General features: G+C 37.7%; 6 protein-coding genes, 1 long non-coding RNA gene and 3 pseudogenes across 9 annotated transcripts in view; 3 read left to right on the top strand and 7 right to left on the bottom strand.

The window, feature by feature from the left end:
• Positions 1-472: 472 nt before the first annotated feature.
• LOC113668916 (DNA polymerase epsilon subunit 4) lies at positions 473-3,259 on the top strand. Its single transcript, XM_027184893.2, has 4 exons — positions 473-709; positions 1,272-1,356; positions 1,875-1,916; positions 2,403-3,259. The coding sequence occupies exons 1-4, from the start codon at positions 512-514 to the stop codon at positions 2,414-2,416; spliced, it is 339 nt and encodes a 112-aa protein (XP_027040694.2). The 5' UTR covers positions 473-511; the 3' UTR covers positions 2,417-3,259.
• Positions 3,260-3,966: 707 nt separating this feature from the next.
• LOC113668909 (glycine dehydrogenase (decarboxylating), mitochondrial) lies at positions 3,967-23,177 on the top strand. The gene is made up of 28 exons (XM_027184884.2): positions 3,967-4,629; positions 4,754-4,832; positions 7,101-7,236; positions 7,724-7,888; positions 8,853-8,930; positions 9,515-9,677; positions 10,243-10,354; positions 10,674-10,764; positions 10,947-11,043; positions 11,625-11,730; positions 11,883-11,938; positions 12,246-12,332; positions 12,895-12,975; positions 13,628-13,813; positions 13,947-13,988; positions 15,435-15,577; positions 16,115-16,190; positions 16,700-16,825; positions 17,353-17,432; positions 18,027-18,096; positions 18,530-18,642; positions 18,997-19,180; positions 19,383-19,458; positions 19,668-19,760; positions 20,160-20,267; positions 20,879-20,943; positions 21,131-21,211; positions 21,937-23,177. Exons 1-28 carry the CDS (start codon positions 4,375-4,377, stop codon positions 22,069-22,071), a joined length of 3,084 nt encoding a protein of 1,027 aa, XP_027040685.2. The 5' UTR covers positions 3,967-4,374; the 3' UTR covers positions 22,072-23,177.
• A 622-nt stretch (positions 23,178-23,799) lies between these two features.
• Positions 23,800-27,317, bottom strand: LOC113668910 (uncharacterized). The gene is made up of 3 exons (XM_089186518.1): positions 26,954-27,317; positions 25,356-25,847; positions 23,800-24,466 (listed from the first exon to the last, which is right to left on the bottom strand). The coding sequence occupies exons 1-3, from the start codon at positions 27,201-27,203 to the stop codon at positions 24,156-24,158; spliced, it is 1,053 nt and encodes a 350-aa protein (XP_089042644.1). The 5' UTR covers positions 27,204-27,317; the 3' UTR covers positions 23,800-24,155.
• A 619-nt stretch (positions 27,318-27,936) lies between these two features.
• On the bottom strand, positions 27,937-28,741 carry LOC149037871 (uncharacterized). Its single transcript, XR_016180840.1, has 2 exons — positions 28,571-28,741; positions 27,937-28,485 (listed from the first exon to the last, which is right to left on the bottom strand). It is a non-coding gene; the product is annotated as an uncharacterized LOC149037871 (long non-coding RNA).
• Positions 28,742-33,300: 4,559 nt separating this feature from the next.
• On the bottom strand, positions 33,301-39,351 carry LOC113668912 (uncharacterized). The gene is made up of 4 exons (XM_089186522.1): positions 38,666-39,351; positions 37,715-37,973; positions 35,009-35,494; positions 33,301-33,973 (listed from the first exon to the last, which is right to left on the bottom strand). Exons 2-4 carry the CDS (start codon positions 37,962-37,964, stop codon positions 33,663-33,665), a joined length of 1,047 nt encoding a protein of 348 aa, XP_089042648.1. The 5' UTR covers positions 37,965-37,973; positions 38,666-39,351; the 3' UTR covers positions 33,301-33,662.
• A 3,275-nt stretch (positions 39,352-42,626) lies between these two features.
• LOC149037872 (uncharacterized) lies at positions 42,627-49,073 on the bottom strand (annotated as a pseudogene). The gene is made up of 3 exons (XR_016180842.1): positions 48,753-49,073; positions 44,722-45,188; positions 42,627-44,428 (listed from the first exon to the last, which is right to left on the bottom strand). The product of XR_016180842.1 is annotated as an uncharacterized LOC149037872 (transcript).
• Positions 49,074-50,762: 1,689 nt separating this feature from the next.
• Positions 50,763-55,414, top strand: LOC149037873 (uncharacterized; annotated as a pseudogene). Its single transcript, XR_016180841.1, has 2 exons — positions 50,763-51,103; positions 51,338-55,414. The product of XR_016180841.1 is annotated as an uncharacterized LOC149037873 (transcript).
• Positions 55,415-57,442: 2,028 nt separating this feature from the next.
• Positions 57,443-62,167, bottom strand: LOC149037874 (uncharacterized; annotated as a pseudogene).
• LOC113668914 (uncharacterized) lies at positions 61,783-67,890 on the bottom strand. The gene is made up of 3 exons (XM_027184890.2): positions 67,561-67,890; positions 63,158-63,610; positions 61,783-62,839 (listed from the first exon to the last, which is right to left on the bottom strand). The coding sequence occupies exons 1-3, from the start codon at positions 67,808-67,810 to the stop codon at positions 62,523-62,525; spliced, it is 1,020 nt and encodes a 339-aa protein (XP_027040691.2). The 5' UTR covers positions 67,811-67,890; the 3' UTR covers positions 61,783-62,522.
• Positions 67,891-68,856: 966 nt separating this feature from the next.
• Positions 68,857-70,266, bottom strand: part of LOC113668913 (uncharacterized) — a 3,927-nt gene continuing 2,517 nt past the window's right edge. The window contains exon 3 of the mRNA XM_027184887.2: positions 68,857-69,512. Within this exon, the coding sequence (XP_027040688.2) occupies positions 69,202-69,512 (311 nt within the window). The 3' untranslated portion in view covers positions 68,857-69,201. The remainder of the gene's footprint in view (positions 69,513-70,266) is intronic.

Consider the following 70,266-nt stretch of genomic DNA (forward strand, 5'->3'; position numbering starts at 1 on the left):
AAGCCATTTACTACACTCGCGACACCGAAAAAAAAAGTATTATTGCAAAATGACACTACTTCAGAAAAATACTGGAACACTTCAACTGAAAGCCCTTCGGAGGTGGGACCACTGTGTGCAAGAGAATTACGTGTCACTTCCAAAACCCCTGATTGACTCCTTCCTTTAAAGTTTGACCCATAATCGTTACTCGATTGAAAAGACTGCACGGTACTATTGTAAGTTGAAAGACACGTGCTAGTTTAGTTCGAAACTGGAATGGTGGATAATTTTCCTATCACAACTGCACTCTGGTCAAACCCACGATTCTTAAACGGAGTTATACATTTCTGAAAGCAACGCACATTTTGAGCTGAAATTGTGAAATAAATTGAAACTTTGCGTAGCTGATCAACCGTGAACCTGATTGGTCCGCCCTTCGGCCCGCCTACGCAATGCCCTCCTACACGCCTCTTTTCAAGAGCGCGTAGACTGGAACCAACCTACTTTTCCCGCCAACTTCATATTCAAGATGGCGGAGACGGTAGAGTCTCTGACGGAAATTACCGAAGTTGGCTCGCAAGTTGAAGAAAATCCAGCGACCCAGGATGAAGATCAGCGTACGAGACTGACACAGTTTCCTCAAACTAGAATTCGCAATATGATGAAGATCGATCCAGACCTTCATTTGGCCAACAGAGAGTCAGTATTTCTTCTAACCAGAGCCGCCGTGAGTGTCTTTTTACACCACTTTTTTCAGTTTGCTCTAGTTTAAATCGGCAGAATGTCGAGTTTGTACGTGTGATATTCTGATTAACATTTAGTTTTCAGGGCTTTCGATCTCTTTCTAACACGTGGCTGTCGATAAATAGGGGAATTGCGCATACAGTGCGTGATGGCGATCTAACCGAGTGGAGTACATCGGTCTTTGGTAATGCAAGTGGTTAGCAAAATCGAATAGCGATGCTGGACTCCGAGTATGATTACAGAGAGAACTGGATGATATAAAGTCCTTTTATTTCTACTTGATCAACCCTTGCCATGTTGCACTACTTAGCCATAAAGGGGTGCACATGCATTGAGTTTCTATGAAAAAAAAAAAAAAAAAAAAAAAAAAAAAAAAATATATATATATATATATATATATATATATATATATATATATATATATATATATCTGTTATTGTTGTTTACAAGACTACTAATTTAATGTACAAACGGCAAAAATATTAACTAAGTGTTTCCTAGACGTTGTGATTTAAAACTTTTTTGACAATTCTTTAACGCTGTAGGAGCTGTTTGTTGATCATGTTGCCAAAGAAGCGTACAAAAGAACAATTATAAGCAAGAGAAAAACAATACAAAAAAAAGACCTTGGTAAGTAGTTGCAGTGTTCATGAGAGATGATGGAAATTTAACCCTTTATCTCGCAGAGGTGATTAACAAGTAACTAGTTGTTATGATTCAAATATGTTGTCCTGTGAACAGGTTGTGTGAAGAGACATGGTAATAGGCTTGTAGGTGTTATCTTGGCATAACACCAAATTCTCGTGTGCGATTTGTAAGGAAATGTATGGTAGTTGGTTGGGAGAATAACCCTTTGGATCTTGGTTGTTAAAGGGTTAATGTTGTAATAATATTGCGTGACACTGTCACGACCTTGTGGTCCGCTGACGACATCTGTTTTCTTATATTAAATATATCTTGTTGGTCCGACATCTTGGTTTTGTATGTGTTCTCCTCTACATTGCCCGTTCTGGCTTGTTACAAATATAAATAGCTATTTGTGAAATATTCAGGGTGCTGGTGGATAGGTTTTTATAGATTTTATAGAGCCTGGAAACACATATCAATTCCTCCAGTGCTTAGAGTATGTTTCTACATATCTTCCATAGCTGCTGTTGTTGATGAAAATGAAGAAATGGCATTTCTAGAGGGTAAGTAAACACCTGCCTTTTACTCTCTCTTCTATTTTTCCCATTTTACTCACTAGTAATCTTGAATATTTTTTCCTCTGCAGTGTTGTCCAAACAACTCATCTTGGAGTGTGTTTTCTAGATAAGCATAAATCTGAACTTTTTTCTCACAACTGTTATAAATTGTTCATGAGCACTTACGCAATATGACCTAATTTTTTTGAAAGTATTTTGACTATGTGGCATTCTAAATGTTTTTTATTTATTTTTTTATTTTCTTAAGGAACACAATTGACCAATTGACTGTACAGCAACTGCTAAAATGGACTATAATATCAGACAAACTAAATTGAATTAACACTAACAGCAGTAATATAGTTGTCTGAAGAAATTCCACTGCCAAAACTCTATATGCCTCCTTCCAAATTTCCATTAATGTCACAAAAACATATCTTGTCTCACTGTTCAAGCTACATTCAGTTTGGTTGTTTTTCTCGTCCTCTTTAGGTACCTTGGACTAATCTTTGTGACTCATCTTGCTAAGTGGCCATCACTGATCACTGATTATGAAGAAAGTAATTAAATTTTCAACATCCAAAACAGATGAATGATCATGCAGCAGTTTTTGTGATAGAATTGTCGACCAGAGAATGAAGAAATGAAGGGAGATGCATTACCCTCTCTAGTATGGCTCAGGGCTCTAAAAAGTATCTTAACCCTTCAACTCCCAAGATCTGATTGTTAATTCTCTCCTCTAGCTGCTACACATTTCCTTGTGAATTGGTTACAAGAATTTGGTGTTCAATCAAGATAATATCTTGTACCTGAGTAATCTCACTACCTGTTTGCTGGATAATGTATGGATACTGTTGGGAGAAGTTACATGTTAATCACTTCTGGGAGTTAAAGGGTTGAGATTATTGTCTTATGAATTTTAATCAAAGTTTATTCTTCATGAATAAACTTTGGTAACTTAGCTGCTGTGTGTTTGTGCTAACTGGCAATACTCTAGCAGGTAGAGTTTAGTCTAGTCTGGGACCTTTGGACAGTTGATTCCTCACATGAAACAGTCTTTATGAAGAGATTATGTTTCTTGTATAGTGACTTTTATAGTGCAACAGTTACACAAGATGCATAGTCTTTTGTAAAATTAGTAGAAGACCAGCAACTTTAAGTTCTGGTGACCCAATATGCACTTGTGAGAATTTGCTTTTCATTGATTAAATGCAATTGGTGCATACTTGGTAAGACTGCTTAGTAATCAGCTGCATCATAGCATCCTATCTACTGAGTTTTGTCATAAAATTTTGTAAATAATGTAATTTTAGTGTTTGTTATGGTACGAAATACATCAAAGAACTAAATTTTATGCTTTGATCCTATTTTTAAAAATTAATGTTAATAATGGATACTAGATTGCACCAAAAACATTTCTATTCTTGATTTGTCAAAACAGACCACATCCGAAAAAAACTTACTCCCCAAAAATAATTTTCAGTCAGTTTCTTTCATATGTTGATTAAAAAAATATCCTCTCAAAAGTTTTAATTATTTAAAAAGCCAAGCAAGATACCAAAACTTTTCTTACAAAACCTTACATTCCTCAGATAGAAAAAACTACGCCTCAAAAAACTATCCTCTTGATGCAAGTGAACAGCTGTCAGAAACACAAAAGCCCCAGACTGTAGAGCACCAATCAACATCAGTCTAAACTTGTCTGCATTGTATTGTAAGCAACGCAGAAGAGTTTGATTTCAAAAGGAACGTGCCGTTCATCTTGTCACAAGGATAAGATGAAGAAAGACTGAGTTGTAAGAAGGAATTAAGCCCAATAACTTTTTTCTTTTAATTTGTATAGTCAATATTTTTTTTGTGTAAATGCTTGCACTGCTGGTCAAGTCAACTGATTATTAAAACTCATTCGGCCAATTACGCTAATACTTTTCTTTCTTGCTGATCACGCGAGAGTGAACTAAATACATTTATTCCCCTCCGTCGCGTGAAATTGTCCATCCTAATCTAATCTTCTCAAAAGGGTGATTATTGTTGCGTAACTTATCCGTTTCCCTTCGAAGCTTTCTCGCGTGTTTCTGGTTCTCGATGGTACTCGCGCGCATATATAGAGGGAAACTTTCGATCAGGCGGCATCTACACCCTGCAGGGTGTAATTTCGAAATTTAAGATGGAGTCTTTGCCATGAACTTGGTGATCGGGCTAACTCTTTAGCACACGTGCTTTTGAAGGGCTCGTGTGTGTTATTTTCCGTCCTTTGTCTTGGTGCATGAGCCATGTCCATATTTGCAGAAATGCACTTTCCATATTTGTCGATGGCTCCCATAACGAGAATTCATGTCGTAAGAGGTTCAGTTGTGGTCAAGGACGGCCACAGTTGCATAAGCCTACTTAATGTATGTACATGTAACTAAACCGAGCGGGCTTTCAAAATAATTTTTAACTTTTCAAGACGCTACATTGAATCATGTACCGAACAGCTTTTCGCGCGGGAAAGCGTCTGTACTCGAGCGGTTTACGGAAGGCAACCGACAGTGATTTTCCTGCTAAGTCTACAGATAGGGCGATCAAAGCTTCGCTGATGCTGGTGCGATGTTCGTCAAGTTCAAGTCAGAAATTCAGTCTAAGTCAAATCGCTCCATCGTCAGATGCATTTTGTCGTCGACATATCGGACCTGATGCCGAGGAGGAAAAAGAGATGCTTCGAACACTCAACTTACAGGTAGATATACCACAAACGCAGTTTCGCGCCGGAGGCATTATTCTCTTTAGCGTGGAGCATATCTTCTTTGATAGTCATTACAATTACTAGGCTTAAATGTTAAACTCGTGAAAATATTTTTCAGCACATAGATGATCTGATCGACAAAACTTTGCCATCCACAATCAAGTATACCAGGACCCTTGAAATCGACGAAGCTCTAAGTAAGTCTTACGACCACATGCAGTGTTCATCGTGAAATATTACCATGTTGGTTTGCTTTTACGCTTAAATTATTAAAATCGTGAACTGTTTTTGTTAAGATTCCCTTACATTCTTATCTAAACTACAGCACTTCATATCTTCGCATAAAAGATATCTTAAGAACACTATTTTTAGTGCGATTGTTATGAAATATTCGGCGCGGTGCCCTTCCGGTTTGAAAGGAACTGAACTCAAATTTACGAAAAAGTAAAATTCCGGGCACGGTCGCGAAAATCTTGACTCTTGTTTTAATAAAACTACTAGATAAATCGACGAAGACGATCACTATGGTGTTATTTCCGCGAGCGACGTAGTCGACCCTTTCGTGCCAGATGTGATCAAATTAAAAATTTTAAATTTTGAATAAAATTAAGATTGTTTTGTTGGTTACGTCACGTCGATATCAAGAAATGCGACTTCTTTATGGTGCATTCTGTCTGTAGCTCAAAATTCTTTGACGCAGAAAGAAATGTTTTGCTGAAATGTTTTTGCCACCAACATGTTTTAGTTACATCTAAGCCCAACAAGTTCTCAAGGAACCGACTGATAGAAATTAATGATGCGTAGCGAAGGAACAAGTTAAGACCCGTGCTAAAAGGAGTTCACAGCCTTGAGGTCTGCGACATGCCATTAAGCAAATCTTTTGTTGAAAGCATCAAAATGAATTTGGAATGTCAAGTTTTCAATTCAACATGCAAGTTATGAATTGAGGCATAGGGAAACGTTTTATAATTTTTTTTTTTTGGTTATTATTTTTATTTTTTATTTATCTTTTATTTTCATACATTCATTTTCTTTTATTTCTTTCATTCACTCACGGTGTGAGTTATTCCCATCGTTGTAGTTAATGACATAAATGCAAATTTGTCGAGAGTCTCAAGTTTACAAGATTCTTTTGTGAAAAATGATAGATTAAGAATGAATTTACCAAGGGCTTGGGAGAGAACAAAGCAGTAAGTTTCCACTGTTACTTGGCATCTATTGTTCAGGGCAGTTCACAAGTGATTGTCAACAACACCCTCAATATGGACTTAATCTTGGAGCCATCTAAAGAGCCCTACCCTCCCCACCCTCCTTCCCTTTTTGTGGTCAAGGCTTTTGTAAACATCTCATGTAACACTTGAGGTATGTTTCTAATAAGCCCTAGTCTCAATCCTTCCCCATTTCAAATGAAACCAGTGGGAAAATAAATGTTGTAAAATGAATTCTATATGAGGGATTGTATCACAGTTTTGTTATCTAGTCTGGCTAACAGTGCAAAGAACACTTGAACTTGAAAACTTGTTTAAGTAACTATTTCAGATATAATAATTTTTTAATCAAATTAAGCAGAATATCAAAGGTAAAATTTATTTGAGCTGGGTGACTGTTGAGAAGAAAAATTAAGATTAGAATGAAACAGCCCTCAATTAGTCTTTAATTGGCCAGCTCTGATTATCCCTGTCTGTAAGCCGTGGAAAACAAAGAGCCCTCATGTACCTTGTAGTTAAAAAAGCCTTGAAAAGTTATTTAGTTTTTTCAAACTATTCACACTTTAACATCAGCATGCATTGTCCATATAGCTCTCTATACATTTCATAAGGTGCTGCTAAGGAGAATTTGTTTGATAATCAAGAGCTTTAGGGGCTGATCATTTACTTTATTCTTACTAGTGACCTTATTTTGTGATTCAGGAGAAATTAGGTCCTGGTCACTATTATAGCCAAACGGTTATTATTCGTCCTTTTCATGAATCAAACAGTGCAAAAGCGCCACTTATTGCAACAAACTTATTGCAGCTTAATTAATAATGGCAAAAGGGACTGGGTGGTGTTCAACTCAGTCTGTGATCATACAAGTGATTAACAAAATCAGAAAACTGCAAAACAAGATTCTAATTTGTTAATCCTGAGTACCATTACAGACAGAATTTGGACAACATGAAGTCTTGTGAATCAAAACTAAGACAATATTTGAGAAAGAAACTAGATATTCATTATATAAGTTTTCATTAAAAAAAAAAAAAAAAACAGTTAACTCAGTGAAATGCACATAACAGTAGGATACTTTTGTGACACTTACTGTCTGCTTACACAAGCATGATGTGTCAACTGTCCTATTATACTGTCCAATTACAAGCATGACATGCACACTGTTCTATTAGTGTTCAAATCAGGCTGGTGATAACAAATCACATTGACAAATTTTGTTAAAGTTTTGATTAAATCTGTTCTGGTATTGCTGTACAGGTGAACCTGATCTTTTGGAGAAGTTACGACAGGTGGCTAAGCACAATCAAATCTGGAGGTCATACATTGGAATGGGATATCACAACTGTCATGTACCTACCACAATCTTGAGAAATATTTTGGAAAATCCTGGCTGGTATGTTTTATCTTGGAATTCATTGAAATGTAGATAATTATTCTTGATGGCATCAAAGTATTATGCACAAGCGCAAGTTTCAATTAAATATGAACAGTGATCTTTCGTAGTTTTAGTTTTGCTTTACTTTGCCACAGTCTAGAAAACTTGTTTCTACATCTCAACCAATCAAATGCAAAGCTAATTAAAAAGCAATCCTTACTTCAACACAGGCTTGAACATTGGAAGGTTATATGCATAACAAAATACTACAATCAGCAATTAAAGTCCACTACCAAAAGTGATTTAAATTGTAAACCACTACACAAATTTTCATTAAAATCCATTAAGCAATCCATTAACACCAATAATCAGCATTTTTTCTTTTTGTATTTAAATGGGAATTTTTAGGGAGAATTGGAGAACTCCTGATTTTGTACAGGCAGCCCTTAAATTCCATGACTCAGGTTTTTTGAAGTCATTGTTTTGTAAATCTTGACCCCCGCAGGACCACACCCTATACCCCATACCAACCTGAACTGGCTCAAGGAAGACTGGAGTCCCTGTTAAACTTTCAAACAATGGTCAGTGACCTCACAGGGCTGGATATTGCTAATGCATCACTTTTGGACGAAGCAACAGCAGCTGCTGAGGCAATGGCATTGTGTTACAGGTAGAGCTATACTGGCTATTTTTTTTTTCCTCAATAATTATTGTTGTTAGACAAATTTTAATTTTGTTCTCATTCACATGTACTTGTGTAGTATTAGGAAGTTTGGGTCTTAAATTCATTAAACTAGTTAAATAATGAGTTAATTTAGTATTATCGACTGAGTTGATAACGTAAATTAGCCATCTTAAAGAGTTTTAAAGCTGAGGTTTTGAGCGTTAGCTCTTTGTAAGAGTAAATGAGGGAATTATGGCTTGTCTGTGTGTTTTTTAATTATGCAGAAAATGAAGGTGAATGATGATATGGGTTCAGGTCTTGACTTTGCTCTTTTTCAATACTTAAATTTTTAGGATGAAAAATCCAATTCTTGCAGACCTACATGTGTTCCTTTTCAGCAAAGTCAAAAATAACAATTTGCAAGGTTATCTTTCAACTTATCAGAACAAGTTCAAGCAACTATTATTTTTCTCAATCACTGAAGTTTAAAATTACACGACTTTTAATTTCACCCTTAGTTGCATGTACATGAATTTGTAGTTCTTGAGAAAATTGGGGTCCTACACTCATCACGCAAGGTTAACATAATGATGTGGGTACTGGCCTTAATTGGGAACTTTGCAGATACCATATTCTAGTGTAAAACCACCAACTTTTGCAGACTCAATTCAAACCTTGATTCTTAAGTTTTTCAAGAATGGAGGATTGATGATCAGGTGTTATGGACTTTTTCCTGTTATTGTACAGTTACTTGAGACAATTTCCTTTCTCTAAAAGACAATAATCTCATGCAATGGTAGAAGCAATACCCACCTTCATTGATGGGTTGCTATGGAAACTAAGACAATTTCTAGCCGTTTGCACCACTTGGTTCCCATGTAATCTCAATTAATATTGTACATATTATTTAATGAAAGCTAGTCTTTCTCATACTTAAATGTGAAAATCTGTTGTCTTTTGTGTGCTTTAGGCATACCAAGAAGCCTAAGTTTTTTGTGGATAAGAATTGTCATCCTCAAACCATTTCTGTTGTGCAGACAAGAGCAAGGTAAGTCCAAGTAATTTATTGATATATTTATTTATTTATTTATTAGCTATTGTAATATTTCTTTTAAATTTTGTTTATACATTACAAATTTAAAACTTCCTATTTAGGTTAGTTTGTTAGTTTTTGGTTAGTTTGACTGAAAAGTTTAACTGGCAGGTTTAAATGGCAACACAATGATGACCTAGCATTACAGATGGACCAAAGCTGACTAATCACAACTGACTCACCCCTTGTGAGTCCAATTGACAATAACATTATGCCTTAACTGTCCAATTAGTTCACATGAAACAAACTTAATACACTTGACTGAAAATAGCACTTCACCTGTCTCTGATGATGACTTCCTCCTAGGTTGTCGAAATGTTAATCACTACTACCAACAACAGTGCTTTTCAGGGCTTCTTTCACTTGAACAATCAGACTACAAGATCACATGTCAATTATTGATTGTCAGTGCAAATGCAAATCAACATCAACCATAAAAATTAAACAACATCCACTGAGTTCAAAACTTGTTGAACTGTAAACTTTATGACAATACTGGACACATTTTTGTGGAGTAACTTTTTCTTTACCCTCTATAGCACCCTAGGTCCTGATGGGGAAGGTTTACAAATAATCATTGGTGATAAAGAATCATTTGACTTTTCCAATAAGGATGTCAGTGGAGTGCTTTTTCAATATCCAGACACCAGTGGCAAAATTGATGATTTCTCTGAATTGGTGAAAAAAGCTCATGATGTTAAGGTGTGTCAAAAGTCATGTAGATTTCAAAAATGTGTTTAACTTGGGCCACAGGCCAGCCAGCCAGTGGGAGAGATGATTGATGACCTGTTGTTCAGAACCCTAGATTTAAAAAATCAGGTTCAAACCCTAACCATGATCATTGCTAGGATGTTGCTTGGTGAACAGATACCCATTTTACCTTCAACTGAAAACCCTACATTACACTTTTCTTCAACCATGAGCACCAACAATCTTTAACAGTTTGACCCTTACGAGTAACTAGCATGTAATTTCACCCCTCTGTATCACCCCTGAATCATTAATTATGGTCACAAGAATAAAGGAAATGAGTACCAACTAAAGAAGCTCTTGATTGTTGAACAAATTCTCCTTGTCAGCACCTTAAATAATTTTAAGAGAACTGCCGACTTGAGTGTACTAGACTAGCATTCCATCCAGGGATAGCAGCAAAAGCTCAAGTTGGTTTGTGCTACAGATACATGTCCTGCAGTAGTAAAATAAGCTATGATAGCTATGCATGTCAGTCTTGAATGCAGACTTCAACTTTAAAATTGAACCCTTTCAGGCATTAGCAGTGTGTGCTACAGATCTTCTTGCCCTTACAATACTGAGGCCTCCTGGGGAATTTGGTTGTGATATTGCCATAGGATCCGCACAGAGATTTGGTGTTCCCCTTGGTAAGTTAGTGATATCTTGTTATTAAAGCTGTAATTTTCTTTTACAAAGAATACATGATCATCATAATGACTATTTCATTGGTTTTTGTTTGTTTGTTTGTTTTTTCATTTTCAAGTTGTTTCCTTGCATGTTTATTTTGATTAATCTTTCTTTGGAGATAAAGTCACAGTAAACAAATGATTTAACAGTAATAACAAGAAAAGAAAAGAAATGTAACTCTTATTGCTTTAGGCTATTTTTCCTTCTAGTCCAACAGATCAACACACAAATGGCAGCCTTCTAAATTTAGACTTTTCTTTTTTAACTTTGTTTACTCAGGTTATGGAGGACCTCATGCAGGCTTCTTTGCTGTGCGCAACAAAGGAAACTTAAACAGAATGATGCCTGGAAGAGTGGTTGGTGTTACAAGGTAAAAAAATAATAATTTTGTCAAGGGTTCTTGCCCTTCATTTATCACAGACATAGTGCTTGATAGTACAGTGTTAGTAAATGACTTGAGATATAATTATATTGGATGACTTTGTGACTGATTGAATCAGCATTCATTGCGGTTGAAGCACAGATATCACATTCAGATTTTATGTTTTGCAGAGATTCCCAGGGGAAAACTTGTTATCGATTGGCACTTCAAACACGTGAACAACACATCAGAAGAGAGAAGGCCACCAGCAACATTTGCACAGCTCAGGTACAGTGGATTTGTACTAATAATTTACATTGCAGTACTCACTTTGTTGCATCAACTCATTCAAGTGTGAATGAGTGACAGTACTCTTAAATATCACTAATACATTAATTGGTATTAGACATTTATTCAAAAGTCCTGTCACAACCTGTCTCATGACCTGACTGTTTTCAAGGTTCTGAACAATTAATGAAACTATACTTGACATCCATAAAGAGAGAGCCTTTAAGTCCCACGTGACCAAGACAGAATTTCTCCTCACAATATCAATACAATATCAAGCAGATAAGTTATGAGAATAAGGAAAGATATCAACTAGGGGATTATAAGTTGATCCAATACCAAATTCTCCAAACTAACATTACTAGAACTGTATGGCAGACAGTTAGGAGAATTACTAATGAAATCTTGGGAGTTAAAGGGTTGAAAAAAAAGCATAATATATATTTATATATATTTTTAACCTTCATTTATTTTTATTTTTATGATCTTTCAAAAAAATGTTACCATTAAAAATGTCTGTAAAGAAGACTCATTTTTATTCCTGACAGTTATTTAAAAAAAAAAATATCCTTTCTTTGCAGGCCCTTCTTGCCAATATGTCAGCAATGTATGCAGTCTACCATGGGCCAAAGGGATTGAAAAACATCGCTCAACGTGTACATAATGCAACTCTCTTGTTAGCAGAAGGTACTGATTGCATTATTGTTATTAATTTTAAAGTTATACAGTCATGTAGTTTTTAGTTTTTGTTTTTTTTTTTTAATTGATAAAATTTACCTTTAATGAAATTTTCTCTCGCAATCAGTTTTAGTTGAGTATGTGTGATTCTGAAATTTCAGGGTTGAAACGTGCTGGACACCATGTAGAGAATGATCTATTCTTTGACACTTTAAAGGTAAGCCCTTAACCCTTTGACTCCAAGAAGTGATCAACATGAAACTTCTCCCCTTAATATCCTTACATCATCTAGCAAATAGGTACTGAGAATATTCAAACTTATCAGTTAGAAGCTGTTATCTTAATCTAACACCAATTTCTCATTACTAATTTACAAGGAAATGTGTAGCAGCTGGAGAGAAGAATTCACAATCAGATCTTGGGAGTTAAATGGTTAACCTTTGCTGCCTGGTAGCTTTTTGTCTTAGATTTTCTTACTTAGTTATAAAGTGAAATCATTTTGCTGTAACTATTTTTTTTGTTAGGTCACATCTGGTATTGGAGATGTTTCTGACATTATTGAGAGAGCTAACCAGCGGCAAATTAACCTGAGAATGTTTGATGATAAAACTGTAAGTAGCAAGGGTTTGGATCAAACTTCCTTTATGAAATATTGTAAAGCTGCAAACATGAAAGGGTGTTTATTGGAGGGTAGATAGCAAAATCATTATTATAGTTACACAAGAGTGCAGATGAAATTTTGAAATGCTCTTTGCAAGGTAATAGCTTTTTTTTTTTTTTTTTTTTTTTTTTTTTTTTTTTTTTTTTAACTCAGTAGCAGCTTGGGCCCTTAATTGCAGCACAATTAAACAGGATAAAATGTTTCCTTTGAATAGTACAATTGTACATGCATTCAAATGCACTTACAGCGAGGATTCCTTTGGTGGATAATAATTACAATTCTAATTAGTACATGAAGACAGGCACAAAGAAAACTACACCATTTTCACAAGAACATGACAATGTGCATGTACATTCTTGCTAAAACTTTATATAATTATTTAATTCGGTTCAAAGTAACTGTGAGCTGGTCTAACCATGCCACAACTGCTTTTTACATTGCTTCAATGTAATTCAAATTCTTTAGTGATGGAGTTCCTGCAAATCAACTGTAATCTTTTTTTCCTTTTTTAGGTTGGTGTATCATTGGATGAGACAATAAAAGAAAAGGATTTAGCTGATCTTTTGTGGGTGTTTGGTTGTGACAGTTCAGTTGTAAGTATCCTATATCTTTTCAAACTTCCTTTCTCACAGTACAGTTGTTATGGGAAGTCCGATGTGTTGTCGACAGCTCACAGATGGGCATGCAGAAATCTTATGTTACCAACTTAAGTATGATGCACTTGCTTAATAGGATGTTGAATTGCAGTTTGGCTGTTGGGTAAGACCAATGCCCAATGCTCCAAAGATCCTTTTTTCTCTTTTGGGGAGGGGGGGGGTAGGGTGGAGAATGGGTGGGGGGGTGAGAAGGGGAGTAAGAGAAGGTTTGGGTGTGTGTGACTAATTCCTCATTTTAGTCAGTTAAATGTAAGAAGTCTTCCTATCTTTGATAGACAATTCCTCTTCACAAGTTGGCAGCTCCTTTGAAAATACTTTAAATTAGTAATAAGGGCTTTTCCCTAAAAGAAAAATTATCCTCTACCTTTGCTATGGGCGTAAAGAAGTTATGAGTATAGTTCCACTACATGTACAATGCAATAATTAGTAATGATCTAAAATTACTGTGAGTTAGTAGTGAGAGGCAATGTATCCAGCAACTGAATAGTTTACATGTCTTAAATGTAAGCGACTTCTTGCTGCTGTGGCGTTAATCAACAAGAACATTTTTAAGCCTTTTTATAATACTTTGCTCTGTCTTTCTTTTCAGGAATCTCTGGCTGCCAACATGGATGAAGTTCCAGAAAGTAGCATTTTTTCCAGCACTTACAAAAGATTAAGTGACTATTTGACTCACCCTGTTTTCAACAGTTATTACTCTGAGACAAACATTGTCCGATACATGAAGCTTTTGGAAAACAAAGACATTTCCTTGTGCCATTCTATGATCCCTCTGGTATGTAGTGTGTGTTTATCTCAGTGTTTTTCATGAAGGTTTCTTTTTGTAACTGATTTTTGGAGTTTAAGTAAATCAGTTGTCAAAAGACTTCATTTGATTGTTTTTTTGTTTTTTTGTTTGTTCATTTTAGGGTTCTTGTACAATGAAGCTTAATTCTACAACTGAAATGATGGTATGTTTCTTTTTTACAAAACATATTGTTACGGGTATCCTTTGTTTTGGTGACAGTTGATGATGTGCATTGCATTTTTAAACTCACCCAACCCTTAAATTCTCGGAAGTTATTACCGATAACATGTAACTTCTCCCTATGTTATTCATACACTATCCAGCAAGCAGGCAATGAGAATACTCAAAATCATCAGGTAGAAGTTGATATCTTGATCAAACACCAGCGTCTTCAGGAAGTAACAAGGAAATGTGTAGCAGTTAGAGGCGAGAATTACCGTAAACGTCCATGTATAAGCCGCATCCGTAGATAAGCCGCACGCCCGATTTGGAAGCGCAGAATTTGGAAAAAAATAAAAACAATACAGTTTGAAGTTTCGGTAGAGTTGTATCGCTACAAACAATCAAGGTTTCGAAACACCGACATAGAAGTTATGGCTATCTTTCACATTTATCAAGTCTAAAGAAAGCGAAATTTCATTTGTTGTACCTTATTTCTCTTTAGAATTTACACCATCTTTAACTTAAAATGCTCTTTCGATCCGATTTTTCAAGATTATCACTTCGAAACACGCCATAAAGTTGAAATTCCTGTGCATTGAAAAACAATAAACAAACAAGTGCTTAGTAGCCAAGCTTTTAACATTTTTTAAAAAATGTTGGGAGGAGTCTGGGCCAAGGCCTGGCCATCGTCTGGGCCTAAACAGAAAGCAAGCGCGCTGAAGCAATCATTTCAGTTCCTATTTCATTAATTAATATTACAATACTTTAGGTTATTTATAAAAGATGGTACTGTTCTTTACGTGAAGATCTGATAAAGTCAGTGTTTATCGTGAAAAGCCATAAAAGTCCTCGTTATCGCTATCTCCAAAGAGATTCTCATAGCTTTCTGGGTCAATTTCTGCTTGTTGCTGTTCGAAACTATAAAGCAAGTCCACATCCTCGTCCTCATCTAAGCCAGCAAATGGATCAGAATTGGAGTCATCTTCCCACATTAGTTGATTGAGTAAAGCGAAAATTAATCGCTTGAAAGAATCTTGGAGAGCAAGATTCGACGATAAACACTCGAAGACACAAACGGCTCCTTTAGGAGCCACCACTCAATGAAAAAGTCAATGAACTACAGCAACACGCTCTCAGTTTCTTTTATGTTTATTTCTTGGCATCTTAAGTTTTATGAATATTAATTAGGTTTTTGAGAACTCCAAACGCAGATGTATCCATGGATAAGCCGCACCCTTAATTTTTGGCTTCAATTTTGTGAAAAAAGTGCGGCTTATACATGGACGTTTACGGTAACAATCAGATCTTGGGAGTTAAAGGAGTAAGGTTTATTCGCATTTATGGCATTGTGGAAAATGTGTATTACTGGAAGCATAATTATCATAATCATATTAATAATAATTCATGTGAGTTAGTCATGACAAATTTTGGTTTTCCTCCTACCCAGCCTATCACTTGGCCCAAGTTTGCGGACATCCATCCCTATGCGCCAGTGGACCAGGCTCAAGGTTATCGCCGTCTCTATGAGGAACTGGAAAAAGATTTGTGTGAAATTACAGGCTTTGATGCGGTGTGTTTCCAATCAAACAGGTGTGAAATAATATTACTATAATGGTTATTATTTTATTATTATTATTTTTTTAATCTTGATTCCTTCAAGTTACATTTATTGATAAAATAGCAGTAAAATCTTCATTGCACTCACATTTTGTGTCTGAAATTTTTACGGTGAAACTCAGACTACAGTCAAGACAGGGAATATTTCTGGTAGACCATTGTATTTAAAAGAACAAACCAAGAAAACAAGAAAACTTATAAACTTTTGCACAACAAGGCTTTAAATTAGTTTACATATGTTTCCACAATTTGATCACAGTCCTCAACTCTCATATGATTGACTGTAACACACATTCAGTTAATGTTTTTCTGAGTATGACAACACATAGGTCAGAGGAATGCAGTTGTAACATTTTATAATGTTGGTCCATGGTACAGCCAGGGCACTGCACACTTCACACACTGCCTCCCATAGCTGATGAGAAACAGAAGGTTTCTGCTTAACATTATTCAATGTACTTTTTTTTTATTGGCTTATTACTAGTTTTTTATGTTTCATTTTTGTTTCAGTGGAGCACAAGGAGAGTACACTGGTCTGAGAGCCATCAGAGCGTACCATGAACACATTGGAGAAGAGAACAGAAAGGTAGGACTTTTTTCATTGATACTTCACTACGTGAGCTTCACTTTATCAAGTGCTGAAGGTGACAGCCTAAATGCCAAACCCAGAGAACAAAATTAATTTTTTTTTCTTTGGTACAGTAATTTTCAACACATGGGAAGGGTGAAGAATAACATGCACCCTGAATGGAAATAATTTGACATTTGGGCACATTTTAAGGCTTTAGGTAGCATTTCCCACTAGAGAGGTCTTGCTCTGTCAACTCATGGTAATTTATAGAATTATCATACCCACGGGATAAAGGGATAAAGGATACTTTGAAGAACAAATAGCACTCTCTGTATTTTTGCACACTGCGTTAATGCAGGCAATATTTTTCATGGGGAAAATCTGAGCTTAGGTTGATATCAGTGGGTGTAGAATGCATATTAACCTTAGTAATCTCCCCCCCCCCCCCCCCGTTAGATCTGTCTGGTGCCCTAGCTGACGTATGGTATGTGGTATCTCTCATTCTCTCATATTGTGTCCTTAAGGTATGCCTTATCCCTGTTTCTGCGCATGGCACCAACCCTGCCAGTGCTCAAATGGCTGGTTACCAGGTGCAAGTTGTCAAGGTGGAAGATAATGGAAATGTCAGCATGAGTGACTTGAAGATGCAGGTATAAGATTTAAGAGACAGTGCCACCGACACAGCAGCAAAGTTTCTTTAGAAACTTACACTCTTTATTGATTTGCAAAACTTTCCCAGGGGTTTCAACGAAAGCCAGTTACTCGCGGCGTTTCAACATTCCGAGTGATTGGACTTGAGCCAGAAAAACTGGATCTAGCACACGAGGTCGAGGCTTTCTGGCAAACTTCCCGGAAAATAAAATTGGTTTTTCAAGAGCCCAAATTGGACGAGTCAAATCCCGATAGAAAAGTTGTTTTTCTTGGGAAATTTACCTGTTAGTCTTGACTTAAGAAATCGGTATATTTCCCCCGGTTCTTTACATAATAAATGAATAAAGTACTAATTGTAGTCGAATTATTACTTGCATAAAAAAGGGGCTCGTGTAGAAGTGTTTAATATTACTTAAGAGGATATCAACGATGTATAATAACAAAATAGATCAATGATAGTATGGTCTGTAGTTAACCATTTTTAATGCCAATGAATAAAACTTTGACTCTAGTAATGTTTTGTCAGGTTGAGAAGCACAGCAAAGATTTGGCTGCCATCATGGTAACATATCCTTCCACTAACGGAGTCTTTGAAGAAGGAATCAGGTAGGCGCCAACAATTTTCATATTCATATAAACTTTTGAAGTGTTGGTTTTGGCTAGCGAGGAAAACTGTTGGTGTGGAAATGGATAAACTAGGTTGGGAAACAAAAAATTCCGTTTGAGCTTGCCTTGAATTATTAATATTTTACCTCGTTATTCTCTTTATTGACTAAGTTTGAGGGTGGACCCGGTAAAGGGGGAGTGAGGGATAGGATAGTAGTCAATGGAGGGCGTGATGCCTACAAAAAGTGATACTTCAAACCACTCTTCTAGACAGAATTGCTTTAGAGCTGCTCGTCTAGCACACCACCTCACCCCACTCCACCCCACTCCACTCCGTCACCCTTATTTTATCTTGTATTGCTCCATCAGAAATAAAAAGCCACATTTTTCCGAGTTATTTTAATATGTCTGTTTTTCACCTTTGGTTAAGTTATTTTTTTCTTATTTCGCCCATTCAGAACCCTGTCAAACTCTTGAAGCGAGGAGGTTGACTAATTTATGTCGACTGCGACAAAATTCTGAGATAAATTTGTTACGTCAGGGGTCAAAAGACGACATTGATTAACAATAACTTGCTTGTTTTAAATCTGATAGGGACATTTGTGACTTGGTACATGAACATGGAGGACAAGTCTATCTCGATGGCGCTAACTTAAATGCTCAGGTTTGTTGATATTTATGTTGTTAATAGTACGAGAGGCATCGCGTGCACAAAAGATGGAACAAACCCTTAGTTCCGATTGACAAACCAGGATAGGCCCATCTAGCCCGACTTTCTTTCACGATAAAGAGCTTAAGCCGAATCTCGGCTTTATAGCAAATCCTTTACTGATTACGTTTTCTCAGTCAAAATCGCTGGGTGTGATCATTCCTTGGTACATACACGAATAGCAGGCAGTAGACACTAAATCGAACATAACAATACGTCAACAGAACGAAACAAAGATATACCAACGTCGTCTAGAGAACGGAAACAAGTCGAGACGATGATTTGGGTCGATTGAAGTGAGATCTTTGCAAAATCGTGATGGGCTATTTTTTTTAGCGTCTTTTGTGTTTGAAATTACCTTCTAATAGTTACTTGTTTCTTATAACAGGTTGGAATTTGTCGACCAGCGGATTATGGCGCCGATGTTATGCACACAAATCTCCACAAAACCTTCTGTATTCCTCACGGGGGCGGAGGACCTGGTATGGGGCCTATCGGAGTGTAAGTATACAGTTTCACTCTTGGTATGGTTTGACTTGGTGTAATTGAAAATCGTGATGTCACTCTTCTTTAGTTCTTTACCAACCAAATGTAATCAAGACTTCCGGACTTTTTTTTTCTAATGGCTAAGGGTTAGGATTAGCTCTCCGTGTAGTGCCTGGACAAAACATATTTTTTAGAAGGGATTATGTTGATTGTTGTCGTTTGCTCGTCTGTGAATTGAAGATCAATAAAAAGTGCACTGGATAATGAGGAAGACGATGATGAGTCAATAACAAACTATTCTAAAGATATTAAAACGGATGAATGTTACTTTCGACCCCAAGTTTAACCGTTTGTTTAATTCCCCCGCAGGAAAAAGCACCTCATTCCATTCTTGCCGTCCCATCCCGTGGTTGCACCTCAGAGTTCCAGAGGTGAACGTACCCATCCATTTGGGGTCATTTCAGCAGCTCCATATGGCTCCAGTGCTATTTTACCCATTTCCTGGTCGTACATCAAACTTATGGGCCCCAAGGGTCTCGCACATGCAACTAAGGTTAGAATCATTATTTCCTTTTTTTTATGTTATTCAGATATTTCCTTAAAGTGGAGCCATCTACGAGTAAACAGTATGGCATTCGGTTAGAACAGTTTTCTTGTAGCATGATTTGTGTGTAACAACCTCAACTAGGCTAGCATGGCATTTTCCTCTTCGTAGATTATCGTTTTGTGATCTTTTTGCTTTTTTTACTTTATAGATTGCAATTTTGAACGCAAACTACATGGCTGCCAGACTGAAGGATCACTATGATGTTCTGTTCATCGGAAAAGACGGTAATGTCGCTGTAGATTTGGAAAAGTAATTTTGGATCTTCCATTTCGTAAACTCTCTCGGGACTGGAAAAATGTTGCTGAATAGATGTGTGCCTTTCAACTGGAATAGAGTTTATGTCTACTTAACAGAAGTGTCCAAAAAGTGTGTGTTTGACTGTTGGTGACTTTCAACCGTTTCTTGACGTTTTTATCTTTTTTCTTTCTACCAGGTTATTGTGCCCATGAGTTTATTGTTGACGCCAAAGATTTCAAGAAATTTGGTATCGAAGCAATCGACATTGCTAAGAGACTTCAGGATTATGGTAAGGAAATGTAACGACGGTCTGGATGAACCAAACAAAGCCAATGCAAAATGAAACCGTCTTTCACGGCTCAAAACACAAGATAACATGTAACTAGAACCGATATTGCCGGGAAGCATGTTGCTTGTTGCGTGAAAACGAGGCTCTGATAAAAAGCGCGGGAAAACGAGTAACGGGTGCAAAGCGTGAAAATATGTAACACGTGCCAAGCGCGGAAAAATATGTAATCGGTGCCATAACAACAAAGAATCTTCTGAGAGCCTTGTGATCGGTCGCCTAGGTGTTTGGGCAGACAGGGGTTGGTCAAGTAGGATTATCATATTTTATTTTACGAAACAGTGTTAAAACTGTTCTTTTGAATGGAGATGATAACGTTAAATTTCTCAATTTTTACTGTAGGTTTTCATGCGCCCACTGTATCTTGGCCAGTGAGCACTGCCCTAATGATCGAACCCACAGAGAGCGAAAGCAAAGCTGAGTTGGACAGACTATGCGATTCGCTCATAAGTAAGTAAATGCTATGCATTTTTTAAGTGGTATTATGAATTTTTTGAGCGCACTGTTTTATCATTAATTATCTCATTCAAAGTGTCTGCTCGTCGGACAAAAAATTTCTCAGAAGACGAGGTTACTTTAAGTAGAAATATGGCCCGTTTTGGTTTCCTTTATCACTGTTTTCCACCTCGCTTGCCTCTAAACGTCGGATTTAAGGAGGCAAGTTTACGTGACAAGATAGCGATAGTTTTCCATTTTGCTACTTTTCAGTGAATGTGGGCTGCGAGGTGTGTGGGTGTGAAGGGGAGAGGAGGAGTGAAAAAGGATGAAAGGTTTATTTTACTTCCTCTTCAATTCCCTTCTTTCTTTTTGCCAATTTCTAATTCACCACAGCACCGTCGGAGCCAAGATGGCAGCTTTAGATTTTGTGATATAGTAGTTTGATAACCAAAAAAACATAAATGAATAATAAAAAATTAAATATGATCTCAATCCTACCTTTCTCACTCGCTTTCTTTCCGCCTTTTATCTTTTTCTCATTTTCTGTATTCATTACTTCATTGTTTATTTGAATTGTTTGGGATGATAACAGTGAATCTTTTTTTTTTTTTCTTTAACTGCAGTGATCCGCGAAGAAATCCGTTTTATAGAAGAAGGCCTAATGGATAAAGCAAATAACCCAATTAAGGTACTTTTTGTATTAAATCCTTTGAAAATAATGCACTTGCTCCTTATTATCGAAAGAGAGCTGAACTACTGTAAATTATTTCTGAACTTGCCTTTCAACAATTTTCGTTCGTTACATAGATATGTTCTCTCGCTAAGACGCTCCTTTGAAGAACGATTTATATAATCTTGTCTTCAATTATCTACAGAATGCCCCACACACTCAGGATGTAGTCACTGCAGATGTATGGGATAGACCTTACAGTCGAGAAGTTGCAGCCTTCCCTGCTGTGAGTACAGAATGTTTAATTGTTACAACTTTACTTTCGTGTCACGCAGCATTCGTGTCGATACCCTTGACGCCAACTTGGTCGCTCCATGACTTGTAACGCTTCTATGTGCCGTAGCACTTAGTCTGCGCAGTCAGCTGTCGCGCAATCTTGACCCGCCGTCAATTATCTGAAAGCTTCCTTCAACGAAAATTATACGAGTAGAACAAAAACATACCGTAATACTGGGTCAAGCGAAATAATGTTTCTGACTGTAGCAACCAAGTTATGGCGTAGATGATGTTAACAAGACGTAGATAGAGACCTTAACCTTTTCAGAATGTCTAGCTACGAATCTATCCTTTCAGAATCACCCTTGAATCAAATGAAAAGGTCATGAGATGAAAAGGAATTTTCACTAATTTAAGAAGCTCCAGATTGTTCAAAAAGAAATAATCCTTGTTAAATTCATAGGAAATATAAAAAGAACAATGTGGGACAAAATGACTGTTTATCTGGAAAGAGTTCATGCATTGAAACCCCTTAACACTTGTATCTTAAATGAACAGAGGGCTATCAAGACGACTGTTGTAAATTTTGATAGAAGTATCCTCTTTTAGCCTGAGTGTAAGATTTTCAGGGGGTTTTGGGTGAAGGGGCAGCCAAAGCAATTACCCTCTCCCATTTCTATCACCTTCGGAAAGTTTGCAACCAATGCTGACATTTCATGTGGTTTGTTTCGCCAGTCTTGGTTAAAGGGAACCGCAAAATTCTGGCCAACGTGTTCACGAGTAGATGACAGATATGGCGACCAACATCTGGTGTGTTCGTGCCCACCTCTTGAGAGCTACGATTATGAAAAAACCAAGTCTTTTGCTTAAGAATGTTACAGAATAATATGGAGCTGTCATCCTTTGCGGGCTTCCTTGAAATCCGTGGGATATTGTGCTTGCCGTTATGTTCTTGGGAACTCCTGGTTTTGGCATCTTGAAGAGAACGAACAATTTGACAAAAATCGACAAAATACTTAAAGAATTTAAGTAGTTTTTCAGATTTATCGATGGCCCAAACCTGGACGTGCTAAATGTTTGCGATATCAGGACGATACCTTCAATGAAAATCAGTAAGAACACCTCACCTAGAAAAAACGTATGTACTTTCACGAGGTTTTACTCCGTAGAAGATCATAAGATTCTTTTGATAGAGGAGAGCCTTTGAGTCCAAGCTTTCCGACTGACTTTTCACCAAGATATGAAGCTTTTATTTCCAGAACAGGAGGGAGCTACGTCACTCTACTAAGTTATTTTTGCAACTTTCAAAGTTAACTTTAGATCAAAGGAAAGCTCACAAGATTAGTTTGCTAGGTGGAACGCGTGGAAGTGGTAAAAATAAACTGTTATTGGGGAACAAGGATGATTGATAATGGAGAAGATTAAGATATGAAAATTACAAAATTGAAAAATGTAGTTTAAATTTCCAAGAAGAACAAATCTTCGCGGAACTTAAGTAACTAAATCTTCGCGACTCTTCGGACATCACTTTCTTTGTCTCTGGCGCGGTGCTTTGCGCCCACGTTGTCTTTGTCAGCACGGCTACCGGGTCCGTGACGTGTTGGTCTTTGAACGTCACCGTGTGGAGAATCTAAAGTCGTTCTGGTTTGAGGGCATTTAGGGAATTAAAGTCTCAGGCGTTCGTTTTAAGAGGGTTCATTTGATAAGTTAATGCCCTTCTACTGTTCCCTTTTGGCCTCTTGACTTTGTTTACGATAATAAATGTTCAGATAAGAAGTTCAGCTAAATTTAGGATTGTTTAGGACGCGGTTTTGTTAAACAACATTTAAACTTTGCTTAAAGAACCGGTCCTTTGTGTTTTAACATATTTCGAGAGAGGATCGTTATTCTGTTTTGTTTGTTGTCACTTATTGGGTATTTTAGGGGGTGCCGCACGACTAATATGACAATGGAATAAATGAAAAAAGCAAAGATCATTTTATTTGAAGCTAGTCCTGCTTCTTCATATTGCTCAAAAGTAGCTCCGTGCTAAAAGTGTCATCCACCGCGCTACTGGGTGACAACCAACACGCGTGCAGTCTGTTACTTGATAATGAACTGGATAATGATCTACTCGCCGCCATGTTTGAGGCATGCCAACAAACTTAATTTTTTTTTTCCCCTGACGAAAGACTAATACTCGGAAGATTATTATAAGATTCTCTCAACGGTTTCCAGTTCACATCTTTGGTTCATTTGAATAAATCAAAACTAACCAGCTCGAAGGAATTTCGCAGTTCACCGTGGTGACCACCATGTTTTTCTTGAAAACACAAAGTGACGGCGCAAAATGCTCGTCGTTGTGCAATGGAGCTATCCGCTGATAATGTCCTGTTAGATTACTTTGTAACAACTTTAGAGAGCATCATTTCGACTGTTTTACTTTAACAGAATATATGGAGAAAGTAGCTTCACCCCCTGCTATATACCTTTTCAACATTGTAACATTACGATCGAAAAAGTTACCTGCAGTGCATACAGGGTACCGGGGCTTCTGAGAAAGGGAAGGAGGAATGGGTGACAACGAAAAGAAAAAAATGTGGGAAAGACTCTCTGATGTCATGTTTTGTTTTGCTTTCATTTATTTACTTATTTGATGGTTTTAAACCTAAGTGCCAGAGACATGTATATGGTCAAAAGTGCGAACATGTGTACATATGCGCGCCATCGTCTATATTATAGACTTTGGAAAGTTCTCAATAATCACGATCTTAAAAAAGTAATTAAAAAACTCGGCAATTCATCAAAAAAAGGAACATACATGATCTTTTCCATTGCTATCTTTTCTACAGATTTGATTTTCTGTTTCTCAAGTCAACAGTATTCGTGCAACTATAACTTGTAAAAGCAAATGAACGAGAGGCAGTAGTTTACAAACCATTCTATGTTTAGTCGAAGAAAAACTCGTTTTACTTCTATAACCTATAAACTTCCATTTCACTCACCCTGAATGTCTTACCCCCTGTTAAAAACGTCTCAGAATTTTGTCCTGATGGACATTGGTAAGCGTTATTCAAATATGTAGAGCAGTTGTTGGAGTTTGGTGCATTGGAAATACAAAGATCATGATCATTTCCACCTCCAAATACTGGTCCAAAGCTACCGTTACAACACATAGCTCTTCCTTCTTGTCCACTCTCCAAATGCATCTTTGTTGGTGACAGACCACTCGGGTTGACAAGACTGAACAGAAACGAGTTTTCTGCACTTTTATATGATCCACTACCTAAACAAAAATCAAGCCAACCAGTTAAAGTTAATGCCTACAGAATCTGACAATTTTAAATTTCTGTTGTTCTTTTATCCAATTTCTAGTCACGACTTTCTTCGAATGGGTCTCAGTATTGGGTGGGGAGTGGTCTTATGCAATGAGCTAAGTGTACACGTTGTACAAATGGTGATTGCCTTAAATCATAAAGAGCACGTATATACCAGAGGACGTCATCACAAAATTGTTTTATTTGTTTTGTACAACGAGAGACTTTCCAGTGCAAGGTCAATTTTCCGAAATGACTTTGCACTAGAATTCTGACGACCTCTCACTAGTACTTATTTTGAACTCGATTTCGTCTATCACGTTCCCAAGGTCCCTTCCTTTCCATTTCCTACAGTTAAAGATCCTAATTTTTGCAAAGACTTAGCACAACAACACTTTCAGAAACAGAGATCCCTCCCTAGGAATTTATTTTCTTTTTGGAGTTATATTCTTTTTCGATGAATGTCCAAGTGGGTCTCTCAATTCCTAAGGCCGGGGAGAGGAGAGTCCCCAGCCCTGGAAACTATGGTAGCTTTTCGCGACAATTTTTAATGCATTGCAACCTTTGATAAGCCGCGACTCAAAAGGCTCATTTTCATGTCCTCTGTGACCAAACAATCACAAATTAAATAATTGTTGTTTGTATTTATTGTCCAAATTTTGATCTGCTTCAAACTCTCAGGGTGGGAATTTATAACAAATTAACAAACTTTTTCTGTACACTCAAACGTTGGGGGACATTTATGCCTTTTCAAATACTCTGTTAGCATTAATTATTTGAGTTTCCTTGTCGTAATTTTTCCGACAAGAATTTGGGAAAAACTATAAGAAGAGAACTGGGTCAGTGTTTAGAACTTACCACTATCCCAACTTTGTTCAGTGTATCCTCCAAATATGTTATTTCCACTCTTAATTACTGCAACAGTTGGTCCTTGGTTATCACAGTAGAAGTGAAAGTTGGAAGAAGCCCAACCATCTCTGGAAGCTCGGTACAACAAAAGCTCATCTCTGTTGGAAAAGCCTGATGTGTTCTTCAACCAATTCATCAAAGTCTGGCCCTGACTGGACGAGAGAATCACTGAATCCTTGAACGGTTGAACTACAGCTACAGGGATTGGATCTGCTGATGGCGTTGGTTCCAGCTCGTTTATCATTCCTTCGACCTGATAAAATTTGGCCTCTGCCAGCAGTTCTCTACGAATGATTTCGTCATTAGGGACAATAAGCTCCCCCGTGCGCAGATAATTCAGGATGTACCGGAAGTGGGTTCCATCTCGATCAATAAAGTAAGATCCATCCTCGCCAGGTTTTGTGTCGAATCTGCTTGAAAACATGGCGTGTAACATGGAACCTGCGATAAGGAGCAAAAAAATATTTCGCCAAGAAATCAGCTTATGTCAAATACATGCTTGTACACTGATCTTTGGGTATGCATACTAAATGGCACTCCCACTGTGGCTCAAGAGAGAGGTTGGGGTGGTTGGAACATTCCCCCTCTGTCTGAAGATATCATACAATCATTAAATAGTTTGGATAAAATCATGGGTGGTGCATACTTTGAAAGAGCACACTGCTTAAATATTTGTTTGTACGTCTCTTGAATGGCTTCCTGTGCCTCGGTTCTAAGCCGATCTTCCTCTAGATCTGAGACACCAAGATTTACGCATTGAATTTAAAATCGAATGAAAACGAACGCATTCGCTTTATGAAAAAAAAAACGGATATGTATGGAGAACTTTGTCGAGAATACACATTCTGAAAAAAAGTTGTTCTTTACCGTCAACTAAGAGAATCTGTAATTTTCTTCCAGAATTCATAGAAAAAGGCGATTCAAACTGAATATTTTAAAGTTTAGTGGTCCATTTCTAGTTGAATCGTTAATTTGTGAGTGAATAAGCTTCCTTTCTTTGAGCCAAACCCTTTAATAGTTAGAGTGTCACCTCCGTCAAGAATCATAAAATATTCGGGCTGTTTATATTTGCCCCTTTAGCGTTTGTCTGCCCACCAAATAATCGAACACCGGCAACTTCCTTTATGGAATTTATTCAGTCAATTCCATACATGGCAAATGCACCGCAACTGATTTCCTCTATCAATTTAGGAGCACCTTTGAATATAAGCGGAAGACTGAATCGTTCGTTTGCGCTTGAGTGAATTCTCGAGCCAAACCTTTTGAAAGTGGAAGTTTCAGCTTCCGTCACGTTCTCATTTTATGTAAAATTTGTCGGACTAGCAGTTGTTCTTCATTCTTCATTTCTCTTCTCTAGTACATCGTTACCTCCTTACTGTTTATATTTTCGGTTACCAAGCAATAGAACGACCAACATTTGGCTTTCGTAGTTTTAAAAACCATGTTCTCGGAATACGTCTTCACAAAGATCACCGAAACTTTCCTGACCTTTCGACGTTCATTTAACAGATATCACTTTGTAATATTTTAAGTAACGGTCAAATTACCTGGATCTTTAGTCATGGTCTCTAGACTTGTCGTGAACATATGGCCGCCGACATTCAGTTTCAAAATCTTCGAGAAGTGAACATGTTCAAGCTTCTTCGCCACCTCGTCAAAAGCTTCCTTCTCCTTGCGAAGCTTGTTTGTCTCCCGCTTCAGAATGTTGTGGACGTCATTAATATGCTTGTGAAGTTCCTCAAAGGTTCTATCGCTGGGTGAATCCTCTACATCCTCCGACCTAGGCGATGACGACATCTTTCTTCTGCGAGAGACAAGACAATTTAACGACGCACTAACTTGAATTCAGTTGGGAGTTACTACATCACGGGCGACGAGCGGGGATAGAAAAAACGACCCAAATACGAGTGGTCAGCGGTGAAACAACTTTCATAATTCATATATAGACAGATCATTTGTAGTATCAGGAAACAATCGTGTTGTAAAGCCGAAGTGTAAACAGTTTACTTCGCTAAATAAAATGTTAAGCAATTCAAAAGTGTTGATTGTACATATATCTTTTACTGCTTTAATAAACAATGAAGGCATCGGTGGCATCCGAAAGGTACCAAGAAGAATTAAATGTACGTTTTGTAGTTGCAGAAAACAATCGTGTTGTAAAGCCGAAATGTTACCAAGTTACACTTCGCTACTTAAAAAGTTAAGCAATTTTCCTCAAGCTTTAACTGGAACAATACTTTTAATGCTCTATTAACCAACGGAGGCATCGGGAAAGGCATTGGTGACACCGGGAGAGGCATCAAGAAGAATGATATTCACGTTATGTAACTTGTTGTGTGACGAAAAAAACGTATCTTGACTTGTTCAAAGCATTAATCACAGTTGGCTTCCTTTTCACTTGAATTTTGTATCCACAGCCTAAGATAAGAAATTTAAAATTTCTATCAGCTGAAGTTCTTTTACTGCATATTATATCTATTTAATCGCTCCCAATTCACGTGGAAAAAAGGCAAGTAGGAAAACACTGAGCTTCGAGAAACAGCCATGTTAAGGCTAATGTATTTACCATTCCTTAAATATTTACAATCAAGACCACTCGTTTAGGAGACCTTTTCTCAAAAGATCCACACGTGCAAATAATGTTGTTTTCCGTTCGAAATGTTTTTCTTCCTATTCAATTGAACAACTGACTTAGCGTTTAAGCCGAGAAAAAAATCACAAAGTTTGAATTCTGGGATGTTGTCCACTGTCGGCTCCATTAAGTTACGATTCTGCACCATTGACGCTCGTGAAAATCTATCTTAATTGACTTCCAAGGACTGTATTTCTTATCTTGCAAATTAAGGTCTGTACATGACATTAAGTTCATCATCTGGTTCGTTGTTATAGTCAGCTTTAAAATTTAAACTCTACTTGTGCTGACAAGAAGCCACCCTAAGGGCAGGTGAAATGTTGCGTAAGCGTCTCCGCGAAAGGCACATCCAGACAACTTGCATGGAAAAACTGGCCGCAGCTATCGTACCCAAGCCAATCCTCTCCATCGTCGTCTTTGCAAATCTTACAGACCGCGGTATTTCTCCTATAATTGAACAAAAGATATGGGACGTCAAAGAGAGTGTTGCGGCGTTTAAGAAACAATGGTATTTGACACCATCAAAACTTACCAATCAAGGTCATCATAACACGAGCCAAATATGACAGACGTTATTCTTTCCCTTTCCATGTCCACATCGTAACTTCCATTGATATCCAACCCCTCACACAAACACCGAGCAAACTTAACCTAAGTTGGAGTGATCTGTTTCCTTGCGTGACCGCTCTGCCCTAAGATTCTCAAATTTGTAATTCTAATTTTTGCAACTTCTCATAATACTATGCATTTTAACCTCAGGGCTGTATCGTCACGTCACGAAAGATAACGCAAGGTGGGTTAAACACGAATTGCAAGTGATAAATCCTATAGTGTGGGCTAGATTTTTAGCCACAAGCGTATTAAACTTACATTAGCCAAATTTCTATTTAGCTTACTTTTTTTTTTTCTCACCATAAAAGTTACACATTTTCCTCTCAAAGGTCGCTGGCAAACTGTCTCTTTGGAGGTGAAATAAGATCGTTTAAACGTCAATGACTGCGATGCTGAAACTCAAATATCTGACATGTCTTACCTCCTAATTTTATCTGTGTTTTCATATCCTTCGATGCCTATTTTCTCTTCGTTCTTGGCTGCTTCTTCGACTGTTTTCTCAAATTCCTTGTCTCTCGTATTCATCAGACCTTTGCATTTTGTTTGGGCCTTTTCTTCCTCTTGAATTTTCTGTTCTTCAAATGTCATTGCCATGTTTGGCTTGCTCTAAGCGGTATTTCGGGTTACTTTAATTTTTCGATTTGTTATGTACCATCTCTCTATATTTCCTCGAGGCCTTTCCAGCTCGTCTCTTTCGCGGGGTACTCGTTTTTCGTCGGGTAACTCTTGCTCTCTGTCTCTCTCTCACTTTCCAACCTAATGTAGCGTCTTTACAACAGTTCATCAAAGTCTGGCCTTGATCGGACGACAGGATCACTAAATCCTGGGAGAGTATTGGTGTCAGCGCCTTTATTGTTCCTTCCACTTCAAAAAACGTGGCCTTAGTTTGCAATTCATAATAAACAGTCTTATCATCGGGGACGATAAGCTCCCTCGTGCGCAGATAGTTCAGGATATACCGGAAGTGGGTTCCATCTCGATCAATGAAGTAGGTTCCGTCCTTGTCAGGTTTTGTGTCAAACCTTCTAGAAAACATGGCATGTAAAATGGAACCTGGATGAATAAGCACACAAATTAGCGTTAGTTACATTTGATTCAAGTCAAAATAGGTCGGAATTATTGAGATATGCTACCACAATGGATAAGTTTATTCCATGGAAGACTTTTCTTTTGCTTTTTATCTCCATCTGTTTCTGCATTTACGTTTCCCCATTTAGGCTTTTTTTTTCCATTTTTGATGTCCAGCCAACGTTTGTGCCGTTAAATTTCCCATGTAAGTGATCCATGGAGAGTGAAGTTCAATTTGTCTTTTAGGCAAAGGGATCTAAGCCATGGCCTGTACCTCTGGCATCGTGCCCACACGCTCGCAGCTCGTCAGTCGATTGCAATCAGTACCAGTCTTCACCATTCTTACCAACTTTAATTCTGTATCACGCAGCATGTGTGTCGCTACACTTGACGTAAACTTGGTTGCACTTCTCACCTACGTAGTTTTGCACGCAATCAGCTGCCATGCAATCTGGACCTGCAGTCAATGTTAAGGAAGTTACTAAACAATATAGAGGTGCCATCCTTTGCTTTGCTTCCTGAAACTTGTGGGGTATTGTGCTTGCCGTTATATTCTTGGGAACGCCCGGTTTTGGCATCTTGAATAAAACGGACAAATTCAACAAAAATCGACAAAATACACGGATAATTTAGGTAGTTTTCCAGATTTATCAGTGGCACAAACTTGAACGTGCTAAATCTTTGCGACGTCGAAATGATCATCTCAGGACGATGCCTGGAACGAAGTTCCATACGAATACCTCACCTTTCACGAGGTTTTATAAGGTAGAAGATCATAATTTTTTATTTTATTTTATTATTATTTTTTTTTTTAACATAAGAAAGCCTTTGAGCCAAGCTCTCTAGCTGATTGAATTTTCATCAAGATGTGAAGCTTCAATTTCCAGAACAGGAGGGAACTACGTCACACTACTAAGTTATTATGGCAACTTTCGAAGTTATCTTCAAATCAAAGGAAAGCTCACAATATTAGTTTGTTAGGGTAAAACGCGTGAAAGTGGTAAAATAAAATATATAACAACAAGGATGATTGGTAATGGAGAAGATTAATAGGATATAATATTACAAAATTTAATAAATGTTGTCTAAATTTTCAAGAATAACAAATCAGAAACTTAAGTTACTAAGATGAAAATGAGTATTACCAAAAAAAAAAAAAAAAGATTATCTCACTGACGCCAGTGCAGCTATTTAAAAATGCTCGAAAATAGCTCCGTGCCAAGAGTGTCATCCACCACGCTAGTGCGTGACAATCAACTTGTAATCTACCGAATATAAGAGATCCTCGCAGCTTAGCTTATATTCTTATATTCCTTTCTTCACCGTATTGCACATATATGAATTTCATATATCTAAAATCATTATTTAACACGTAATCTGTTCTTTGAAAATGAACTGAATAACATTCCATTCGCCGCAACGTTTGAAGCATATTAACTACCTTAAATTTCATTTTTTCTATTACTTTTTATTGTTATTTTTATTTATATTTTTTCTATATATTATACTTTCATATGTACTTACACTATACTTACTTCTTACACGATGCTTACACTACATTAACTTACACTACTTACAATACATATATTACAATACAATTACACTAGTCAAGTTGAATTACAGTTGATCTATTTACGTTGTTGTTTGCATGTTAATTGTTCGAGTCACTAAAAATAATTTTGTTTGTTAATTACAATACATAGGGTATTAATTTTCTAGAATTTAAAAGATTATTAAATTAATAGGTAGCGAAAAGAAACAAATCAAAATATAAAAGTTGAGAAGAAAAAGGACACAATACAATTTTTTAAAGACGAAAAAGTTTCCATTTGTTCCTGAATTCCTTCTCCTTATTACAAGTGACTGCAGTGTATTATTCTAGATTGATTTTTTCGCGCACAAGTGAGACAAAATCATTGAATTTGTACATTATGGTATTTAAAGCGTTAACATACAAGAAATATTTGCCCAAAATAACGAGATGGTTGAGGGCTAAACAGTAGGTGCGACAGCGAATAATTCTGAACATAACCTTTAGTTCCGACAGCAGCAGTTTCGTATTACTAGAGATTGAGTACCACTCCTGGAATCTATTCCAAAAAGAATTTGCGTGCATGCAGTTTATAAACAAATGCCACAGGGTCTGACATTCAGAAGGACAAAAGGGACAGGAGGGCGAGGCAACTTTTTTCATTTTTGTGTAACAAGCTATTCGTTGGTAAAATTCGGTGAATGATTTTGTATTGAACATCGTCAATTTAATTTCTCTCGTGGCTTTGAATGATAGGAGGTAGATTTTAGTCAAGTCACTTTTCTCGGCGCCAGACTCTAAAAGTTTTTTCTCAGAAGTTGGTGGAGGAAGATCTTTAAGGCTAAGCAGCATACTGTATATAGTCTTGCATGACAGTGAACAGATTGAGGTAGGAGGCGTAACTGGGTCTTTGGAACCTTCTTGCAATATTTTCTTCCAATTTTGGGGAATAGAAGAAAGAATGCTATAATATTGTAAAAAGTTACATTTTACATTGAATTTATTGCAAAAAGAATTAAATGGAAGGAAATGGCCCTCACAGGAGTAAAAAAGGTCCCAGATTTGTTTTATTCCTGCTTGATAGCAATGAAGAAAGAATACCATTTTCTTATTCACAGTTAAAAATCGGTTATTCCAGATTTGCTGTGAGAGAACCTCATTTTTATTTATTGTCCTGCCAGTTTATAATCATAATTACATTTAAACAGTTCTACACCGCCAACATCGGCTAGGAGCGATTTTGGTATGTACTGCTGTGGAGTATCCGAGTCAGAGCATAACCGTTTCACCCAGTTTAACTTAAGCGCTTTGTCAAAGAGAGAAAAATCCTTCATGTTCAAGCCACCAGCTGTTTTTTGCTCGATAAGGGTAGTCTTTTTTATTTTGGCGGGTTTGTGATTCCAGATAAAGTCGAACGTCATCTTGTTTACGTCTTTAAAGGGGTGTTCATGACGCTGCAGATAAAGACCAGTTTTGAAAGTGCCAATGTTTTAATTATATTTATCCTACCAACGACGGAGAGGTCTCTTTGGAACCACATATTCAATGTTTTCTTTAAAGATCCTAATTTGTCAAGACTTTTTTTCTTTTCAGACACTTCTAGATCATATGTAAAAATTTGCTTCCTAAAGAAAAAAAAGGTAACAACAACACTTGCGTAAAGGTTTCCTGGTGATACCCAATAAAGCAATACCTCTGATTCACTAAATGGGAAAATTAAAATTAATGGGTCAGTATTTGTTGAAAATGGATATCGGCCACCGTTGAGATGTTCTCAAGCTGACGTTTTGAGTTAGCTCTGACGATGGGCTAATGCTCTAAAGACTATCTGGAGAATCTCTTAACAGTGGCCAATTCACGTGCACGTCGGGGTTTTTCTGTAAAATGCTCGTCGCTGCGCAATGGAACTATCCGCTGACAATGCCGAGAGATTGCTTTGCAAGTTTTGAGAGCATTATTCTGACTGTTCTTATTTAAGGGAACAGAGTGCCGGGGCTTTGGAGAAAGGGAAGGAGGACCGGGTGATAACGAAAACAAAAGTATGGGAAGACTCTGTTTGATGGCTTTTATTATTTTTTTTTAATATCAATGGTTTTAAACCTTAGTTCCACAAACATTTGTGTATGAACAAAAGTGCGAACATGTACATTTTCGCAACATCATCTACGTTATAGACAGGGGAAAGGTCTCAATAGTCAGGATTTTAAAAAATTATTTAAGAAATTCAGCAATCCATGAAACCTAAGAACACACATTACGATCTTTTCCATTACTGTTTTTCCTAAAGTTTGATTTTTCTTTTTCTCAAGTCAACAGTATTCGTGCAACTATGACTTGTCAAAGAAAATGAACAAGAGACAGTAGTTTATAAGCCATTTTCGCTTCAGTCGTAGAAAAAAAACTTGTTTTACTTCTATAACCTATAAACTTCCATTTCACTCACCCTGAATGTCTCACTTCTTGTTAAAAACGTCTCGGCATTTTGTCCTGATGGACATTGGTAAGCGTTATTCAAATATGCAAAGTTATTGTTGCAGTTTGGTGTATTGAAAATACAAAGATCATGATAATTTTCACCTCCAAATGTTGGTCCATAGCCAGTATGACAATACATAGCATATCTTTCTTGTCCACTCTTCAAAGGCATTTTTGTTGGTGATAGACCACTCGGGTTGACAAGACTGAACAGAAACGAGTTTTCTGCACTTTTGTATGATCCACTACCTAAACAAAAAACAAGCTAACCAGTTAAATTGAATGCTTACAGAATCTGAAAATTTTAAAATTCCGTTGTTCTACTATCCAATAACTAGTCACCAATTTTTTTTTTTTTTGAATAGAGCCTTAATGTTGGGTGAGGAAAGGTCTTGTGCAATGAGCTAAATGTACCCGTCGTGCGAATGGTGGTTGCCTTTAATCTGAAAGAGCACAGACACACCAGAGGACGTCACCACAAAATTGTTTCATTTTATTTGTACAGCGAGGGGCTCAAATTTGAAACAATTTTCCGAGATAATATTATATTGGAATCTTGACGGCCTCTTACTGGCACTAATGTTGAACACGATTTCGTTCATCTCGTTTCTACGCCCTCTACCTTTCGGTTTTCTGAAGCAAAAGTTCCTAATTTTGCAAAGACTAAGGATAAACATTTTCAGAAACAGAGACCCTCCCTTGGAATTTACATTCGTTTTGAAGTTATATTTTCTTTTGATGAACGTACAAGAGGGTCTCTAAATTTCTAAGGCTGAGGAGTGGAGATTCTCCTGGAAACAACGGTGTTTTACTTATAGTAGCGCGCCGCGACAATTTATAATGAATTGCGATCTTTGGAAAGGCGCGAGCCGCGACACGCGACGATTAGTCACACTCGAAACAACACACTGCAAATGTTTTAGCGTGCGCGGGTGCGTAATGTGATGTCAAATTCGGTGCCTGATTTAGAAACACAATGGGTAATCTGCCATTATCCTGTTCCTATTTCATTTTGATGTCCTCTGCGACGGAACAGACAGAATAAAATGGAGTCCAATTGTTGATAGTATTTATTGTCCAATCTTTAATCTACTTCAAATCCTCCAGGTGGGAATTTATAACAAATTAACATTCTTTTCCTGAACACTCAAACGTTGGGGGACATTTATGCCTTTTCAAATACTCCGTTAGCATTATAATTATTTAAGCATCCTTGTCGTAACCATCCGACAATAATTTGAGAACAACTGAAAGAAAAGAAGTAGGTTAGTGTTTAGAACTTACTTTCCCAACTTTGTTCAGTAAATCCTCCAAATATATTATCTCCACTCTCGATCACTGTAACTGTTGGCCCTTTGTTATCACAACAGGAGTGAAAGTTGTAAGAATACCAACCATCTCTAGAAGCTCGGTACAACAAAAGCTCATCGCTGTTGGAAATGCCCGGTGTGTTATTCAACCAATTCATCAAAGTCTGCCTCTGATTGGACGAGAGAATCACTGAATCCTTGAACGGTTGAATCACAGTCTGGATTGGATCTGCTAATGGCGTTGGCTGCAGCTCGTTTATCATTCCTTCGAACTGGTAAAATTTGGCCTCAGCCAGAAGTTCTCTGCGAATGATCTCGTCATTAGGGACGATAAGCTCCCCCGTGCGTAAATAATTCAGGATGTACCGAAAGTGGGTTCCATCTCGATCAATGAAGTAAGATCCATCCTCGTCAGGTTTTGTGTCAAATCTGCCAGAAAACATGACGTGTAACATGGAACCTGCGATAAGGAGCAAAAACATATTTCGCCGAGAAACCAGCTTATGTCAAATACCGTTTATTTTGCTGCTGGGCAAAGTGCGAGGGTTTCGTATATTTTAAAGAAGGAGAAATTTTTAGCCGTGTGCTTAAATCAAGTCTTGTTACTAACTGCGATAGTGGGCTTCCACGACTGTAATAGATCATCCGTGCCTTCACCAATGCAAAATCGGTAAGAGTAATACTGATAGGATTTACTTTAGGATACATTATGTACTCTACTTTCTCATTACTAACATGATTTCTCTCAAATTACATCGAGAATGGAAAGTCTGCAATCACAATGACGTGTAGCCGTTTAGATCCTAGATACATGTATTTTAAATCTTGATCTAATGAAAATGTACAATCAAGAGAACGATGCTGTTCTGTTCCTCTTACATTTTATGATTAAATGTTGCTTATTTGTTTCCGTTTTTTTAATTTTTATTTTTTTTAAGTTACCTATTTGATCTTTAGTCACTATCTCTATGCAGCTTATCAACAGTATATCGGGTAGATCTATGGAAATCTTGGAAGAGGAGAATTAAGTGATTTCATCCTAAGTCATTACAACTATGCTAGGAGTTTGCGAAAGGAGATGGGAATCATACTGGTTTTAACCCTTTGACTCTAAGCTAAGAGAAGCTAGCATCTAATTTCTCCTTAGAAAATCATCCCTGAATAAAGGATTTCGAACAAAGAAGTCGCCGTCAAACTAAAATTTGCCACACATGATGTTAAAAACGAAGTTTCCTTTCTTTACACAAGGACCAGTCTTTATACAAAGATATCAACAATTGCCTGGAACAGTAATTTTTTGTTGTTTATCTGCCTATTTCTGGAAATTCAGTGTAGCGTAACTAATCAGGGGGTCTATAGCATTTGAACAGCTTCTTCGGGCAGGCGTCTTTTCGCCTTTTCCCCGTTCCCTACCCCCATCGTACACCTCAAATCCAAATCAAACATGGCCGGTCGATAAACGATCGCGAGCTTATAACGTTGGCTCGCACTGATAAGACGACTACACTGCAGGCTACAACTTAAAGAAAATGCATACAGAACAGTATGGAGAATATGCATACTTGAGCTAGGGTGTAAAGGGTTAACGACTGGTGAAATCTACAATCTTCGGTACTTAAATTAGCTGGTTGTATTGTTTTTTTGGATACGCAGTTTTTTTTACCCTGTTGCATTTTTATACCCAATTGGTTACTCTTGAGATTAGTTCTCGTATCTTTCAAATATAAACTTTAAAAAATTTAATCTAGACAATCTTTGAAAATAAACACACTCTGCTTTTACCGCCGCTGACACCTTATTTGAAACTTACTTGGTATAACATTATCCACTGAATGAAACTAGTGGACAGCGTAGATTGTTCATTGCATCAATGTCGAATCCAATTTAAAAAATAAGTAACTAGGAAAGCTTGCAGTTAAAGATACATCAGTCACATTGAGACATCAACAAATACACGGAGTTAAATATAAACCTAGTTCATTTCAGCTCATTTCCAAAACTTGTTGTAAGCGAAAAGACACCACTTTCCGTTGAAAGTATTCACTCATGATGGCTGACGATCTTTCGTATATTTATTTGTTATTTGCATCCTCCGTCTTGTTTTTCAAATCTGGTTATTTCTGACAGCGAATGCGCTCTCTCGGCGTTAGTAGCTCTTGGCGTAAGAAGAACACGTATCCGTAGTCTCTAGTAGATTACTAATTTCACCTTCTTAGTCATTGTTTTCTTCCACACTTTTGGCTCATTTTGGCTTAAAACGATACCATTTAAGAACTGTCGTGACCACGATCGAAAGGTAAACCGTCGACACAGGCGGGGGTAATGAAAAGTTGGACGGTTTGTGGTCATATCTAAGCTAATTACCTATTCAAAATGGCGGTGCACTTTGGCGACTTTTAAGTGGGTTTTCATTAAGATCGAAGCAACTTTGGAAACTGAAAAAACGGTAGCTAACTCGGCTTAGTGTAAAATATTTAATTGGTGGCTACAAAAGATATGCAATTTTTTGAGTGACCTTGTCCTTTAAAGCAATTATAGTTGACCCTCATTGTGATTCCAAACAATGTGACACCATGCATAACAATATTTCGAATTAATTTAAAGATCCTTTAACAGCTCTTATTAGTCAGTGATTCTTACTGTATGTATTTTTAAATATAAGAAACATGACCTAAGTTACCTGGATCTTTATTCACGGTCGACAAACTCGTCGAGAAAAGGTGGCCGCCAACATTAAGTTTCAGCATCTTCGAGAAGTGGACATGCTCAAGCTTGTTCGCCACGTCATCAAACACTTCTCTTTCCTTGTAAACTTTGTTCGCCTCCTGTTTCAGAATGTCGTAAACACCTATAATGTACTTGTTTACTTCTTCGAAAGCTTCATCGGAGGGTAATTCGGACACTTCTTCGAGCTCTCTCGGTGAAGACATCTTGATTAACTAGAACAGCAAGACACCTTAGCGCAGCACAAAGTGATATTACTGAGCCTTTTCAGGCATGCAAAGTTAACATGAGCAGTCAATTCCGGGATTTATTCAATTTCTCGGAAGCAATGTATAATTGAGTGGTCACACGCATGTCTAAAAATAGGAGCATGCGCGATTAAGTGTTGCCACAAGGAGACCCTACTTTCATCACTGATTACAAGACGTCCTTAAAGTGCTTCTTGATGCTGTTTCACTCTTGGTTTTGGTAAATTGCGTACAAATTTTTCATTCTTACGATCGAAGTTGAATCAAAACTTGGACTCTTCATAAGCATTTACGCGAAAAAAATCTCCAGGATACAATCCCCTTGAAAATAGTTTAGAAAAACTTGTACAGGAGTTGAAATGGTTTTACTCAGAGAACCCGGCCAGTTACACATTAGTTTAGAGTTTATCGACAAGGGAAAAATTAGTTAATTTTGCGTAGCTCAGTCATAAAGCAGAATGTTATGTTGCTCTTCTTTTTTAATGACAGCATTTCAATTCAGTTTAGAAATAATAAACAAGATTGTTCGAAAGGCTCCTTATTGCGCTACAGGATTAAAATCTAGCCGGCTCGGTCTTGAATTATTTCATAAAACAAGTACAATGAGGCTAACATATGTTGCTGGCTTATATTTAGGGATTAGAGGCGTAAAAACTCACACGTTTATCTCAAAGCACACAGAACAGAACTCAGGAGAGTAAATCACACCACAGGTGAATAATTATTAGATGCCCATTCTTGTATATAGTGGCTTTGGTACTAGTAATATGCTAACCGCTGGCCGAAATCTAGGCAGTATCACGACAGGGATAGACAGATTTGTCTTGACATATAGTCTTTGCCCTTTGCTCACTCGCACAGTGCCAAGACTGTTAAGAGAAAAAAAACGCATGATCAACATTTTGAACGTGGACAGCCCAATTGCCATGCGTTACGCTTGTTTTTGTTTTTTTTCTATATTTTTTATTTAGAGAGCAGCTTCGGGCAAGACGCACCTGGTGTACAAAAATCCCAACTTCTTGTCCCCTAAATTTTTGTTCCATACACAGAGAATGACAGACGGTTAGCGCTATTCCTTTGATTGTTTAACGAACCTAGGTATGGTCCGGTCTGAGCCTCGAATTAACCCCCGACTATCTGCCAGTTTCACAGTTCAGCGGTCTCCCAGCTGTACCGAGCTGGTCAAAGGAGGGAACATTCTCCAAACTCAGATCTGAAGTTTTCTTAGCTTCTTGAAAATAAATTGTTCTAATCAGGCGATAAACTGATAGAGTCCCAAGTGAGCCTGGTAGATTCATTACCGGCATTGCACGTGTGTGACACACCCAGCTGGCAATGCAGAAGAAAAATTTCAGAGAGCTAACTTGATTTAGTAACAAAATGGGTCATTTGCCATTTCCTGTTCTTAACTCATTTTGATGTCCTCTGTGACCGAACACACAAAACAAAATAGAACCTAATTGTTGATTGTATCTGATGTCAAAATTTTAATCTGCCTTAAATCTTTAAGGTAGAAATTTATAACAAATGAACAAACTTCTCCTGTACACTAAAACGTTGGGGGACATTCGTGCCTTTACAAATTAATTATTTTAGTTTCTCCTCGTGATTTTCCGACAAGGATTTGAGAACAACTGATAGGAGAGAACTAGGCCAGTGTTTAACACTTACCACCATCCCAACTTTGTTCAGTAAATCCTCCAAATATGTTATTTCCACTCTCGATCACAGTAATTGTTGGCCCTTTGTTATCACAACAGGAGTGAAAGTTGAAAGAACACCAACCATCTCTAGAAGCTAGATACAAGCTCACCGCAGTGTGTTCTTCAACCAATTCATCAAAGTCTGCCCCTGACTGGACGAGAGAATCACTGAATCCTTAAACGGATATACTGCTCGTTCTAGCTTGGTTATTAACCTGATAAAATTTGGCCTCTGCCAGCAGTTCTCTGTGAATGATCTCATCGTTAGGGACGATAAGCTCCCCCGTGCGCAGATAATTTAGGATGAACCGGATGTGGGTCCCATCTCGATCAATGAAGTAAGATCCATCCTCGCCAGACTTTGTGTCAAATCTGCCTGAAAGCATGGCGTGTAACATGGAACCTGTGATAAGGAGCAAAAATATATTTCGCTAAGAAATCAGCTTATGTCAAACACATGCATGTATACATATCGTCGGGATGCACTCCCACTGTGGTAAATGAGAGAGCTAAGGGTGATTGAAACATTCTCCTTATTTCTTGATGCGCTTAAACATTCTGAAGATATTAAACAATCATTCAATAGTTTGGATAAAATTATGGGTAATGCATATTTTGAAAGAGAGTGCTGCTTAAATATTTATTTTTACGTCTCTTGACTGTCTTCTTGTGCCTCGGTTCTAAGCCAATTTTCCTCTGAGAAAACTAGATTTACGCATTGAATTTAAAATCGAATTATAACGAACACATCCGTTTTATGAGAAAAAGAAAGTGGAAATGTATGGAGAGCTTTGTGGAGTACATGCAGTCTGAAATTAGTGCGTGGAGGGCTAAACGTATTTATTGTGTTCAATTCTCAGAAAAAGCTGTTTTTGACCGTCATCCAAAAGAATCTGTAATTTTCTTCCGGAATTCCTTGAAAAAGGAAAATTCAACAAAAATTAAACCACTAACATTTGGCTTTTGTATGTTTAAAAACCATGTTTTCGGAATACGTCTTCATAAAGACGACTAAACCTTTCCAGACCAATCGAAGTTCATTTAACAGACATCACTTTGTAATATTCTAAGTAACAGTGAAATTACCTGGATCTTTAGTCGTGGTCTCTGGACTTTGTCATGAAGATATGGCTGCCGACATTCAGTTTCAACATCTTCGAGAAGTGAACATGTTCAAGCTTCTTCGCCACCTCATCAAAAGGTTCTTTCTCCTTGCGAAGCTTGTTCGTCTCCCGCTTCAGAATGTCGTGGACGTCATCAATATGCTTGTAGAGTTCCTCAAAGCTCCCATCGCTGAGCGAATCCTCTACATACTGCGACTTACGAAATGACGGCATCTTTCTTCTGCAAGAGACAAGATAATAGTACTGAATTGGAATGATCTGTTTCCTCGCGTGACCGCTCTGCCCCAGTGATGATAGTTGTAAACCCTTAGATTCCCATATTTGTAATTCTAATTTTTCCAATTTCTCATGGCAGAATGCATTTGAACTTGTCTCGTCACGTTACAAAAGAGAACGCAAGCTGAGTTAAACACGAATCACAAGTGATAAATTCTAAAGTTTGTGCTAAATTTTAAGCCACAAGCGTATCAAACTAAAATTTATCAAATTTCTATTTGTATTTAAACGTCGATTATTCTCAGAGATGTTGAAACTGAATGTCGGTGGTCGTAATTCACGACAAGTCTAGAGACCATGACTAAAGATCCATGTATTGAACTTTACTTAGCATATTACAAAGTGATGTCTGTTTAATGATTTCAATTGGTCTGAAAAGTTGTGATAATACGCAAACTAAGGACTCAATCTTCATCTTTTAATCAAAAGCATCTATAATCTATGTGAGAAACCAGCTGCTGTGCATCTATCATTTATGGAAATTGACAGGAAAGATGCCGTGAAGGAAACTGTCGGTGTTCGATTATTTGGTAGGGCAGACAAACACTTAAAGGGTAAAGATAAACTAGCCCGTGAAATTTTATATAATTCGTGACGGAAGCTGATACTTTCATATTTAAAATGAAGGAATCACTCATTCGCGCGCAAGTAAACGACTCTTCATTGGAAATGCAATACTAAACTTTTGAATATCCAGTTTGAATTGCCTTTTCTTACGAACTGCGGAAGAAAATTACAGGCTCTCTTGGTTGACGATAAAGAACAACTTTTTCTGAGAACAGAACAATGAAAACGCGTTTAGCCCTTAACCGGCTTCAAAATCAGACTGCATATTCTCGAAAAAGCTCTCCTTACATTTCCACCATTTTTTTCTCGTAAAGCGAATGCGTTCGTTATAGTTCGATTTTAAATTAAATGCGTAAATTAAGGTGTCTCAGAAGAAAATTTGTTCAGAACCGAGACAGAGGAAGAAAGTCAAGAAACGTCAAAACAAATATTTAAGCAGCGTACTCTTTGAAAATATGCATAGCCCGTGGTTTTATCCAAACTTTTTAATGATTGTATGATATCTTCAGAATGTTTAAACGCAGTAAAGACAGAGGGGGGATGTTCCAACTACCCCTACCTCTCTCTTTTACCACAGTGGGAATGCTATTCAACATGCACATGCATACCCGAAGATCAGTATACGAGTATCTATTTGATTTCATGGCGAAATATGTTTATGCTCCTTATCGCAGGTTCTGTGCTACACGCCATGTTTTCAGGCAGATTGGACACAAAACCTGGCGAGGATAGATCTTACTTCATTGATCGAAAAGGAAGCCACTTACATCCTGAATCAACACACAAGCTATAAGCATCAAATGTCTCTCTATGGGGAATCAGCTGAAACTAGAGCAGGCATTATTTGGCAATAAGCAAAGGGTTTCTGGTTGGTTTTCGAATAAGAAAGGTTTGATTTCTTTATAATAATAGAAATTTTTATTTAAAAAATACAATAAATAACACAGGCACAGGTTAAACTTATTTATATAATTGTATAAATTCTATACACATATATATATATATATAGTAGATGATCATTCTATATTTTCAAGAAAAACTTGCCCTAAGGTTTTCATACAGTGATACATGCTGTTAAATATCACTGAAAAATACGAAGCGAATATATCAATTTCGTGAATTAAAATCATGTTATCCTAGGACTACCTAAAGATGAATTGATTTTAGTATTTCAGACAATGGCTGGCCTTCTCAACAATACTTCAATAATCAAACAGAAACATCACGAAAATCGAGACCGTTTCTTACTACGAAATTCCACTCATACTTAAGCATAGAATTACATAACAAACTTGAGTAAATCTGGTTGACATATTTAAGTCTTAAACGAATTTCAAGTCAAAGTCATCTAAAACTGGTTATATTTGTATTGAAATAAATCCACAACTGATGAAAATATAAATCAGGCTAATTTAAAATTTATCAACTTGAAATTCATTTAAAACATAGCAATGTTAATGATTTCAAGCTTACTTCACATACATGAGCTGCCCCTCTGGATGGTAGTGTTTTGTGAGTAATGCAAGATCCTACTAGCAGGATGATTAAGACGGCAAAGCATGAAAATATACCTATGAAGTGACTCCACAACAGTGTAAGACTAACATGGAATGTAGGAAGGTTTTTTCCATAAATCAAAAAGTAAATGCACGAAGCACCTTAAGCCTGTAGTATTTTCTAAGCCACTTGAGATCCTACCGGCTAGAGGTATACGACCAAGGAACAGGAAGATATTTTTGACAAAGTGATGCTGATGTAGTGTGAGACTATATAGAATGCCAAAAAGCAAAATTCAACGAAAATTGTGTAAAAATTGGGCAAAGTCAACTATATATTCAAGCTGTACCTCTAGCCTCTGAAGATCCTACCAGCTAGAGGTACAAGACCAAATTAAAAAAAAAATGTAAATTTACTCTTGTAAGAAGTAATTGCAAGGAGTGGAAAACTACGACTCGGAGTGCAGAAAAGTATAATGTGGAGCAAAACCTGCTAAGAATTGGGCAAGCTGTAACTAAAGCTGGTAGTATTCTTTTAAATAAAATACTCACGTTACCCAAAGAAATAAAATTAATTACCGCAAATTCGACTTAATAGAATATCCATAATTCCAAATAAATGCAGCAAAAGAGAAAGTTCTTCCTCCGCGTTGTCTATCTATTTATTGATCTGCCTCGTGACGATCTTCTTGTAGCACTTTTTCAATGTCTTTGGTGCAGTGCTAGAAATTTTAATAATAATAAAATAATGACGGGGGCTTCTATTGAACTGATCATAATCACAGTTGCCAAAGAAGTACAAATAAGTAACTTCTTAAAACGGAAAACCTGTTAAGGGTTTGATTGTTATTTTTAACCTACATGAATTATCTATTATATAACACGTTCAAGTAAAGGCCATGAATAACAGTCTAAGAATCTGCTCCAGTCACATAATAACAGACGTTATCAAGTGTCGAATCCAAAAACTTCCATTTCATTCACACGAAAGCTTTGATTTCCTGTCAGAAAAGTGCTTCCCACTGCGCACTGATATGTATTGTTGAGGGTTGTGGAGCAATTGTTAGTATTTGGTGCGTTGTGGATGAGAATATCATGAGTATTGCCACCTCCAAATACTGGGCCATAACTGCTGTTGCACCAGATAGAATATCCTTCCTGTTCAGCTCTCAAGCGCATTTTTGTTGGTCGCAGACCACTTGGGTTGACGAGGCTGAATAGGAACGAGTTTTGTGCTCTTCTATACCCTGAAGAACCTTGAAAATACAAATTCGATTTACACACCTTTATATCTAGTGAATTTACGACTAGGTTTATAACTAATACAACTAAGAGTAATCTGTTTGACCGTCTTTATTCAAATTGCTTCAACGATACAGGGTTTCAAGAGTCATGTACACTCTATCGGAGATGAATTATTATAGTACTTCTATCAAGTAACTCAGAACTCGCCGGGATACGATCTGCGTCAAGACTCTTCAGATAGTTTAACCATTAGAGACAGGGACAAGTCATTAATCGACACTAATATTTTTGGTTACAATCTTACCATCCCATTCTCCTTCGGAATATCCTCCAAATATGTAATTTCCACTCTTTATCACTGTGACTGTTGGCCCTTTGTTGTCACAACAGGAGTGAAAGTTGGAGGCAGCCCAGCCATCACGAGAAGCTCGGTATAACTTTACAACGCCAACGCTGTGAAGGATTGGGATGTTCTTTAACAACTACACTAAACTTTTGCCTTGGTCCGCTGAGAGGATCTCAGACTCCTCGAAGGCGGTTTTTCTGACGGGTTTTGTGTCAGCGCCTTTATCATCCCTTCGACTTGATAAAATTTGGCCTCAATCCGCAGTTCATGACGAATAATCTTATCATCGGGAACGACAAGTTCCCCCGTGCGAAGATAATTCAGGACATAGCGGAAGTGAGTTCCATCTCGATCGATGAAGTAGGTTCCATCCTCGTCAGGTTTTGTGTCAAACCTTCCAGAGAACATGACATGTAACATGGAACCTGGATGGGTAAGCACACAAAATGGCGTTAGTTACATTTGATTCAGGTCGAAAAATGTCGGAATTATTGAGATAAGGTAATAAATGGATAAGTTAATTATGTGGAAGACTTTTATTTTGCTTTTATCCTCATCTGTTTCTGCATTTACATTTCCCTAACGTGAATGACGTTTAACTTTCCATGTGAATGATCCATGGTGAGTGAAATTCCATATGTCTTTAAGCAAGGGATTTATGTTATGATCTGGGCTTCTGGCAACGTGTCCGTACGTTCGTAGTTCGTCAGTCGATTTCAATCAGACCCAATCTTCATCATCCTTCGCCATCCTCGTTGACAATGTTTCGAATTAACTTAAAGATCCTTTAACAACTCTTATTAGCCAGTTATTCCTACACTGTAAATCGAAAAGATCTGATCCAAATTGGATCTATCCAAAATAGGGTCATTTCGTAGAGTAAAATACAATCCTATTTTAAGTGCTAATTTAGCCCTTCTGGAAAAGAGTTTTTTTGGCCCCAGCAAAGAGGGCAGAAATGGTCCTGTACGGGATAGCTGAAACGACTTCATAACGGGGCTGTTTTGGGAAAATGAGGGGTACTTTTGGAAAAATGAGGGGTAGTTTTGGCTTTCAATGGGGTCAAAATGGTACGATTGCATGGCAAAATCAGCCCTTCTGGAACCAATTCCTACTTTAGAGGGAGTGAAAATTGGTCCCTATTTCGTGGCCAATTGTAAAGTGAACCACTCCGCACTCTCCGCGCACTCACTGAAGCGGCATTCCTTTGAAACAAGTTTGCACCACGGGGCAAAATCTTCAGCAATTTGAGATGTGCACTCGTATGGGGTGAGCTCCCAAGAAGGTCTTCCTTGAACAGATTTTTCGTTGCCACACCGAAAAATTACTGAGGCTGATTAACATAGTCTTTGTCGAAATTTAACCTAGATGACCCTGGATCGCTTTCTGCGCTGGAGCTCTTCGACAGCTACAGCTTACCAGATACTGAAGTACAAGTGTACATGTGTCATGTTATCTCATGACTTATGACGTGATGGAATTGAAGGGATTTCCAAATCATATAAAACTCATGGGGTATAAATAGTCTTAACATGAATATAGTGACCACGCCCACTTCAACGCCCCACTCAAATCGAGTGTAATTTTCAAATATTTTAACATCGTGCGGATTCTCTACGGAAAAAGCACTCAATGTACCTCTGAAATATTAAACTATAATATTGTGGCTTTCTATTTCGCTAATTTTCTAACTCGAAGGTAAAGTTTTTCCCTCGTCATTTTTACCTTTTCTCCGAGCGGTTGCGTGAAATTAACAAGGCGTTTTTGATCAAAACACGACCGAGCGAAGGGTCTCGGGCGATATCTCTTTTACGCAGGCGCAAATTAAGGCGCCCTCGGTATCGATTTAAAATCATATCGATCTCAATATCATACAGTTTTGTATCTTTTTTTCGTGGATTCACCTATCTAGCGGGGGTGTATGTTGAGTATTCATTGCAAAATCGCTTTTTTTTTATTTCCCTCTTTGGCCTGTCCGCCATTTTGAAAACTCGCAACGGAAAGCATGCGCATTACGTGGGGTTAGTGGTCGCGTACACCTGGAACCGAGAAAAACAAATGCTTGTCGCGCTGGGGATAGAGTTTGATATGCACCACAATTAATGCTGTTTTTCCAGCCCGAGTACAAATTTACGTTTTCTTGCTTCCAAAATTTTCTTTCAAGCATTGGTGGAAGTTAAATGGAAATTTCAAAACTTTGTTAGATAAGTGTTTTTGACGGAGTAAAACAAACAAAAAACCATCGTCTTCGTTGTTTCTCCTCCTGCTCTCGCCTTCATATAGATCACGCTTCCCACCCGCTTTTATCCCAAATAGAATAAAAAATATTTCAAGTTTTATACTGATCGCTGGAGACTTGGTAATTTTTCATAAATACTCGTGGCACTTGCCTAAAGAACAGTCTATTGCTTTCAAGGTCACCAGATAGTCTTGTGATTATTGCTCAATAAATTTCGGGCGCTGTTGCCCTGTTCCCTCCCTATGGTTTGGCACTTCGCTGGAGCCCATTACTAATATAAGCAATGGGTTCCTGCCCTTCAGCACTCATGGGATTGGTATCTTAGTTTAATATTAACAACATAGCAAAATTTTTATTTTAAGCAAACAAATTTATTTTTAGTCCTCAAAGTAGCAAGAAATGCATTAATATAACATCGTACGAACCTTCAGCGAATGAAATCAGCAATCAACTGAACAATTTTGTTGGGAAGAGCTTTCTATGCTGACCTCAACGAGGAGTTCGTATCCAATCACGAGGTCCAACTCTTCTACATGGTCTTTACAGTAATTACCGGTTTAATACAATTACTCATTAAAATACACTTTCTACAAGATGATTGTTAAACTGTCTCATGCATTCTTCACGTAGATTCCTTTCAAATTTTCAAATGGGTTTTACTTCCGAAAGACCGAAACAACGCCGCACGAAACGCGATGCCTACGCGAGTTGATTGCACGGTCACATAATTAAATTTCTTGTCGGTACCTTGGTAAACAAAACCTTTATGGTGACTGAGATAGCCGGTGCGTCAGTGAAAACTGTGTAGTTACACTAGATTGAACTCGAGACTATTTACCTATTTAAAGTGAATTTCTGGGTCAAACAGAACCCGATATATAATTTTTTTCAGAGAAATGGCCAAAAGTAGACAGCTATGTTTGTAAATGATTAGCTAACGTCCTTGAACCGGTAACACCTGTTGTGGAAGGAAAACGGGCAATCTGCTTAAAAAATAAGTTGCCAGTAACAAGAATTAGCTGAGACTTAGGGGCAACGGAATTAAGAGAAGTTTCTTTCGGAATATACGAAGTCGAAAGACTGGATTTTAAATTTGGGATCGATTTGCTGGAAACCCACTCCCTGGGCCGAATCTGCTAACAACCACCTGTCAAATGAGGCTCTTTCGGCCTCTCTGAAGTTTATTTCGTGGTATGCAAATTTTTTTTTCCGATGAGGAAACTGTGCAATCTAAATTGTCCATCCATCACGGAAGAAAAAAACTTTTTATGACACCCATGAAAGGTTTTGTCTTTTAATGATATTTTTAGCTTAAAAGCTGCGAGTTCAGTAGAAATTATAAAAGTTGTTATATTTGGATAAAGCTGATGGTTGAATGGATTTTTTGATTGATTCATTTAATGGAAACCTTGCTGTGTTTGAGTTATTCGAGTTGCAAAATATATAGAGCTGATAATGCTGAATGTTTTGGATCGAAATCACTCTGTTCTTTGAGGCCAAAAATGGTCTGAAATGGCCCCAAATTAAGGTTAACTGACCCATTGTGGAAAAAAAAAATGGCCTTATATGGGGGCTGAATCTCAGTAAGGGGCTGAATCGATTTCCTCTTTTGGCCAAAACGGTTTTTGGTAGGGCTGAAATGGTTTTTTGAAGGGCTGAAATGGTTTTTATTGGGGTCGACTTAGACCCAGTTGACAAATTTACAGTGCAGGTTATGTATTTTTAACTGCAAGAAACACGAGTAAGTTACCTGGATCTTTAATCACGGTCGACAAACTTGTCGAGAAAAGGTGGCCGCCAACATTAAGTTTCAGCATCTTCGAGAAGTGGACATGCTCAAGCTTCTTCGCCTCCTCACCAAACACTTCCCTTTCCTTGTAAACTTTATTCGCTTCCTGTTTTAGAATGTCGTAGACACCTTTAATGTACTTGTTTACTTCTTCAAAAGCTTCATCGGAGGGTAATTCGGACGCCTCTTCGTGCTCTCTTGGCGAAGACATCTTGATTTACTAGAACAGCGAGACACCTCTGGGCAGCATAAAGTGATATTACTGTGTTTTTTAGGTATGCAACGAACAATTGATTCCGGGAATCATTCAATTTCCCGGAAGCAATGCATAATTTATTCCTTGTCTATGACTGCATGTCTAGAAATAAGAGCATACGCGATTAAGCGTTGCCACAAGTAGACCCTACTTTCATCACTGATTACAAGACTTCCTCAAAGGGCTTCTTGATCTTATTTTATTCTAGGTTTTGGTAAATTCGTAGCTGAATCAAAAATTGAACTGTTCATAAGTGTTGCAAAAAAAGATTTTCCAGGATACAATCCCCTTGAAATAATAGTTGAAATAATTCCATACAGAGAACTCAGTTACATACTAGTTTAGAGTTTATCGACGAGGGAAAAATTAGTCAATGTTGCCTAGGTCAATCATTAACCAGAATGTTGCTTAGCCTTTCTTCTTTGACAACAACAACTGAATTCAGTTTAGAAATAATAGGCAAGATTGTTCGAAAGGCATTGAGCAACTTACTTCGCTACGGGATTAAAATCTAATCGGCTTGGTCTTGAATTTATTTGGTAAAACAAGTGCAATAAGGCTAACATATTTTGCTAACTTATATTTAGGGATTGGAGGCGTAAGAACTCACAATTTTATTACAAAGCAAACAGAACAGAACCCAGGAGAGTAAATCACACCACCTGTGAATAATTATTAGATGCTCATTCTTGTATATGGTGGCCTAGGTACTAGTCATAGGCTAACCGCTGGCTGAAATCTAGGCAGTATCATGACAGGGATAAACAGATTTGCCTTGACATAGAGTCTTTGCCCTCGCACAATAACATGGGTGTTAAGAGAAAGAAAACGCATGATTAATGTTTTGGACGTGGACCGCCGAAGTGTCCACCAAGTGCCATGCATAATTTTATTTTAGAGATCGGCTTCGCACCAAGTATACAAAAATCCCAATCTCTTCCCACCAAATTTTTCTTTTCCATACATAGAAAATTGCAGACGGTTAACGCTGTTCTTTTGATTGTTTAATGACCCTAGCTATAGTCTGGTCTGGGTCTCGAATTAACCCCCGACTGTCCGCCAGTTTCAGAGTCTCCCAGCCGTATCGAACGGGTCAAAGGAGGGAACATTCTCTGGACTCAGATCTGAAATTTCTTAACTTCCCGCAAATAAATTGCTCTAACCAGGCGATAAACTGATAGAGTCCCAAGTGAGCCTAGGAGATTCATCACCAATCATTGCACATGTTACACAGGACGAATGCTCTTATTTCAGTGCCTTTAGGCAAAACCGAAAGCGTCCCTAAAGGTTGACATAAGCTTTAGGCGTCTTTAATTGTAAACCGAAATATCCAAAAGCTAACAGCTACCTTTCATGAATCTTTAATTGAACATTAGGTGAACTTTAATAACGTAAATCTTTTAGCATCCTTTAAGTGGTCTCTTTTTTGGCACAAAAGAAGGTTTTTAATTAATACACATTTAATTAACCTTTGAGGTGAGAATTAAACGAGTCTCGCTGTTTTGACATCTTTAATTGACGCACTAAAGATAGTCTAATTGTAATCTGAACTGTCAATAGTAAATGCATCACAAATTAGCCGGCACTTGCGTCGGACAGGAATAGCAAATTTTGTTCCATGTGCAGCAGCAAATTTTGTCAAAACATCTGAATTGAAAGCAACGGGTTTTCATTTTCGCATCTCCTTTATAGAACGCATGGAGTGCGATGACAAGAAAAGATATGTTTACTGCACTCATTGTAATGACTTCGTGTCACGTTCAACTTTCGAAAGGCATGAGCGAAAACGTAACAAGTCGAATTTGACAGATACTTTCGGGTCGACTTCAAATTCCCGTGATTTGTTTCAAGAAATTTCAAGTTCATCTGACGATGAAGGTTAGTTACCTTAAATACAGAGAACGTAACTGCTATTCAACGTTGCTTGAGGCGATAGACCACTGCCAACTAATTTTATCTTTTACACCAAATCCTTACAGGACCCACAGATTTTGTTCAGGAAGAGCGTCTTGAAATCGAAGCAGAAGTTGATAATTCTTGGTCAAAAGCTGAGCAGGTGAGAAAGGAAGAACGCGGAGTTTGTGCATTAACTTTTATCATGCAAATTGTAAAAGTTTGTAGTCAACAAACAGGACACTTTTGCGAAAGCTATGTTATCTACTAATGATCTTTGGTTGTTTTTTAATGCCGCCGTTCATTCGTTTGTTTGTTTTTTTCATTAACATAACTCTTAAGAGTACTTTATGAGAGGTGAAACATAGATTGTCCGTTCTGAAATTCCTCTATATAGCCAACGGACTTGCTGAAATCCGAGGCAGCATACTCTACCAGCGACAACGAATATGGGGATCTAAACAGTACCGATGATGAAAACCAGAGCGACTGTTGCAGTTCGAGCTCTGACTGTGACGAAGAAATCTGGAATGGTGTGCTGCCTGAGATGATATCGAGAGATATAGAAAACGCCCCTCCCCTTCCGGAAGCTCAAGGCCACCAAACAGCACTTCAAAAAGTAAATTCATTGATTTTCTGGTTCGTTTACTTTCTGGTAATCTGGCAGGCGACTTGCCACCTCAGCGATAATGGTCTCGCTTGGTTGCTCAATTTCCTTGTCTCGTGGCTCAGGGTTCTTGGCGTAGAAATTTCCAATGAGGTTTTTGAAAAATTAGCGATGAGCTTTCCGGGATCCTTGTACCTTGTGAGGCAATTCCTAAATGTTGATAGAGACGATTTCAATAAGTTTGTGGTTTGTCCAAAGTGTACAAAACTGTATAAGTACGACTCCTGTATTTCGATGATAAACAATCGACAGGTGGCAAAAAAATGTAGCAACACTCATTACTCCAGAGGAAGAAAACTAACTTGTGACGCCACACTCGTGACAAAGGTTACTCTTCAAAATGGAAAAACTTGCTTCTACCCTATCAAGTACTACTGCAGCAACAGCATCATAGACCAACTGGAGAAGTTGGTCTTGAGAAAAGACTTTCCCATAAATTGTGAATTGTGGAGAAAACGAGAAGTGGGGGAAAATACCTTGGCTGATGTTTACGATGGAAATCTATGGAAAGAATTCCAGAACGTCAGTGATTCACCTTTCTTGAGTAACCCACGAAATTATGGGTTTATGTTGAACTTTGACTTTTTCCAGCCGATGAAACACCGCAAGGATTATTCCGTTGGAGTGTTTTACTTAGCAATTTTAAATCTGCCCAGGTCTGAACGGTTCAAATGGGAGAATATCATTATTGTAGGCGTTGTTCCTTCATTGGGCAGAGAACCCAAAGATCTAAATGAATTTCTTGAGCCAGCTGTGGATGAGTTGAAAGCCTTGTGGAAAGGGGTGAAGATCAAAGCCAGTCTGAGTAGATTTGCCCTAACGTTTCGTGCTGCTGTTTTGTGTGTATCTTCTGACGTCCCGGCAACGAGAAAGATCTGCGGATTCAAGGGGCATTCAGCTCAACTTGGGTGTTCACGCTGCTTGAAGAAGTTTTTAGGTGGTTTTGGGGAAAAGAGAGATTACTCTGGATTCAACAGAAGCTCATGGAAACCCCGCACAAATGAAGAACATCGTCGAATGGCCATTAAAATTACTCAGTGCGAAACGAAAGCCCGAAAAAATTTGCTAGGGCAACAAAGTGGTATCACCCACTATAGCATTTTACTGAGACTCGATTACTTTGATGTTATTAGATTTTGCACGGTTGATCCTATGCACAATCTCTTTCTCGGAACTGCCAAAAGAATGTTTAAACTATGGACAGACTCAAAACTTTTTTCGCCCAGCCAACTGAGCGAAATCGAGGAAAGGATAAAATCAGTCGAGGTTCCTAGTGACATCGGACGATTACCGATGAGGATAACCAGTAATTGTGGTTCATATACAGCAGAGCAGTGGAAGAACTGGACACTCATTTACTCTATTTTCTGCCTTCAAGGTATTCTACCAGAGGAACATTTCCGGTGCTGGCAGACATTTGTGTTAGCATGTAAATATTTGTGCCAGTCCGCTATTACGAAAACAGACCTTGATATTGCCAACGGATTGATTCTAAAATTTTGCAAATCAGTGGAGACTCTTTATGGAAAAGATGCCATTACCCCAAATATGCACTTGCACAACCATTTGAAAGAGGTTATTCTCGACCACGGACCAGTTACTAGCTTTTGGTGTTTTAGCTTTGAAAGATTTAATGGCATACTGGGCAGTACAACAACAAACAAAAGATCCATCGAACTCCAAATCATGAGAAAATTCATACTGACAAGATTCCTAAAGGACATGACACTACCAAACGAGTTTCAAGGAGATTTCCTTAAATTTTGTTCACCTGAAGAAAGTACAACCTCAGATGATAAAGATGTTTCCCCTTCCGACTGGCCGACGGTCTACGAATTTTATAATGTTGCTACGAATGTGCCACTACGTGAAATAAACTGGATGAATAAATCGGGGATTAATGTTTCGTCATGCTTCAAGCTCGTTTCTTTTGATACCGATGATTTGAAATTACTGACCGCCGTCTATAGAGTGATGTACCCAGAGAGGCGAATTGAAGAGAGTAATCTCGCAGAAACTATATATAAATTTAGCTCGTTTAAAATCTGGTCAACTACGTATGGGTCCAAAATGCAACCAAGAGGAATACGTTCTGCCAAGATACTAGCATCCTGGCCAGCAAAGAATGGACAAGTCCTTCAAGACGCGTTTGTTTTATCTCCAGGCATCGTCCAGTACTATTTTACACATTCAATCAAGCTTGGAGAGGAACATGTCTTGCATGTGTAAGATGGTTTTTAGCCCATGAGGAATCTTATTTTGCAAACCCAATTAAAATCTATAAAAATAAATTCCATCCAGGGGGGCCAGCATCGTTTATGCCACTCCAGAGGGTATTTTCCAGGTTTGCCTCTGCTGAACTTGAGCTGGAGGGGCAACAAACAATTGCTGTTGCACAAATAACAAGGAATGTGTTCTTGTAAAAATATCGCACACAGGCATTCACAATCATCCCTGAATCAAAACGTAAATGGAGCATCGTATTAGAAATAGTAAGTATCTTTACACAGAGGAAAGTCCTAATTGCTTTTAAAAGTTTGTGGTAATAAGAATGTTCGAATGTATTTCTAACGTTCAGCTGGTTACTAAGTAAATATCCAATAATTCCATACAGTTAAGATTGCTTTTTGATTAACTGTGATCTCCCTCAAAAGATTCCACTTAAGGTTCCAGCTTCCATCTTTTATGAACAAGTAGATTCTGTATAAACAAGTAGTATGCTTTCCAGTACAAAAGAGAACAAAATGTGATCTTGGCAAGGTATAGTCAGTTTATAATTACATTCTATTACAATAAAGTGAAATGAGGCCTTTGTTTCAGTTGGAAGCCCAACACGTGGAGTTCCCAACCCTTTTACTTCAAGGACTGGTTAATAAGCAACTCTCCCTAACACACTAGCAATACATCAATATTCTCACAAATATATCAAAAAAACTGTATGAAAGGAATTTAGAAAAATAATACTGAGATCTTAGGGGGTGAAATGGGTAGATAGGGGCACATAGTATACAAGTTAAAATATTGTTTTCTGAAATTCATCTGTGAACAGGTAGATTCATAATAACAAATGAAATATTCTTCTGATTAAAAGACTGCGACTCCAGAGAGTCTGTGTATAGGAAAGAAACTAAATTGACCAGAGATTAAGACTGTCTCAAAAAAATTACTCAGAAAGTTGTCAATTGCAGTCTGTACCAAACTTCAAAAAAAATACTAAACAAAATAAATTGGAACAAAATATCTAGGTTTAGAGAAATGAATGTGGTCATAACCTATCCACATCTTCCTGAGGCCTGGCAATATATGAACTTTGACCTTTGCAGCCTATGCTAGGTATTGAGATTCCACTTACTGAAACCCTGACATTCTTAAAACCTTATAACCAGTATGTTTGTAGAGAGAGTCTCAAACAAAAAATAACAATAAAGAGAGAGAGAGTTTGTTCTTGAAAGAGTTGAAATGTCTATACCCACTTACATCTTCCTGGAGCCTGGCAATGTACGGATTTTGACATTTGCAGCTTGTGCTAGGTATTGAGATTCCACTTACTGAAAAACTTGACATTTTTAAAACCTTACAACCAGTATGTATCAGAGATAATTGATGTTTGACTGATATAACATAGACAGTTACTTCTGGTGGCCCCTCTCAAGTTAGGCTCTGGAAGCTTCAGTCACCATTCAGTTCTGCTAATGCCATAATTTTTTGATGTTGTTCAGTTAAGAAGCAGATACTCTCCAACTTGGATATAGTTGTTTTGCATTCCTTTGACTTTGAATGTCAAGTGTGCCAGAGAAAAGAGAAAAGTAAATCCCTGCTTGAATACAGACACAGTCCTCTGGTGGTTACAGCCGACAACCGAAATGGGTCTGGCCTCCAGGTTTGAGACCTATTTAACAGCTCAGTGCACGTATCAAATAAAAAAAAAAAGCAGGAACCATAAAGCATAAAAATAAAAACGATACGAGCATATCATTGCCGAGGTACCAAAGGGTAAGACCGAAGTATGGGCAATCTGCAATGCACCTCTCCTCGGGACGCAAAAATAAACAAGCACTGAGAGGAGCGCACGAAACTCTCCACCCAGCTGGTTGTGTCTAATTAGACACAACCAGCTGGCCGTGCAGAAAAAAGGTTGAGAGAGCTAACTGAGAAAAAAGTCTTCACAGATATTGGACATGCACAGCCCTTCCCACGTTATGACATATCAACCTGAAGCCGATCGAAACAATAGCCTCTTGATCGATTTCTACTGAGGGGACCCGTGGTTCTAAAACAATTTATTGACGATAACTGACGGTATGGTCCCCGGCAAGGCTCAGTTTGAAAAGGAGGTAGGGTTACCAAGCTGATTTTCAACGGTCGTGTGTCAAGGTTGATGTGGCCGCGGGCTGTTAGAAACCTCTAAACTGGAAATTTTTGAAGCAAACTGCGGCTAAGTGTCGGTTGCACGGGGAAGATTGAGCTTTTAGTGAATTGGAATGAAACTACAGTATATGTGCTTGGATTCTGCGTTGGATTTGTGGTCGCCCGGTCATTTTGAGCTTGGATTTTTCGCTTCTCAGCTCAGGCGTTCGGAAATGGAGTGTTCAGTCTTGGGCTTTTCTTATGAACGTTGAAAACCTCGAAATGGACAACTCGCTAAAATGCGTTCTTTTCATCAAAGTAAGTGGTCAGATAACAAGCGATACGCTGTGGAAGTAAGGTGAGGTTTTTTTTTTGAGGATTTGACGTATTATTTTATTCCTTAGAGCGGTCGTAAACATTCCCATACAAACTCTTATAATTCCGCCATGACTGTTATTGCTTAAGATGATCATCTCACAGCTGGAGCTTGGGCCGCCTGTGATTATACAAGGCTTTCCGTGACTATTTTCAACTAACTCTTGCTTAAAGTTTCGAAATTTCGCTTGTTTTTAACTTTCAACTCAGTTTGATGAAAAGGTGACGGAGAGGTCGACATAAGAAAGCTGTTTGAAAGGAGGCCACGGGTTTCATCTTGATTATTTTTAGATAATCTCCCGTCAGAATCGCTTCACTCGATTGATTTTACAAACGAAAGCAGAGAAATTTCTTTCCTTCCTTATTACTTAACGTTTCTGGGCAGAATTAAGAAGCAGACTTAAGGCTAGCTGTTATAATTTTTTTCGTTTCATATATCTCATTGCAAGGAAAAACTGAGGTGGACAAAAAAAATGACCACTGCAGTTGTCAAAAAGAATATGAATCAAAATTCAAGTAGTTATAAAAGGGGATTCTAGTTCATTTTGAAAACAACCTTGATTTTAAAGCAACTCATAAAGTTTAACCTTGATTTTAAGGTTGAAATCCTTTACTTATTCAAAAATAGGCCATGTGAAAAAAGAGTGTTTAAAACAAAGACCACGTGAAGTATTGGGTGACAATATTGCTACATTACGGTCGAAAAAGTTACCTGTGGTGCACACAGAGTACCGGGGCTTTTGAGAAAGGGAAGGAGGAATGGGTAGTAACAAAAAAATGTATGCGAAAGACTCTCTGATGTTTTTTATAACTGATATCGATGGTTTTACACACCAAGTTCTACAAACATTTGTGTTTGGTCAAAAGTGCAAACATGTATATTTGCACACTGTCATCTACGTTATAGACAGAGGAAAGGACTCAATATTCAGGATTTTAAAAAATTATTTCAAAAACTCAGCAATTCAGCAAACTAAACAAACATACATTACGATCCTTTTCATTATTATTTTCCACAAATTTGATTTTTTTCAACTTGTAAAATAAAATGAAAGAGAGGCAGTAGTTTACAAATTATTCTCAGTTCAGTCGAGGAAAAAACCTGTTTTACATCTATAACCTATAAACTTCCATTTCACTCACCATGAAATACTGACTTCCTGTTAAAAATACCTTAGGATTTTGTCCTGATGGACATTGGTAAGCGCTATTCAAATATGTTGAGCAGTTGTTGGAGTTTGGTGCATTGCAAATATAGAGGTCACTATAATTTTGACCTCCAAATTTTGGTCCATAACTACTTTAACAATACATAGCATATCCTTCTTGTCCACTCTTTAAAGGCATCTTTGTTGGTGAAATACCACTCAGGTTGACAAGACTGAACAGAAACGAGTTTTGTGCTGTTTTCCATGATCCACTACCTAAGTAAAAAACAAGACAACCAGTTAAAGTTAATGGCTACACAATTTGACAATTTTAAAATTCCATTGCTCTATTACCCTGCAATGTAGGCGTCTCATTTGGGTGAGTTAACATAAAGAAGCGTGGGGTCTCTTACTCATACGGCCGTGTTTGATATGGAGTAAGAGTCGTCGGTTCCCAATCCCCACCTCTCTCCATTTCTTTTCTCCCCAGCATTCCGCTGCCATTAAAATCAAAGATGGTGGTCATAATTTTCGCTAGGCGCGAGTCGCGACACTAGACCATTTGTCACACTCGAAACAAATGAAAGCTATAAATGTTTAAGCATGCGCAGGCACGTGCTTGTTTTACGCAGTATGACGTGTTTGATTTGGAAACACAATAGGTCGTTTGCCATTTGCCTGTTATTAACTCATTTTGATGTTCTCTGTGACCGAACAGACACAAAACAAAATGGATTCTATCTGCTAATTATTTTTGAGGTAAAAATTTTGATCTGCTTCAAATCCTTCATTAATTATTGAGTATCCTTGTCGTAATCTTCCGAAAAGAATTAGAGAACAACTGACAGAAGAGAACTAGGTCAGTGTTAAGAACTTACTATCCCAACTTTGTTCGGTATATCCTCCAAATATGTTATTTTCACTCTTGATCACTGTAGCTGTTGGCCCTTTGTTATCACAATAGGAATGAAAATTGGAAGAGACCCAATCATCCTTAGAAGCTCGGTACATCAAAAGCTCATCGCTGTTAGAAAGCCGAGAACGAGAGAATCACTGAATCTTTGAACGGTTGAACTACAGTCGGGATTGGATCTGCGGATGGCATTCGTTCCATTTCGTTTATCATTTCTTCAAGATGATAATATTTGGCTTCTGCCAGCAGTTCTCTGCGAATGATATAATCGTTTGGGACGATAAGCTCCCCCGTGCGTAGATAATTGAGGATGTAACGAAAGTGGGTTCCATCTCGATCAATGAAGTACGGTCCATCCTTGCCAGGTTTTGTGTCAAATCTGCCTGAAAACATGGCGTGCAACATGGAACCTGCGATAAGGAGCAAAAATATATTTTGCCATGAAATCAAATACATGCTTGTATTCGGGAGTGCATGTCGAATGGCACTCCCACTGTGGTTCAAGAGAGAGGTAGGGGTGGTTAAAAAATTCCCCTTCTGTCTTTACTGCGTTTAAACATTGTGAAGATATCTCGGTTCCTTAACAATTTTCATCTGAGACACCTACATCTACGCATTTAAGTTAAAATCGAATTATAACGAACGCGTTCGCTTTATGAGAAATCAAAGTGCTCGGTGAGCAAACTCGTGAATTGACAGATGACTTACATGATTCTATGGATTATGTCTAATGTTGTCTGGTTTAGGGAATTTTGTTGTTGATTGTCATATTTAGAGTACGAGCAGTAGTTCAGTGTTCGCTAATGTAGCAAAGAAACAAAGTAACGTTGGGATAAGAAAGCATTACAATTGAAATGATCATGCTATTACATTTGACAAGGGTGGATGATGTTATGTGTTTTAAACATATATCATTTTTGTTTCTGGTTCAAAAGAAAAGGTTGGAAGTAAATGTGGGTGAAAAGTGAAATTTTCTGTCTATCATTGTAAACATTGGAAAATCAAGGCAATTTTGTCTTAATGAAAAAATTAATGATTCCCTCTTTATCAAATGAGACAAACGGAAACGAGTTTTGAATGATATAACTAAGCCCAGACTGCCACCGTCATTTTGGATTTCCGCGTGGGTAAATTTTGGTCGTGCTAGGCAACGCGTCATCAAGAACAAGATAGAATTTCATTTCAGGCCTATTTATCAACTTTGTGGTGCATAACTTTCGCATTTTAGTACGTAATATTTACTTTGAATCTTCAAATTGTCTTGAATTGTTAAACTTAAAAGAAAACTGTTCTTTAAAAATTCACTGAAAATCGGCAGCCAAAATTATTTGCCTAGGTGTTATTTGATTTTCGTGTTAACCTGTAGTTTCGTCAGTCGCCGGCACTTTTTGTTGCTTCACACAGAAAAAACACACGATACGAAATGTAATGATCGATTTTGTCCCCAATCTCACACCATAACAGAAAAAGCTTTTGAACTCCTATAAACTCCGAGTGCTTCGGAGTAAGAGATATTTTTAGTAAATCTTAAGATTGTTTTCAAATTCAAGAATTGTAAATTACAATTTTATGAAAAACGAAGGTGGTTCTCTTATTTCAGTGTGAATCCTCGCACGCCTGCCAGTCGCTGGCGCCGCCTGTTGAAATTAAAACGAAAAAAAAAAAACTATTTTAAGATTATCATTGGCTTCTTTTTCACCTACCACTATTCTTAGCAACAAAGGTCGCCGTTTCGTTTGTTTATTACTCGCCAAAAACTATCAAATGCACTCAAAAGCCTAAAATCGAAAAAAGGTTTACAGGAATCGACTAATCGAGTCAGCGAGCGAGTACCATTCTCTGCATCATATCTACAACTCGCTCTTGCGCATGCGCTTAATTCACGAGTTATAAATGATGGAACTGTATGCCGAGATTTTTCGAGAAGAAAAAGTCTGATTTTATATTGTGAAGGGATAAACGTAGTTTCATTGTTCTGTTCTCAGAAAAAGTTGATCTTTACCGTAACCGTAACGTTGATCTTTACCGTTCTTGCGGAATTCGTAAGACAAGGCATTTCAAACTGGATATTTCAAAAGTTTAGTGGCGCATTTCCAATGAAGAGTCTTTAATTTGCACGTGAATGAGGGATTCCTTAATTTTAACAGTGAAAGTGTCAGCTTCCGTCAAGAATCATATAAAATTTCTCGGGTTAGTTTGTCTTTACCCCTTAAGCGTTTGTCTGCCCTACCAAATAATCGAACACAGACAGTTTCCTTCACCGAATCTTTCCTGTCAATTTCCATAACTGACAAATGCAAAACAGCTGGTTTCTCACATAAATTATAGATACCTTGGATTACGAGCGGAAGATTGAGTCCTTCGTTTGCGAATCACCACAACTTCTCAGACCCATCGAATTCATTAAACAGACATCTCTTTCTACTATTCTAAGTAACGGTTAAATACCTGGATATTTAGTCATTGTCTCTAGACTTGTCGTGAACATATGACCGCCGACATTCAGTTTCAACACCTCTGAGAATTAAACATGTTCGAGCTTCTTCACCACCTCGTCAAAAGCTTCCTACTCCTTGCGAAGCTTGTTCGTCTCCTGCCTCACAATGTCGTGGAATTCATCAATGTGCTTGTGGAGTTCTGTTTTAATTTGTTTTTCGTTTTATATATATCATTGAAAGGAAAACCGAGGTGGAAAGAGAAATGAACAGTGCAGTTGTCATAAAGAATATGAATCAAAATTCAGTATGCACATTAATCGTAGAACAATGGTTAGGAATGACTTCGTCACTTGAATCCAGCTTAAATTGTCCAAGTAAATCTTGAACCTCTAGGGTTAGGGATCTCCCAGGTAGGGATCCCCCCCTCCCCATCCATTAACATCTCACCCTTGAACCTCTAAGGTGAGAGATCTCACCCTCCCCGCCCCCATAACATCTCACCCTTGAAACTCTGGTATGAGGGACCTCACCCTTCCCGCCCCCATTAACATGTCGGTTGGTTAAAATTTCGATATCAGTCGTTGGGAACCACAGGTTATGGTAGATGCTCTCTTTTTCAGTAACATTATCATGTACAGTCGCCTTTGTCGTAGTCGTCGAAAAAAGGTAATTATATGTTGGATGAAGTTGAGCATGATTGTAAAAACAAATCTCCCTCCGAGCCCCAGTCCGCGCGGCTGTTTTACACGAGTTTGACTTTCGCGCGGATCATATACATAAAAGGTGTGAGCTCAAGTTAAAATGGAATTGAGAGTAGGATCTTGTGACAGCCGTATTCCAAAATCGTCAGAATAAATTGACCTTTCGTCAAGTGTCTCGTGTTTCTTATGCTGTTGGTATTTCCTACGTTATTCGTTTTTCCTATGTTATTTCTAAACTTGTAATTAGTTGCTCTTTTCTTAATGTATTGTGCTGGTAACACTTTATTAGGAAACCACTGGCAGTTACGTGTAAGTAGAAGAGTTCGATGGATTCCTCAAGAAATAAAACTCTTCTTAAATTTATGGCTGGTGCGTTGGTTATAATGATATCTTGAATTATCAAAAGAGAGGTCTGAGTTACAAAATCAAGCTTTTGTAATGGACTTGTATCGAGGAAATAGCCTTGAATAAATACTAAAACTGTGTATCACCTTAATGCTCTCTTTACTGCTTTACATACAAGATTGCATCGTGACCAGTATAACTACCAGAGCTAAACTCAGATAAGACAAAGATAAAAAGGATGAAAATCCTCGCGTTACCCAGAGATAAAATCAGTTACCGTGAATTCGATTCATTAGAATATCCAAAATCCCAAATAAATACAACAAAAGGGAAAGTTATTCCCCCTACGATGTCTATCTATAATTCGTAACAGTCTTCTTGCAGTACTTTTACGATGTCTTTGGTACAGTGCAAGACATTTTAACAAACGTAATGTAATGACGGGGCCTACACTGAACTCATCATAATCACAGTTGTCAAAAAAGTACAAATAAGTAACTTATTAAAGCGGAAAATCTGTTACTTCGTTATAACTAAGGATTGAAATGTTATTTTTAACCCACATGGATTGGTTTTCAAGTACATAACACGGAAAAGTAAAGGCCGTTAACAATAGTATCTGCTCCAGTCACTTAATAACAAACGCTTTTAATTGTTGAATCCAAAAACTTCCAGTTCAGTCACAAGAAAGTTTTGATTTCCTGTAAGAAACGTGTTTTCATTCTGTCCTGATGGACACTGATATGCGTTGTTGAGGTTAACAGCATTATTCTTGGAGTTTGATCCATTAGAAATGACGAGATCACAGCCACCGCCACCTCCAAATACTGGGCCAAAAGCACCGTTGCACCAGATAGATTGCCCTTCCTGTCCAGCTCTCAAGGACATTTTTGTTGGTGACAGACCACTTGGGTTGACGAGACTGAATAGGAACGAGTTTTGCGCTCTTTTATACCCTGAAGAGCCTTAAAAATACAAATGCGATCAAGACACCTTCATATCTCGTGGAATTACGACTGGGTTTATAACTAATACAAACTAAGAGTAATCTGGCAGACCGTCTTTCTTCAAATTGCTTAAAAAATACAGGGTTTGAAAAATGTTTACTCTGTTTCCTAAATAAAAATTTTAAAAAATCCGAGATTAATTTTTATTATTTTAAGCTTTCACTTCAATACTTCTAATACTAATTCGCCGGAATACGATCTGCGTCAAGACTCTTCCGATGTTAGAGACAGAGACAAGTCACTAATCGACACTAAAATGTTTCGTTACAATCTTACCATCCCACTGTTCTTCAGAATATCCTCCAAATGTGTAATTTCCGCTCTTTATCACCGTGACTGTTGGCCCTTTGTTGTCGCAAAAGGAGTGAAAGTTGGAGGCAGCCCAGCCATCACGAGAGGCTCGGTATAACAATTTGTCTCTGGCGTTGGTGATATCTGTAGCGTCTTTACACCAGTTCGACAAAGTCTGGCGTTGATCGAACGACAGGATCACTGATTCCTGAAAGAGTGTTGGTGTCAGCGCTTTTATTATTCCTTCCACTTGATAAAATTTGGCCTCAATCAGCAGTTCATGACGAATAGTCTTATCATCGGGGACGACAAGCTCCCCCGTGCGCAGATAATTCAGGATGTACCGGAAGTGGGTTCCATCTCGATCAATGAAGTAGGTTCCATCCTCGTCAGGTTTTGTGTCAAACCTTCCAGAAAACATGGCATGTAACATGGAACCTGGATGAATAAGAACACAAAATGGCGTTAGTTACATTTGATTCAGGTCGAAAAATGTCGCAATTATTGAGATAAGGTAACACAACGGGTAACTTAGTTCTATGGAACACATTTCTTTGCTTTTTTTCTTCATCCGTTTCTGCATTTACAACGTTTCCCGAAATAAGTTTTTTTTTTCATTTTAATGTCCAGCCAACGCGCATGTACGTGTGTGACATATAATTTCCCATGTGAGTGATCCATGGAGCGTGCAATTCCATATGTCCTACAACATGTTCGTACTTTGGCTTATACTATTTTGCGAAACGAAACGAAACGAAACGAAACGAAATCAGGTGAGATAGAACAAAACTAAAAAAAAAATGCAGATATCATTTCTAACAAGGTAAAGAAAACTTTCACAAGGAATTTGGAGTAATCGTTCATTAACAAGAAGGATTTTTATTCATTTCGCAAAATAGTAATTTTAGGAGCGTTACTATTTTGCGAAATGGAATTTTTCACCCTGCGGTGACAACGTGACCTCTTTCATGTCGCGAAAATACATTTAAACATTACAAATTAATATATCAACCAAGATTTAGGCCTCCTCTTATTTCTTAAACCGTATTAAAATGTATTTCGCAAAATAGTAATTTTAGGAGAGTTACTATTTTGCGAAATGGACAATTTTTACCCAGCGGTGACTAACGTAACCTCTTTTATGTCATAAAAAAATACATTTAAACATTAAAAATTAGTATATCAACGAAGATTTTGGCCTCTTCTTATTTCTTAAACCGTATTAAAATGTATTTCGCAAAATAGTAATTTTAGGAGAGTTACTATTTTGCGAAATGGACTATTTTCACCCTGCGTTGACAACGTGACCTCTTTCACGTCACGAAAATACATTTAAACATTACAAATTATTATATCACCGAACATTTTGGCCTCCTCTCATTTCTTAAACCGTACTAAAATATATTTCGCAAAATAGTAATTTTAGGAGAGTTGCTATTTTGCGTGACCTCTTTCATGTCACGAAAATACATTTAAACATTACATTATAGTATGTTCTCAAAGATCTTGGTCACCTCTTTAATGTAGTAATTTCTAAACTAATTGAATGTAGTAATTCCGGAAAATGTTTATTTTGCGAAATGGATTATTTACACTCGGCGGGCGGGAACTCGAGAATAAGGGCGAAGGGATTGTTGCAGATTCCCTTGAACTTCACAATGTTTGGATGTTTCAACTCTTGAATGATTCTTGCTTCCTTTACAAACGTTTTCTTATCCAATATGTCCTCGCCGAGCAATTTCTTAACGACGACTTTCTCCGCAGCGGCGGATTTCCCACCCGCATCAGGAACAGTCTGCCAGTTAGCAGTGAACACAGCACCATAAGCGCCCTTACCAATGATTTCCTTGTTTGTCAAACACTTGAAATCATGAACTGGAAGACCTGAACAGTCGATGGTCTTGGGCTTAAGAACAGGAAATTTAAAAGCCATAATCTTGCCTGATTTAGCAGCACACAAAGCGAGCACAAAGCAAACTTCTTGCAGCACGTGGAACTTGCGCAAATGCGAAACACGATCTCTTGCTCGTAAGGAAGAGGTGTGCGACGGGGGTGTAATCAGAAGCGCGTAACTTTTCCATGTATATTATTTTTATTAAAAATTTTGAAGCAAAGTAACTGTATTACTTGTGATTATAAAACTGCTGGACGACTATTTCGGCATGGATATGCTTCTGTTCTCTATACGAGACGGAGAGTCTAAACGTGTTTAGCCGCCACTGGAAAACTGTCATGTTGGTTTTGCACCGAAACAGTGCACACCCTTCAAAACGCACGAAATGGAGTCTTTCAAATCTCTCTGGAGAACATGCCAACTTCCCCCTAGAATAGCTCCGTCGCTAGTAAAAACAGCTTTTACCTCTTACTTTCCGCTCCCTCCCATGTCATTAATTGGACACAACCTCGGTTTGGGCCTTCAGCGGGGCTCTCTTGACTTGGTTTCGGCGTCACGCAATACGGTACTACACAGTTGTCGATTTTGATTAAATGAACCTGTTAGCCCAAACCTCTTGTTGCATGTTTATTGAGATGACGTTATTAATTGGCTCTTACTTAAACATTTGAAGCTGAGGAAAGGAAAACACCGCCTTGTTGCTAGGCAGTGAAGAAGTACAGACCACAGCTAATTAAAACACTTACGTACAAGGAAAGGTGAGACCTGTAAACCCCATCTGTCACGAGTCAGTTTTCTCAGGCGGCATTTAAATCATCTATGGTCCATTTTGCAAAACAATAATTCTTCAAAAATTACTGCCTCACGAAATAAACTTAGAAGACGTTTATATAGGTGAAGATAGCTTAGACCTTTTGAGATTTAATCGTGCTTTAAATTGAAACTTACCGAAAACCTATTGTATGACACGAGAATAACAACATCGTTACCGCTGAGTGAAAATAGCTTAGCTATTCCGCAAAACAGTAATTTTTCTGACATTACTACTTTGAGAAATTAATTATATCTGGATAGAGAAAGAGGAGGTGACCGAACCCTTCGAGAATATACTATAATGAAATGTTTAAGCGTATTTTTGTGACCCGAAAAGAAAGTTATTGAGGGGTAAAAATAGTCCATTTCGCAAAATAGTAACTCTCCTAAAATTACTATTTTGCGAAATTAGTTTTGAAACGGTTTAAGAAATAAGAGGAGGCCAAGATGTTCGGTGATATACTAATTTGCAATGTTTAAATGTATTTTTGTGACATGAAAGAGGTCACGTTGTCACCGCAGGGGTAAAAATAGTCCATTTCGCAAAATAGCAACTCTCCTAAAATTACTATTTTGCGAAATATATTTTGATACGGTTTAAGAAATAACAGGAGGCCAAAATGTTCGGTGATATACTAATTTGAAATGTTTAAATGTATTTTTGTGACATGAAAGAGGTCACGTTGTCACCGCAGGGTGAAAATAGTCCATTTCGCAAAATAGTAACTCTCCTAAAATTACTATGTTGCGAAATACATTTTAATACGGTTTAAGAAATAAGAGGAGGCCAAAATGTTCGTTGATTTACTAATTTGTAATGTTTAAATGTATTTTGTGACGTGAAAGAGGTCACGTTGTCACCGCGGGGTGAAAATAGTCCATTTCGCAAAATAGTAACTCTCCTAAAATTACTATTTTGCGAAATACATTTTAATACGGTTTAAGAAATAAGAGGAGGCCAAAATCTTCGTTGATACACTAATTTGTAATGTTTAGATGTATTCTCGTGACATGAAAGAGGTCACGTTGTCACCGCAGGGGTGAAAATGGTCCATTTCGCAAAACAGTAACTCTCCTAAAATTACTATTTTGCGAAATATATTTTAATACGGTTTAAGAAATAAGAGGAGGCCAAAATCTTCGTTGATATACTAATTTGTAATGTTTAAATGTAATTTCGCGACATGAGAGAGGTCACGTTGTCACCGCAGGGTGAAAATAGTCCATTTCGCAAAATAGTAACTCTCCTAAAATTACTATTTTGCGAAATTCTTCTTGTTAATGAACGATTACTCCAAAATCATTGTGAAAGTTATCTTAACCTTATTAGAAAATATATCTGCATTATTCCTTTTGTTTTATTTCATCTGACCCGATTTCGTTTCGTTTCGTTTCGTTTCGTTTCGCAAAATAGTATAAGCCCGTACTTTCGCAGTTCAGTCGATTGAAATCAGTACCAATCTTTATCATCCTTCGCCATCCTCGTTTCATTTCAGTTTCCCCCGACCAACAAGCTCTTTTTTCACCAAAAAGACTTCAATTTTATCGTTTCGATCAATCTTAAAGCAATTACAGTTGAAGTTCACACTAATTCGAACAGTGTGACGCCATAACAATGTTTCGAATTAATTTTAAGATCCTTTAAAGTATTTTTAAATGTAAGAAACATAATCTAAGTTACCTGGATCTTTATTCATGGTCGACAAACTTGTCGAAAAAAGGTGGCCGCCAACATTAAGTTTCAGCATCTTCGAGAAGTGGACATGTTCAAGCTTCTTTGCCACCTCTTCAAACGCTTCTCTTTCTTTATGAACTTTATTCGCCTCCTGTTTCAGAATGTCGTAGACACCTTTAATGTACTTGTTTACTTCCTCAAAAGCTTCATCGCAGGGTAAGTCAGACGCTTCTTCGGGCCCTTTTGGTGAAGACATCTTTCTCCACTAGCGCTGAAGAAAGTAATGTTTCCGTGAACAATTGATTCCGGGAATCTTTCCGGAAACGATGCATAACTTATTACTTGAATGGTCACACAACACGTAACCTATGTCACACGATATGAAGTACTCGCATCGACACAGTTAAGAGCCTGTTTTTCATCACAGAATAGAAGACATCCTCCAAGTGCTTGATGATATAATTTCGCTTTAGTTTCTTTTTAGTTTCAGAATAAATTCTGCAAGCTAGCAAAAGGGAGGGGAGGGGGGGGGGGGGAAAGGGGTGAATAAAATAATGGAGTATTCGTAAACGTTCACGCAAAAATTCCCTGGATGGCTCCCACAGATTACCATTCAAATATGTTTTACGGTTATCAATAAGGCAAACTTTAGTTACGTAATTCAGTAACGGACCAGAGCATTCCTTTTCTTCTCTAGTTGCTACATTTTACATCATAAAAATACTATGTAAACTAAGAACAGGTTATGCGAAAGGCACCTAATAGCACCGACCTCTAGTACGATCGGATTACAATTCAACCAGCTCGGTTTTTCAATTCTTTTGTCAAATAATTTCAGTAAGGCTGACGTTTTGTAAACTTTCATTCGGGGATAAACTGATTTGTTTAGATAGGTTTTCTCTCTCCCATAGTCCTTCCAGCCGGGCGATTTACTGATGGAGCCACGTGGGAGCTTGAAGAATTCACTACGAGTCATTAACCCAACAAGATACACCCAGTGAACGACACAGAAAAAGGTTTGCAGCTGGGCACAGTTGTTCGAAGGCAGATTAGCGTTAACCCAGGGTTAAAAACTAATCCCGGTTTCTTTATTTCTGCATCCAAAGCCTTTTTGGGATAATTTTCTCTCTCAATTATAATTTTTTTTAACTGCATCTAATCATTAAATTGTAGACAAAAGAAGTTTGACTGAGTTTCTTATAAACCTTTTAGATATGAAATCAAATTTTACAGTTACCCTGGGTTATCTTAACCCAGCTTTGAACAACCAAGCCTGAGAAATAACGAGAGATGTGCCAAGCATGACCATCTGAATATTTTATTACTTATCCCAAGGAGGGTTAACAACTTTGATATGAACAATTCATTTGCATAATACGGTACAAACAAATGATGGCACCTCAAATCTATTATCTTTTCATTAATATGATCATTAACCCCTTCCAAGCCCTACATATCCATTAGCTGCATTGTCTACCATACATTTCCTATAATCTTGGCTCGGAAAATTTGATATACATTCAAACAGTTGCCCACAACTGATATTTTCACCATCTTCTCAACACCTTTATGCTCACAAATGTATCTACAATTTAAAGAGAAATTCCTTTTTGGTCACTACTTGGAGTGAATAGCCTAGGCAGTCTCTTACTTTTCAAAACCAAAAACTTCCATTTCTTGGATGGTAAATGTCTGAGCTCCTGTAAAAAATGTAGTAGCATTCTGACCTACAGGGCATTCATAAGTGTTGTTCAGGTTCACATAGCAGGTGCTGGAATTTGGCGCATGAGGAAAGCGAAGATCAGCTCCACCTCCAAATGTTGGGCCATGACCACCATGACAGTAGATGGCATATCCTTCTCTTCCATCTTTCAAAGCCATCTTTGTTGGTGGCAGGCCACTATGGTTGACAAGACTGAAGAGGAAGGAGGCCGAAGCCTCTCTGTATACTCCTGAAGCTGTTATAAAAAATAAAATAAAATAAAAAAAAAAGTTGTGTTTATAGGAAATCAGTTGCTTCTTGTTCCGTTGAAGAGTGAATAATCTAATATTTCTTTATAACATTAAAGAGACAGGGAACAAAATGGAGTGGAATCAAGAGAAATTGCCTCAAGACTGTTAGTTATTATTAATAAAACCACTAGTCCATCATAATAGTCAACACAAACATTGTTTGACCTTTCTTGCCGAAGGGGATACAAGACCTCAAAGTTCTATAACAAATGAACACCCTCCCCTAAAAAATTAATACAATGACTTGATGGAAATTGGAAAGGGGATGACGTGATATAAATACAAAAAATTTTAAAAGAAAGGTATTGATATAAACCTAGGCTGAAATTTTTCAAGAGTTGGAGGTGTGGGTTCGTAAACAACACAATGATACCCTCACTGTGATTGTATAGATCCTGCAAATGAAACAGAATCAGGAAGGTATATAGGAGACTTGAATGTGATGGAAAAGTAAGGAGGTCAAACATCATATCTTAATTTGTGGCACTGAGGTCCTATGAGTCTGTCAAAAGTTTTAAGGGGGTAAGTTCCTAAAGAAACTGTGGTGCTACATTGGTGGGAGAGTATAACAGGGTAATTTAGTTTTAACAACTGAGTTGATAATGTAAATTGTCCTCCATCAAGATTTTCTAAGCTGATGTAATTTTTTCTCTTCTAGCATTAATTAAGAATTAATTATGCATCAGAATTATTATCATT

The sequence above is a fragment of the Pocillopora damicornis genome, chromosome 11, assembly GCF_964200805.1.
Source record: "Pocillopora damicornis chromosome 11, jaPocDami1.2, whole genome shotgun sequence".
NCBI lineage: Eukaryota > Metazoa > Cnidaria > Anthozoa > Scleractinia > Pocilloporidae > Pocillopora > Pocillopora damicornis.

Bases quoted from the DNA above. Each gene is read 5' to 3' on its own strand.
- LOC113668916 (XM_027184893.2), top strand. From the start codon at position 512: ATGGCGGAGACGGTAGAGTCTCTGACGGAAATTACCGAAGTTGGCTCG. The intron at 710-1,271 runs GTGAGTGTCTTT...TTAACGCTGTAG, and splicing joins TTCTTCTAACCAGAGCCGCC to GAGCTGTTTGTTGATCATGT. The intron at 1,357-1,874 runs GTAAGTAGTTGC...TATCTTCCATAG, and splicing joins AATACAAAAAAAAGACCTTG to CTGCTGTTGTTGATGAAAAT.
- LOC113668909 (XM_027184884.2), top strand. From the start codon at position 4,375: ATGTACCGAACAGCTTTTCGCGCGGGAAAGCGTCTGTACTCGAGCGGT. The intron at 9,678-10,242 runs GTGTGTCAAAAG...GAACCCTTTCAG, and splicing joins AAAAAGCTCATGATGTTAAG to GCATTAGCAGTGTGTGCTAC. The intron at 21,212-21,936 runs GTGAGTACAGAA...TTGTTTCGCCAG, and splicing joins AAGTTGCAGCCTTCCCTGCT to TCTTGGTTAAAGGGAACCGC.
- LOC113668910 (XM_089186518.1), bottom strand. From the start codon at position 27,203: ATGTCGTCATCGCCTAGGTCGGAGGATGTAGAGGATTCACCCAGCGAT. The intron at 25,848-26,953 runs GTAATTTGACCG...TCCTTATCGCAG, and splicing joins GACCATGACTAAAGATCCAG to GTTCCATGTTACACGCCATG. The intron at 24,467-25,355 runs GTAAGTTCTAAA...ATTTTTGTTTAG, and splicing joins TGAACAAAGTTGGGATAGTG to GTAGTGGATCATATAAAAGT.
- LOC113668912 (XM_089186522.1), bottom strand. From the start codon at position 37,964: ATGTCTTCACCGAGAGAGCTCGAAGAAGTGTCCGAATTACCCTCCGAT. The intron at 35,495-37,714 runs GTAACTTAGGTC...TCCTTATCGCAG, and splicing joins GACCGTGAATAAAGATCCAG to GTTCCATGTTACACGTCATG. The intron at 33,974-35,008 runs GTAAGTTCTAAA...TTTTTTGTTTAG, and splicing joins TACTGAACAAAGTTGGGAAA to GTAGTGGATCATACAAAAGT.
- LOC113668914 (XM_027184890.2), bottom strand. From the start codon at position 67,810: ATGTCTTCACCAAAAGGGCCCGAAGAAGCGTCTGACTTACCCTGCGAT. The intron at 63,611-67,560 runs GTAACTTAGATT...TTATTCATCCAG, and splicing joins GACCATGAATAAAGATCCAG to GTTCCATGTTACATGCCATG. The intron at 62,840-63,157 runs GTAAGATTGTAA...TGTATTTTTAAG, and splicing joins TTCTGAAGAACAGTGGGATG to GCTCTTCAGGGTATAAAAGA.